Source organism: Acomys minous (genome assembly GCF_964271855.1).
Source record: "Acomys minous genome assembly, chromosome: 9".
Lineage (NCBI taxonomy): Eukaryota > Metazoa > Chordata > Mammalia > Rodentia > Muridae > Acomys > Acomys minous.
The window spans coordinates 69455288-69527376 of record NC_140490.1 but is presented as its reverse complement, the minus strand read 5'-3'; the positions used below and the strand labels follow the sequence as shown (position 1 = coordinate 69527376).

General features: G+C 39.5%; 2 protein-coding genes and 3 pseudogenes across 5 annotated transcripts; all 5 read right to left on the bottom strand.

Annotated features, from left to right (window-relative positions):
* Positions 1–7176: 7176 nt before the first annotated feature.
* Positions 7177–8168, bottom strand: LOC311606147 (vomeronasal type-1 receptor 4-like; annotated as a pseudogene). Its single transcript has one exon. The product of its transcript is annotated as a vomeronasal type-1 receptor 4-like (transcript).
* A 13081-nt stretch (positions 8169–21249) lies between these two features.
* LOC311606149 (vomeronasal type-1 receptor 4-like) lies at positions 21250–22259 on the bottom strand (annotated as a pseudogene). The gene has a single exon. The product of its transcript is annotated as a vomeronasal type-1 receptor 4-like (transcript).
* A 12398-nt stretch (positions 22260–34657) lies between these two features.
* Positions 34658–35583, bottom strand: LOC311605872 (putative vomeronasal receptor-like protein 4; annotated as a pseudogene). Its single transcript has one exon. The product of its transcript is annotated as a putative vomeronasal receptor-like protein 4 (transcript).
* A 23123-nt stretch (positions 35584–58706) lies between these two features.
* On the bottom strand, positions 58707–59603 carry LOC311606142 (vomeronasal type-1 receptor 3-like; the record flags this gene model as incomplete). The annotated part of the gene is made up of 1 exon (XM_084797211.1): positions 58707–59603. One exon carries the CDS (start codon positions 59601–59603, stop codon positions 58707–58709), a length of 897 nt encoding a protein of 298 aa, XP_084653337.1.
* Positions 59604–70461: 10858 nt separating this feature from the next.
* On the bottom strand, positions 70462–71407 carry LOC311606151 (putative vomeronasal receptor-like protein 4; the record flags this gene model as incomplete). Its single annotated transcript, XM_084797228.1, has 1 exon — positions 70462–71407. Exon 1 carries the CDS (start codon positions 71398–71400, stop codon positions 70462–70464), a length of 939 nt encoding a protein of 312 aa, XP_084653354.1. The 5' UTR covers positions 71401–71407.
* Between the last annotated feature and the right edge of the window lie 682 nt (positions 71408–72089).

The window sequence follows — 72089 nt, the reverse complement described above, 5'->3', positions numbered from 1 at the left end:
TGATCTTTTGGTGTTTTATCTGAGAAGGAAAAAGCTGAAATCTCAAATACGACTATGGATCCACCTTTTGAACCTTTTCAGGAGCTATTTGCAGACCAGACTGAGCTAATTGGGTCTCTATAAAAACATAACATAAAGGCACTTGTTCATCCTTTCTAGCCAGAGGTGACAGGGGCTCCAGTGGAGCCACAAATTGCTCAAGCAGAAGTGTCTGCTGCGGAGGAAGAGGAGGATAGGGAGGGGGAAGAAAAATTAATTCTTCATCTGTGCCATCCTGTAAAACAGGATACAGCAGTGGCACTGATGTTTTGGACCCAGATTTAAGTATTTTCCGGGTCTCCAATTTCCGTTCTGCAGTTGCCAGCCTTCAGCTTTCTGCAGAGGAAGAACAGATTCAATCTAAACAGGCGGGGTTATTATAGACTAAATTTTCCCAGATCACAACGTATGGCACTTGGTCTGGGTGTCCTACGTATAGATGGAGAATAATTTTCTCAACTACATAGATGACAGCAGAATCCAAGGTTCCCTCTGGAAGCCATCCCACATTACAAGTGGGCCATTCAGATCTACAGAAAGTAATTAGTCTGTCCTTCTGAACATTGATGGAGAGATTCTAAGCACCAGTTTTGACCTCCCCAAAGTGAGAAAGCATTAGGTCTAAGGATGTGGAAGGAATTTGTCCCATGTCATCCATTTAGTCATAGAAAAAGTAAACAGTCAAATACAGGGCAAAGAGCAGAAAACAAACAAATTCCGACAGCAAGAAGAACTCTCGGAAGCCTGACAGCTAAAAGTGTCAGGGGCAAGTGCCTTGTCTGCTCCTGCACAGAAGCCTGAAAAACTGAAAGCAGGACAGTGGCCACATGCCGCACTGTGGGAGCGACCTACTCTCTCCTTTCACACAGATCTCCAGTACCCTCTGGAGCTGAGGCGTCTCTCAGGGCCCCTGTAGTCACAGCTATCCAGCGTGGCTGCTACAGCTGTTTCTGACCGTACAGATCCAGAGTGAAAACCCGGGATTCAGAAGCAGACAAAAACCAACAAAACACTTGCCTTGGTCCCAGACTCTCCAATTTGAAGTTCCTGGTGGATTTAGGACTCCTGATCAATGCAGCAAAATCTTGTGCTGGGATTAAATGAAACCACAACAAACACCAGGAGCTGATACGGATGCAAGAGTCTTTTAATTTTCAGCTTAAGCTGGACACACACTATCACCAACACAGCAGATCAGGTGTGATCCCTGAGTACAAGTAGCAAAGAACTTTTGTAGATTGTAGTAAGCGAGAAAACAGGTCAGTGGGTTTCTAGCTTGGCAAGCAGCCTATTGATTCTCTCTTACACTAATCGATATTCATCCGGTACAAGGCCAATATCAAAACACGAATAATTAACTTCTAAGGAATAGGCAGCAAACTGTCTTTGTCTTTTTTCATTTTGAAGGCTGCTAACATGCACTATTGGTTTACTTAGGTAATTAAATTATATTCCTACTCAATTCTCTGATGGGGTTGAAGAGCAGATAGTTTAGTTTTACAATTAAGCTTAGTTGTTTAGGGGTCAAGATGTTTTTAGGTCCAGATAGATGTTTTAAGTTGATAATGATGAGATATAATAGATACTGATTTACATTTGGAATTTTAGATGCACCAAGATGTTTTCTTCAAGACTGCCAAATACAAATAGCCAAAACACCATGAATATAACACTTATACAATTCTTGATTGTTTTGTGGCTCTTCTTGCTGCACATAGTTTATTGTATACATGTGTTATAATATAAATGTGTATGTAAAAATATTTAATAAATAAAGAAACTTGTAAAAGATTAACAAAAAAGAAGAAAAACAGCACCCAGGACTATGAATCCAGTGCACTGCTATATAGGACACTTCTTTGACATCATCACCTGCCACCCAGTGTGCCCAAGAGTATTAAAGGATTCACCTAAAACTGTGCTCTCTCATTCTTGCACTCTTTTGCACACTGTCTAAGGGGTGTATCCTTTTCCCTTTCTCTATCTACCTGTCCTTTTGATTCTATTTCTTTCATGGTTCACTCAGACCACATCTTCTGTTCCTTCCTCCTTGCTTTTCTTATAATAATAAACTTCCTCATAGCACACCTGTTGCCTGACATGTAATTTCTAAATGGTAACACCCACAGTACTAAGTCAAGTCAGAAAAATGTAGAGAGTTTTCTTGACAAAATTCAAATCCCTTTCTTAAATCTCAGACAGAGAAATTCAAATGAAGGTAGCACCTTTTTAAAGTAAATATCAGCAACGATAATACATATCTGCAAAGAACCAGTCAACAACAACAACAAAACAAAAAAAATCATCACCACCACCACCACCACCACCAGTGAACCAACCACAACCACCACCAACAAAAACTGCAACAACAAAAACCCAAAATGTTTCATCTCAGAGCCCCTTTCTTCTGTTTAAAGGACAGTCATATTTTTGAGATTGCAGGCCACCGGTCACTCAAGGAGCTGTGTAACTGTTTATCTGTGGGCTCAGAAGCCAATTGAGGTGGTGATAACGAAGTGTTAACCCTCTTTGGTTAAATGGCCTGCACATTACCAGTTTACAGCTGGAAAGTAGGATCCTGGACTGATATAAGCTGCTTGATCTTTGGGCTTCTAAAATTTTGAGCAGACTCGGAGAAATCAAGTAGCTTCTTTGCTATGACATGATTAGGGGAGCTCAAGCCTGGCCTGAAGTCAAGTCCAGGATTAAGATACACATTCTTCAGGTAGAAAGGCAACCAAATTTTTCCCAAAATAAAAGATGAGTCTCAGACTATCTTTGATGTAATAAATAGTGTGCTTTTTTCATGAATTGGGACATTATAATACTTGGACAGTGGCAGGGTTTTGAGGATGACTGCAATTGATTGGTTGGGGCTAAAATGCAGTAGATGATCTATTTTAATGGGGACAGCTTACATGACTATCCACCTGTAACCAAAGGTAGGGTTGGGCTGGTGGTGATGGTGGTTGTGGTGGTGGTGGTGTGCCAGGGATCCTGAGGCAGGCAAGGAAACAACCATAGAGCTTTGTCTTACACCTTCCTTTTTCAGGATGAGATTTTAAATCACAAGTTTGAGATTTCCAGAATTTGAACATGCTCCATCTCCATCCCATACCAATTCCCCTGGAGGCATTGTCCCTCCCATCAAAAGTACAAGCCTGAATATATAACACGGTATGAATATCTAGAAATATTGTTATTCTGTGCTAGAAGTTAAAAAAAATAAAGTGGATTTTCTCCCTCCCACAGTCCTGAGAGATGCTGTGGTCCAGGGTGCCCTGTGTATATTTTGACACAAACATGTCTGAAGGGTTGTGTGTTTGTGTTGAAGTTGGAAGGTAATTCCAGGAATTGATTTTGTCTTTCCTCCATGTGGCTCCAGGATGGTACTCAGATTGTCAGGCTAGGCAGCAGTGTTTTCCTTGCTGGGCCAGCTCATTGGATCACAGCATTGATTCTGTTGTTCCTTCTGTCTTCCCCTTTGGTAAGGAAGGTAGCTTTTAGGGTTGCCTTCTCCCTTCTAATTTGTGTGTCTTTGTTCCACAGCCTTAACATATCCTGTGCTATATTTAAATTCAAAACTGATTCTTTGTTTTTATACCAAATGGCATTCAAGGCTTCAATATTACATTAAGCTTCATAGTTTTTCCAGTGTTATGATTCAACAGTTAAATATGAACTACTCTCAGATGTCTCAAACTTTCTCTTTTTGGAACAAAATCAAACAGTTTATAGCCAGGAGCCTGCACCTGAGGGGCTGTGAGGTGGCACTTAAGTGAGAGGTATGTGAGTGTGAGCTGAGAATGCAGAAGAACAGCAGCAGCAGCCACCACCACAACAACAATACCCCCAAATGCCACCAAGTTTCTGCAACTAATTTCTAGTTGTCCCTGACCCATCCTTTCCCCCGTACATTTGAATGGTTTGAACCATCTCAGTAACCCAGTTTGGTGTGGGGTTCATCATCTAAGGATACTATGAGAGCATTTTGGAAGGAGTGAAGAGAATGTACAAATAGGAGAAGTAATTGATTGTTATGGTACATCTATTTCCTTCAAGAAGTAGTGGCCACTGACCACCATGAAGCAGAGTGACTGTGTGTCCCACAGAGCACATTTGCCCACAGTCACAGCAGTGAAATAAGTGGAAGGTAGAGTGGTTGCTTGCCCTGTGGTCCTGGTAATGAGACAGGGAAAGTTCCATTGGGGGTGCAATGGAGATTCTAGCCTTTGCTTCCTTCTACTGTCGTTGCACATTGTGTTGGGAAGAATACAGGATGTGGAGGCTTGACTGAGGGTTGGGATCTTGTCAGTACAGCTCTTTTTGGGTTGTCTCCTATATCAGAGCCAGATTTTCTGAATGCGGTTGTGTTTGTGTTGTTTTCCTCCTGTAAATAATGTTGCACTCAAGTGATTCAAGCAAACTGATTCACTTAGCTTATATTGGATGGAACCAATTCTACACACACTTATTTATACCATTTGCTGTGATCAGATTTTTAAATGCCTTCCTTAGGAAAAGTCATATGACAAAGAACATTTCAGGGTAAAGAATGGAAAACTCTGAGTAGTCACAGCCTCATATTTCTGATTACATGGAGAACCCAGCCAACAGCAGCGTTCACATTGGAGGTAGTGCCTGAGGGCTGTAGGCTGCACATCACACACTGAAGGCTTTATTCTCTTTGTATTTCCATTCCACTTATTAGTAGAAAAATCAAATGTATCTGTCTACATGTAGCTGACTTATTTCATTTATCATAATGTCCTAAAAGTCCATACTAGTGACATGCATGTGTCTAGCATAAAGAAATGACAAAGTTTGAGGTGATGTTTACACTAATCCACTTGTCAAATATCTTCTAAATTTCTTGAAGGGCATAATTGAGTCCCCTTTCCAGATGGCCTACACTGTCCTTTACATATTTAGATTCATGTCTATTTGCATCATGTATTAAAATTTCAATTTATGCTCTAATCAAGTTTTTTGTCTTATTTTCTCCAAAGTTCCCTGACTTTTAGAAATTTAAAATAGCAACTCTGTGCTCTACTCTGAATCCAAACCATTCTTGCCACACTTTACCTAAAACTATATATCTAATGTCTACTCTTTCAAAAATTTTAAAACCTGAATTTAGAGTTTATATTACATGTCTCTGTATGTATTTGTATGTGTATCTGCATGTGAGGTCAGAGGAGAGCGTGTGGGAGTCAGTTTTCTTCTTCAGAGACAGATCATGGGTGTTGGCAGATGATTTTACTCAACGTGTCACCTCTCCATTTTCTATTTTTAATGCTGAACAATCTCTTCATCATTCAGATTAAAACATCTTTTTCTGTTCTCCATGTTCTCACATCACTTCTCTTTGAGTGAAATTACACAGACTGATTTAGAAGGTGCTTCATTTCTTTGGTCTTTATAATAGATGCTTTTTAAAAACAGGCTTTAACAAAAATAGCTGTAAGTGTAACATCTGGGTGTGGTGGTGCATATACCTTTAATACCAGCATTCAGGGAGGCTGAGGCACACTGATTGCTCAAAGTTTGAGTATAGCCTGGTCTACAAGGTGAGTCTGGGACAGCCAAGGCTACACAGAAAACCCTGTCTCAATAAACAGAAGTGGCAACAACAACAATAATATGAACAATGGATGTTATCTATAAATAAGTCACACTTACATCGTAAGCACATGGAGCTGGAAGGATGATTAGGAGATTTGTTCCCTTTGCGGAAAACCTGGTTCCTTACTCAACATCATAGAACTCACAAAAGCCTATGGCTCTAGTTTCTTGGTACCCAGTGCTCTCTTCTGAATTGTGTGGGCATTTGTACACATATGACATACACTCACACAGACACAAACACATAGGCAAAATAAGTATTTATAATATTAAAACAAACTCTTTAATAAGCTATGGCACAACACAATACATATACATCACTTACTAAAAGTTTCATATACACTGTACAGGCATGCAAAAAAACCCTCTTCATTCTATAAGGTAAATCCATGAGGAATCCAAAATGTTTATAAGGGTTCTTATCAGATATAACAGGTAATTCTTTTAAAAACTACAATTTTATGTTCAATGTATATATCCTAAATATTTTCCAGAATTTGTCCATCAGGTTTTTAGAGCCATGCCAATATCTTATTTTATGCATTCAAATTAAAAGATTAAGCAGCAAGACCTACATTTAAATGAATGCAGAATCAGAGTCTTCCTCAGCTCTTTGGTGATAAAGATGTGATGGTGCTGTGGAGAGCACCCAGGTGTCAACAGATGGCAGCTGCACACAGGTCTCAGTCTGCTCAGTCACACTCAGTGACCCATCTTGGAAAAGGCACCTCAACATTTTACATCAACATAGAACTATAGACAGACATAAAAGGAAACTTTACTGAGTATTTGTTATCTAGTTTACTCAACAAATACAGTCTATTGCTGCCAAGAACTGTCACAAATACAAAAGAAATGAAGTGTTTCAGTGCATTTAAGTTCTGTGACTGGTGCTTTGGGCCTCTATTGAATCAATGCAAAGTACATGGGTGGATAGATGAACAGACACTTTGTAGCCTAAACAAACTCCATAGTATGAGCATTTAGAAACAGTGTTAGGCAAAAGATAAAAATATTCTGAATTACTATAATTACATCAGTGTGAATTTCGATAAAATTATAAAATCTATCTGCATATTTCTTGTCATGGTCATGGTAAACCAGTTTTGGAAATCCTACTTAAAGTGATTGTCTAGGAGCTGAAGAGTTGGCTGAGATATTAAGAGCACTGGCTGGACTTCCAGAGGACCCAGCCTCAATTCACGGCAACTACATATTGTTTCAGAACCATCTGTCAAGTCCAGTTATTCACAGGGTGTTTGATAATCTCTTCCAGCCTCTACCGCCCCATGTACGAACATGCTACACAGTCATAAATGCAGAACAAATACTCACATATAGTAAATTAATACAAAAAGTAAAACAAATAAAATGTCATAAAAATACTGAACAGTGGGTAAGGAGGTTTCTATATCTTTGTCATTTGGTAAGATTACTCTCAGTGCAAGGATTGAGTCACCAAGATTGTTGTTTGAGAATAAACACACTTAAACTGCTGTGTGAGATTTGGTCTTACCCACAAGATTGCAGAATGGAGAGTTTTTTTTTACATGTTGAACATATAAATGAGAAAGACAGTTTCCCATTTTCTCCCACTGAGCATGCCAATACTCAAGAAGAAACCCATCCCTGTGAATCAGCACAATGGGGCTAAAAGTTGCATAACCAAGAGACAGAAAGTCTCGTGTATTTACCATCAAGGTGTTGTCTCCTGATGAAAGACTTAAATATAGAGAAAAGGCACAATCTGCCCAGTAGAAGAAAACAAAACAGAGCATCAGAAGGAGGACACTTTGAGCAGCTCTCAGCTCAGGGGGAGTTCTGTAGAGAAGCTTGGAGTTCTGAAGATAGAGGACATGCTGGTGGTGCCTGTGGAGAAGAAACACCATGTAGCCACTGGCCCCTCCCATGGCGCCCTGGAACACTGCGTCTCTCAGGACCATGAGAGGGAGAACAATCCATTTTATATTCTGAGTTGGCAGCATAAAATAACAATAGTTGTTATCACCCATAAGCTGTGATACATTCATTTCTGTACTTGTGGTAGAATGGATAAGGTTCAAACCTATTAAAGCATTGAGTATCCAAAAGACTGAGAAGAATGGAAGGATGTGCCATGCAGACATTGGCCTGAGCCTCCTCCACCCAGATGCTCTGGGACTGATGATGATGGCCTGGACCACAGTGAGGAGACTGCTGGTGCAGATGGAGAGGCCACGGGCCACCCTCTCCTGGTAAATGAGGATCTTACATCCTATGTCATCTAGGAAGTTTCTCAAACCAAAAACTTGTATTGTCTTCGGCAATCCTTTTGCAAGAATAATCATGATGTTTGTAAAAGCCAAGTGGATGAGAATAAGGTGTATAGGTTTCTTCTCAGGACCTCCCCACCAGCTGAACATGTAATTCACAAAAACAGACATATTCCCCAGAATGCCAAGCATGGCCATGAGGAGAAAAATTATTTTCTTAATAAACTTCAAAACCATTTCTTCCTTCCTTTTATACAGGATGCAAATACATTTTAAAGAAAATGTCAGTATGCTAGACATGGATCTGAAATGCACATTTTTCATAATAGCATTTTCTGGTGTTAAAGAGGCAGTAATGCACACATGTGATGTTGCAGATTTGGTCCCTGAAATTCACCCCTTTTCCTGTGGACTCTGGTTTACTGTGTGTGCTCTGATAGATGTTTAGTCACTGGTATTCAATCCTGAAATTTTAATGGAGACCTTTATTATCTAGATTCATACTAACAAACTGATCTGTTCAAGTTAGTGGTGTGTGTGTGTGTGTGTGTGTGTGTGTGTGTGTGTGTGTGTGTGTATGTGTGTGTGTGTGTACGTATGTATTACTTTTGTTACATCTCAGCATTGTTGAACTGAATTACAAATTTCTTTAAACAAAATTTTACTCTCTGTTTCTCATTCTAGTTGACCCTATTTCTCTACCGAATTTGCAAAGCCTGAGTCTCATGTTTAAACTGCTTGCCTTCTGCTCATCACACACAAACACTGGGAAACCCTGCTGGTCAACATCTGTGATATCTCTCAGATCGAGTAACTTTATCCTTCAAATCTCTCCTTCATGATTGATATTCTTTTTTATTTGCATCGTGATGAGCGTAAAAACTTCTATATTTTCATTTGACCATATATTTTGTATCTTCAATTTCTACATCTTAATATTTTAAAAGCAATTATAAACTTTTTCTTAGATGGTTCTGTGATTTCTCACCATATAAATGAGAACTAGATATCCTTCAATGTCAACTCAAATTTAATTATCCTTCCAGAGAGATCCCTGCAGTCAGACACAAATCATCAAAATATATGCTGCAAAACATGTAATCACCAGGTTGTAGGCAGTGAGGGTGTCTAGAAAAAGACTGTGGTAATTTCTAGGAGACAGGCTATCTGAGAGCTGTGACACTATGGATGAAACAGGGCATTTGTGACCCCAGTTAGTGACCTCAGGAAACCTAAGGGAGCATGGAGAAGCTCTGGACAGGATGCTATTGACAAGGTGGATGGAGGAAGGGGATTGATGAGGTGTTAGATGCTGTCATGAGATGCCTGCAGTTATTACTTATGAGCCCTAGGTTTCTGCATGGTTTGCAGCCCATTCTCCTTCTGTTTATTTTTTTCAACATGATTGTCAGGCCAGCTGCTCTTTTCTACATCAACCCAAGCTGATTCCAGAACTTAGACCTCAGCAGGATGTTGTTCTTCTTGTCTGGGAGCTCCACTCTCATTTCTCAGGGATTTATGGTGAACATTGGGCACCTTTCCTATAATAAGAGGAATCTAGATGCTTAGGTGGCTCCACGTGTTTGTGTTTGTTCTGAGTACTTGGGATGCCTCTGTTCAATGCTCACCTTCCTGCTAAGCTCATGGGATTATATAAATGTCTGTGTCCTCCTGACCTCTCATGTGACATTTGTGAACCTGAATATTTTCTCAGGTTTTTGTTCAGGTGGCTTCATGACTCTAAAAGTCAATCATTGCCATTCTTTTTTTAAAATACATTTTACTAATGTATTCATATTACATCTAAATTGTTATCCCATCCCTTGTATCCTCCCATTCGTTCATTGCCTTTCATATGCTGCTCTACTGCAGGCTAGAAATCACAGTACCATGCTTAGTAACTGAACACAATGAATAACGCTCAAGATATTAACACCAAGCACATAAGCTTCCATTATCTTATTTACAATCAATATTAAGGATTTAGTTAATTGGAGTCTGTAAAAATTTCTTCCATCAATTCACACCAAGTTATGATGGGAAATTTTATTTTTTTGTTTGTGTAATGCTTCATCTCCTCTGTTTAGACATTTCTTCCCTTTTCCAAACTTTAAATAATATTTGTGCTCAGCTTCTAATCTTTTAATAATTGATACCTTCTATTGAAGTGGACCATCAGGAGAGGGAGAGGTGATTGGTCTCCCACATTATCTTCAGAAATGCTAGAAAATTACTTTAAAAGTCAGAGTGGTTTTATATTTAAATGGATGGATGATATCATATTTGGGTACTAGCCCCGAAGCATGAGGAAGGCAACATCTATCCATCCTTGTTTTATAAAAATAATCATTCAAAAACAGCAACAGTTTGTTGCTCTTTGCTGCTTAGTGCTGGGATGAAGTTAAGATGAGCTATTTCAGGATGTGCTAGTTCACAGACTAGATCCTTCACAGCAGGGATTCTCAAGATAGTGATGATAACTGTTACACTCTAAGGCTTAAAGTTCTACAATCCACCAGGAATACCATGACTGAAGTTGAGATGATTATTTATAATATTTGATTGAATCAAGAGACCATAAGAGTGAATACAGAAGAAAAATCTTTAAATTAGGAATTTAAAGTTATTGTCAAAGAAAACATAATACACAATTTCTAATGGGGAAATGCATCAAAGCAAAAATACAAATTTTATAAGCACTAGTCACACCATTGGCGTCAAAATGCTGGCAAGCATAGAAGCTAAAAAATAAGAATTTTTGTTTCTTTTTAAACAAAAATTGTCTTGTTGTTTTGAGATGCAGTCTCCAATGTCAACAAGGCTGGACTTGAACAATTAATTTTCTTGCCTCAGTCCCTCCAGTACTGATGTCATAGGAATGTACCATTATATTTTTCTCCAGTGTTTATAGACATCTAAAAATCTTCTCTATCTTACTGATTCCTATAAAAAGATAACCTCAGGCAAAGACCCACCCAGAACTCTGTCATGGTACTACAGCCTGAGGATGGACAGTGATGCTTCAGCACTTCTGTTCCATTTCTCTATCTACAGGAACTTGTCTCTCAGCTCTCCAGAGCCAGGTACCACCCTTGCCAGAGTCAGAAGGAAAGTGGTGAACCTAAAGCCCACAGAGCCTCTCAACTACTCCCTGGCTTAGTCAGAGAGAGACTTCAGCTTTAATGAATCTCTCCATGGCCCAGCTGAGGGGATGGAAGATCTTACCTCCATGCACTCACCTGGACCTCTGTGGTGCAGACAGGCTCTGGGGCTGCTCTGGGAAGGTGACAGTTACCAGGTCATATTTGTACTGTTTTGATTTGTGGGGCTCTTGGTGCCATTATGCATTGCAGTTTCATGTCACAGTGTCAGGGGGAAGGACGGCTTCTCCAAGGCCTCAGTCCCTGAAGCACAGCCTTCCTCTCTCTGCACAATTACTACATCTGTTTTGCTAAAAGTTACTTCAAGCATAATTAGGATTTAACTTTTTTGAGAAGAAAGACGTGAGTCAAGAAAATGAACACCAACCAATTCTCTGTGTGCTGAGCATCCCGCATTTCCAGATGGGTTTTGACCTTCCCAAAGCGCCAGGCTGGGACCTGATGTGGAACAAACCTCTTACTTCCCGTTCTTAAGTCCCTGTTAGACAGGAGTAGAATAAGTGATGCTCAGCACTTGGGATTCTGCTTTCTGTGCAAGTCCCATCAGCAGTGAAGGCCTTTGCCATACAGGAATTGCTTCACACGTAGATATTAACTATCATATGGGAATTGAAGTATAAATGCCTTATTGGCCTGTTCCAAAGCAATCCCTACTTGTTATAAAACTTCAACAACACTTCTCAATCTTATTATGCCTAGGAGTAGTCCTTCCACATACTTTTTATTGTAGTTCCTAGGAGGCCTTTCTTACCTGGATACAATATGATGTAAATAAATGTGTGTGCAGGCTGAGAATGAAAGCAACAATATCACTATTTTGTTTTTCTATGAAAAAGCACCATTGGGTTGCGATAGGAGATGGGTTCAAGGTCCTGTGTGCCCTGCATGATTGTGTCACCATACATGTAGGTGCAGTTGACACAAAACATTATGTCCCACAAGCTGGCCTCACATAAATGATATTCCCATGTTGCAGAGTGGCACTTGCAGTAGTAGACCTTGGCTGGGGAGGTGGCTCAGAGGTCAGAGTGCTTAGCTTCCGAGTATGGGTGCCACTTCACAACAATGCCTGCTGGAATTACAGCTTGCCTCACTACCCTAAAGGAAGCTATGTAGTGAGATTAACCATTTGGATGTGCTCTGTGTGTGATTTTAAGAAAGAAAGCCAGTGTTGGTACAAGCTATGGAACACACTTGAGCTACACTTACAGCTATTGTTTCTATTTAGTGTCCATTAAAATATCTTGCATACAGAATAATAGAAATTCAAAATTATAAAACAGGAAGGTCAATGAATTTGAAATAATGTAGCACACAGCACTACTGAATCAGATGTTGAAACAGAGCAAGGGAAGCAGCCTCTATGCTCACTATCTGTCTGTTTGTATAATCTCACATCAACATCTATCTTGTAAAGTGTGAAGGGCAGGATGTTCATTTTCATGATTTTTGAGAATCCTGTACATTAAGAGATATTTTAAAAACCACTTTTCTATTTCCTGCTGGTTACTTTCCTTCAATATTAGCTCTCCCATGTTGATACTCTGAAACCTCATAGACTGCACACATTGGGTAATTAATTTACAAACTTAATCAGGGTGAAGAGGTGGGCCATGTGCTCTTAAGCACACACCTATGATATTATGAAATAGACACACACACATAGTTTAATCACTTGTAGAATCTGTGAGGACCACAGGGAGGAGCAGTTCCTAGAAATAGACTGATTCATAGGTACGTGGGTATGTAGGGAGAACTGTGAATGAGAAGAGCTTTCTAATGTTAGACCATTTTGATTCCCACTAATAGAGGATAAGAATTTCAGGCTATTTACCTTCTTGTCTACAATACTATTTCCTAGCTTCCCCCCCCCCCATTTTTTTTCTGAGACAAGATTTCTCTGTGTAGCCTTGGCTGTCCTGGACTAACTTTGTAGACCAGGCTGGCCTGGAACTCATAGCAATCCATCAACCTCTACTTTTCTGAGTGCTGGGATTAAAGATGTGTGCCACCATAGCTGATTTGATTTCCCAATTATTTCTTTTTAAACATTTTTATTTATTTTACATTTACATGTATATTTATATTATTATTCTTACATACAATAAACTACATACAGCAAGATGGACCATAAAACAATTAGGAATTATATAAAGGGTACATTCATAGTGTTTTGCCTATTTGATTCACAACCTTGGAGAAAACATTTTTTGTATCTGGGTGAGTCTATAACTCTGAACGTAAATCAATGTCTATCATATCCCATCTCTATCAACCTAAAAACTTCTATCTAAACCTAAAAACATTTAACCCATAAATAACTAAGATTCACTGTGAAACTAAACTATCTGGTCTTCAACCCTAAAATTAATTACCTGAGTAAACAGAAAGTGAAAGTTAGCAGCTTCCAAAATGAGAAAATGACAGACACAGTTCACTGCCAAACAGTCACACAAACTATAATGTTGGAGGATTGTCTTCAGCCTTCTGGCCCATTATATCTGGCAGACATATTTGTAAAGCAGAAACGATTGAAGACTTGCTTACCCTGGCATGGCAGAGTTTGACCATTGACTCTGCCTCTAGTTTCTAACTATACGGTATCTGAAAATAGTTCTAAATTCCCAAAATTGAGTTAGACCTGTTTTCATAGAACTGTTGTCCTAATTGATGTATTTGTATTTCCAGTTTGGTGTTCAAGTCCTCCATCATTTCTGTATTTAGAAGTGGTGATGGGGTTGATTTTATAATATCTACATACCTATTGAGTAAAGTATAAATAAGCTGCTTTTCACTAATTCTAAAATTCTTTTATTTTTTTATTTAATTAATTTATTCAAATTACATCTAAATTGTTATCTCCTCACTTTTATCCTCCTGTTCCTCCCTCCCTCCTTCTTTCACCCTATTCCCCTCCCTTAGGTCTGTGACAGAAGGGGACCTCCTTCCCAAACACATGGTCACAGCCTATCAAGTCTCATTCTGGTAGCCTGCTTATCGTTCCTCTGAATACAACCAGGCCTCTATACCAAGAGGAAGTGGTCAAATATGAGGCATCAGAGTTCTTGTCAGAGTCAGTCTCCACTCTCACACAACTGTGGAGAATGTCCTTTCCATTGGCTGGATCAGAGCAGGGGTTCAATGATTACTGCATGTATTGTAATGGGTTGGTGCAGTAGGTTATGCAGACCCCCTTGGGTCCAGATCTGCCCGTCATGATGTTCTTCTTGTGGGTTTCTAGGACCCTCTGGATCTTTCTATTTCCCCATTCTCCCATCCACATTTCCCTCACCTGGAGTGCCAATAGGAAGTCTTCCATCTCTCCCGACCTCCTGATAAGTGAAGACTTTCATTGGACATCTCTTTTGGGCTAGTGTCCAATTATTTTTTTCCTTTACTAATTTATTCTTGTTACATCTCAATGGTTATCCCATCCCTTGTATCCTCCCATTCTTCCATCCCTCCCATTTTCCCCTTATTCCCCTCCCCTATGACTGTTCCTGAGGGGGATTACCTCCCCCTGTATATGCTCATAGGGTATCAAGTCTCTTCTTGGTCCTTCCTCTGAGTACCACCAGGTCTCCCCCTCCAGGGGACATGGTCAAAGGTGAGGCACCAGAGTATGTGAGAAAGTCATATCCCACTCTCCACTCTACTATGGAGAATGTTTTGTCCATTGGCTAGATCGGGGTAGGGGTTTAAAGTTTACCGCCTATACTGTCCTTGGCTGGTGCCTTAGTTTGAGCGGGACTCCTGGGCCCAAATCTGCCTATCATAATGTTCTACTTGTAGGTTTCTAGGACCCTCTGGATCCTTCTACTTTGCTATTCTCCCATGCTTCTCTCATCTAGAGTCCCACTAGAATGTCCTCCCCTCTGTCTCAGTTTCCTGGTAAGTGAAGGCTTTCGTGGGACATGCCCCTTGGGGTAATATGCAGATATAAGTGAGTATATACCATTTGAGTCTTTCTGCTTCTGGGTTAACTCACTCATTATGATCATTTCTAGCTCAATTCATTTATCCACAAATTTCGGGAATTCCTTGTTTTTAATAGCTGAGTAGTATTCCATAGTGTAGATGTACCACAGTTTCTTTATCCATTCTTCTACCGAGGGACACTTAGGCTGTTTCCTTGTTCTGGCTATTATGAATAAGGCTGCTATGAACATGGTTGAGCAAATGTTCTTGTTGTGTGCTGGAGCATCTTCTGGGTAAATTCCAAGGAGTGGAATAGCTGGGTCTTGAGGAAGCCCTATTCCCATTTTTCTGAGATAGCACCAGATAGATTTCCAAAGTGGCTGTACTAGTTTGCATTCCCACCAGCAATGAAGGAGTGTTCCTCTTTCTCCACATCCTCGCCAGCATGTGGTGTCGCTTGAATTTTTGATCTTAGCCATTCTGATGAGTGTAAGATGGAATCTCAGAGTTGTTTTGATTTGCACTTCCCTGATGACTAAGGAGGTTGAGCATTTCTTTAAGTGTTTCTCAGCCATTTGATATTCCTTTGTTGAGAATTCTCTGTTTATTTCCAAGCCCCATTTCTCAATTGGGTTGTTTGGTTTGGTGGTGTTTAATTTCTTGAGTTCTTTATATATTTTGGATATTAGACCTTGGTCAGATGTAGGGTTGCTGAAGATCTATTCCCAGTCTGTAGGCTGTCACTTTGTTCTCTTGACAGTGTCTCCTGGGTGTTGGATTTTGTCGAATGCTTTTTTGGCATATAAGGAGAGGATCATGTGGTCGTTTTCTTTCAGTTTTTTTATATGGTGTACTACATTGATGGATTTCCATATATTGAACCATCCCTGCATGCCTGGGATAAAGCCTGCTTGGTCATGGTGAATGATGTATTTGATGAATTCTTGGATTTGGTTTGCAAGTATTTTATTGAGCACTTTTGCATCAATGTTCATAAGAGAAATTGGTCTGAAATTCTCTTTCTTTATTGAATCTTTGTGATGTTTTAAGTATCAAGGTGACTGTGGCCTCATAGAAGGAGTTTGATAATGTTTCATCCATTTCTATTTTATGGAGTATCTTGAAGCGTCTTGGTTTTAGCTCTTCTTTGAGGATGTGATAGAATTCTGTCCTAAAACCATTTGTCCCTGGGTTTTTTTTTTTTTTTTGGTTGGGAGACTATTGGTATCCACTTGTATTTTTGTAGGAGAAGTCAGACTACTTAATTTGTTTGTCTGATCTTGATTAAACCTTTACAAGTGGAAACAATGAAGAACATTGGCCATTTTCCTTAGATTTTCAAATTTTGTGGCATATAAGCCTTTGAAGTAGGACCATATAATTCCTTGTATTTATTCAGTGTCTGTTGTTATATCGCTCTTTCATTTCTGATTTTGTTGGTTTGGATATTGTCTCTCTGCATTTCACTTAGTTTGTCTAAAGGTTTATCTATCATGTTTATTTTATTAATAAACCAGCTCCTTTTTTTGTTGATTCTGGCACACAGGGCACAGTCCTGTTCCTTCTTAGATTCTTCATATGAAGAGATATGTGAAGGAGATTGAAAAATTATGCTTTTAGGTCTACAGTTGGATGTTGTTAGGGATAAGCAGGGCTAGACATTACTGGTAGTCTTTAGGATGGGGCACAAAAAATCTTGGGGAAAAAAGTTATTTTAGTTTTAAAACCTGACCTTGGAGAGTTTTGCAGTTTGACCAACATGGAAGAGCATTATAAAAATGGTACAGCAATGGTGTCTAACTCAATAAATAATAAGGAAAAAGGGTCATGAGTGTTGTGTAGTGCACAGAAATTCACCATAACTCAAATAAGAGGCCAAAGCAGGTGACATCCAATCTCCAGGCTGAGCCCTCTCCAATATTAAATCATAAGGGATCAACAACCCAAACTGATCAATGAAAAAGTGATGACATTAGGACAGTAATAAAGTGCTTTGTAAAAAAAAAAACCCCAGGCCAACAGCTGAACTCTATCAGACCTTCAAGAAGATCTATAGGCAATAGCTCTTAACTATCTGCCCCAATGGCAATCAGAGAGCACTTTCAATTTCCTTTTTCAAAACCCATGTAACTCTAGTACAAAATCAGGTTAAGACACAAGGAAAAGAAGTGAAACTACAGACCAGTCTCCTTGATGGACACAGTTTGGAAGATTTTCATTAAAATACCCACAATCTTCCCCTCTCAGTAGTGGGACCCTGTGTGTCTGGAACCCGTGCAGGCCTTGTGTGTGTACTGCCACAGCATGTGATTTCATATGTGCATTGGTCCTGTTGTATCATGAAGACACAGCTTTCCTCGGAGTCATCTATTACCTGGGGCCTTTATGGGCTCTAATCCCAACCAAGAAACTATCTGTGGTTGACACCAAGTGCAAAAGGAAAAATTAGTTTTCTCCAGTAGCTATCACTGGGAATATTAACCACACTATATCCATCAGTAGATTGCCAACACACACCAAGCTCTGTATCTGTTTGATTTTTTTTGTCTCATATTGCTTTATTTTCATTTTTCATACTGATCTACTGATTGTTTATTATGATTTCCAATCTTTTGTTTGTTTGTATGGTGTGTGTGTGTGTGTGTGTGTGTGTGTATGTGTGTGTGTTTAAAAATTGTAGTTTTATTGCCTGCTTCTTTTTTTCATTTATTATTTACTTATTTATTTGATTTCTGTGGAAAAGAAAGAAATGTCTTGGAGTTGGGTATATATGGAGGTACAAAGAGCCAGGGAGGAGTTGAGGAGGGGAACAGTAATCAGAATATACTATATGAAATAAATATGATTAAAAACACATCAAAATGATAAATAAATGAATGAATAAATGTTTGGAAATTTCATAATTAAACATTGAGGATTGTTATCTTTATGATGAAACATTTAGAAAGAAACCTTATTGTCTGTATTTTCTTCAAAAACGTTATATTCATATATTTTTTAAAAAGCCCTGCTAATAGAATGTAGGTATGTGTCATGAAGGGTACCCACAATGAACAAGTCAGCATTATCATGGGGATGCAGGAATGGTTCAACATGTATAAATTGATAATTGTGAAACTCTTATATATAGACAAAAAGTCACATGATCATCTCATTGGATGCAGAAAAGGCTTTGGAAAAATCCAACATGCCTTCATGATAAAAATCCTAAAGAGGGCAGGACTGGAGGCAACGGGCCTTTACATAATAAAACCTTAATATAATACAGCCAACATCATCAGATTAGAAGCTGTCACCTCAAAATCAGGTGGGGATACATGCATGAATACATTTGAAAATAAAGTATAAAATCTAATGTGAAGCTTCAGAGCTTTGTCTCTGAATGTCTAAGTGCATTGAAGAGCATTGGGTTGTACAGTCTTTGGGTCTGTTTAATTTTGGTGTCTTAGTCAGTGTTCTATTGCTGTGAAGTGAATCCATAAACACACCAACTCTTGTATAAAAAAGCATTTAAGGGGCTGGCTTCCAGTTCAGAGGCTTAGTCCATCATCATCATTGAGGGAATCATGGTGATAGAGAGGTGACTGAGAGTTCTACATCTGGGTCCGCAGACAGCAGGGAGAGAGACTGAGACTGAGACTGAGACTGAGACTGAGACTGAGACTGAGACTGAGACTGAGACTGAGACTGAGACTGAGACTGGGCCTGGCTTAAAAATTTGAAACCCAAAAGGCCGCAATTAATGACATACTTCCTCCATCAAGGCTGTAACTCCTAATCCTTTCAATCCTTTTCACTACTTTGGGTGAACAGATTTTTAAAAACAGTCTCAGGGAAAGCCATATGAGAAGGAGACTTTCAAGGTAAAGACTGACAAACTCTGAGTAGCCAAAAATTTTGTATTTCTTGATATATGGAGTGCACACCAAAAGGAGGTTTCACAAATTGAGGAGTCTCTGGTGGCTGTAGGTTACATATCACACACTGGCACCTCTAGGCTCTTTGTGTTCATATTGTACTTATTAGTAAAATCATATGGTATTTGTCTACATGTAGCTTATTTATTTCATTTAGTATAAAGTCTTACAGGTCATTGCTAATGATGTACAATGTGTCCAGCATAAAGAAATGATAAAGTTTGAGGTGGTGTTTATATTAATCCAATCGTCACATGTCTTGTGTGTTTCCTGAAGGGCGTAACTGGCATCCCTTTCCAGGGTGCCTTCACTGTCCTTTACATATTTAGATTCATGACTATTTCCACCATGTATTTACATTTGAATTTAGGTTATAATCAAGATTTTTGTCTTATATCACTCAATCTTCTCTGCTTTAAGAGAGAAATTTAAACTAGCAGGCCTATGTGCCACTCTGAGTGTAGATCATCCTTATTCCCACTGTGTCAAAAACTATACATCTCCTATCTATACTTTAAAGTTGTTTAATTAAATTTAAAGCTTATTTTTGTGTCTCAGTGTGGTCATATGTGTTTGTCACACATGCATGTGGAGGTCAGCTTTCCTCTTCAGAGACAGACCAGGTTGTCTGCGTGTCAGCAGGTGCTTTTACTCACTGAGTCATCTCTACATCTCTTAGTCTACACTCAATGCTGAGCAACCTCTTCATCATTCAGGTTAAACACGTCTTTCTTTGCTCCTTCTCCATGTTCTTACATCACTTCCTTTTGAGTGAAATCACATAGACTGATTTAGCAGGTGCTTCATTGGTTTGGTTCTTTATGTCAAATACTTAGAAAAGGGCTTTAACAAATGAGCTGTAAGAATAATATGAAAAATGATGTCACCTACAAAACAAGTCACATTCACATCAGAAGACAAGGAGCTGGAGGGGCGGTGAAGAGAGGTTGCTGGTTCTCTATGCAGCACCCGTGTCACAGGACTCATGACAACCTGTAGCTCTAGTTCCCTGGGATGCAATGTCCTCTTTTGGGCTGTGTGGAGATCTGCACAAATGTGGCATACGCTCACACACTACATTCACATAAACGATATAGTAGAAAATCAGGCTATTTACTAAGCTATAGCACAACACAAGGCACATCACTTACCTAAAATTTTGTATAAAATGTGCAGGCTTGCAAGAAATAAATACATATCCATACGGTCAAGTAGATCTCTGATGGACCCAAAGAGTTTACAGGGGTTCTAGTCAGATATGACAGGTAAATTAAAAAAAAAAACATAAACATACTTCTAACTATATTGCAATTTCATGTTCAATTATTTTATCACAATGTGTCTGTCAGGTTCCTCAAACAATGTCAATATCTTATTGTATGGATCCAATTTAAGAAACTGAGCAGTGACAGCTACATTTAGATGAACATAGAACCACATCCTCTGCATCTCTCTGGTGATGAAGAGCTGAAAGGTGATGTGGAGAGCACCCAGGTTTTAGTAAAGGGCGACGGCAAACAAGCCTCGGTCTGCATCAGTCACGCCCACTGGCTCATCTTGAAAAACACAAACCCACAGTTTCCAGTCATCATAGAACTATAGACAGATATAAAGTGAAACTTACTTATGTATTCTTTATCTTGTTTATATCATATCAACTGTCTTTATTCCTGCAGAGAACTGTCACAAATAGAACAGCAATGAAACGTTTCAGTATATTTAAGGGTTGTAGTTGCTGCATCAGGCTCCTACTGAGTTAATGCATAGTAGGTGTCATTTCTTTCACAATTCGCTAATATCTTTTTTATGGATGAATACTTACAGACACTTTGAATAGCCTAAAATAGCTCCGTGGTACTAACATTTAGCAAGCACAATAGCAGAGAAAGATAACTAAATTTTTGGAATAAACTGATTACATCATGCTTACAGTCATGGTATTAATAAAAACAGTTTTACAAATCCTAGTTAAAGGGATTTTCTCAGTGCTGGAGAGATGGCTCAGGTATTAAGAGCACAGGCTGGACTGCCGTAGGACTCAGGTTCAATTCACAGGAATTCCATACTGGGTCAGAACCACCACTCACATGCAGTTAGTGACAGGCTTCATGTATGCATGTGATGCACAGTGGTAAATTCAGGCAACCCTGTTACTTATTCATATACAGTAGATTAATAAAAATTTAAACAAATAAAGTCCCATAAAGAATGGCCAATGGATAAAGAGGTTTCAATATCATTGTAATTTGCTAAGACTACTCTTTATGAAAGACTTAAGTCACTGATATTATTATTTGAGAATAAACACATGCTCAGTCAGGGGTGTGGAATTTTGTCTTACCCACAATATTGCAGAACTGAGAGTTTTTCCACACTCATTGAACAAATAACTGAGAGAGATATTTTCTCAATTTCTCACACTGAGCATGCCAACACTCTGTCAGAAGTCCATCCCTGTGAATCAGCACAAGGGGGCTGAACATTGCATAACCAAGGGCCAGAAATCCATGAGTATGTGCCATCAAAGTATTGTCTGTTAAAGAGAGACTTAGAAATAGAGAAAAGACACAATCTGTCCAGTAGAAGAAAATAAAACAGAGCATCAGAAGGAGGACACTTTGAGCAGCTCTCAGCTCAGGGGGAGTTCTGTAGAGAAGCTTGGAGCTCTGAAGGTAGAGGACATGCTGGTGGTGCCTGTGGAGAAGAAACACCATGTAGCCACTGGCCCCTCCCATGGCGCCCTGGAACACTGCATCTCTCAGGACCATGAGAAGAAGAAAAATCCATCTTAATTTCTGAGTTGGTAACATAAAATAACAGTAGTTGTCATCACTTTTAAGCTGTGATACATTCAGTCTTGTATTTGTAGTAGAATGGATTACATTAACACCTATTAAAGAATTGAGTATCCAAAAGAATAAGAAGATTGGAAGGATGTGCCATGCAGACATTGGCCTGAGCCTCCTCCACCCAGATGCTCTGGGACTGATGGTGATGGCCTGGACCACACTGAGGAGACTGCTGGTGCAGATGGAGAGGCCACGGGCTACCCTATCCAGATAAAATATAATCTTACAGCCTATGTCATCCAGGAAGTTTCTCAAACCAAAAGCTGCTATTGTCATTGGCAATCCTTTTGCAAGAAGGATTATGATGTTTGTAAAAATCAAGTGGATGAGAATAAGGTGTATGGGTTTCTTCTCAGGGCCTCCCCACCAGCTGAACATGTAATTCATAGAAACAAACATGTTCCCCACAATGCCAAGCACAGTCATGAAGAGAAAAATTATTTTCTTTACAAAGGTCAAAACCATTTCTTCCTTCCTTGCATAGAGGATGCAAATATATTTTAAATAAAGCATCAGTATGTTGACATGGATCTGAAATGCACAATATGCATAATAGCACTTTCTGGTGTTAAAGAAGCAATGGTGGACAAATCTGATGTTGCATATTAGGTCCCTGAAATTGCCCCTGTTTACTGTGAACTCTAGATTACTGTGTGTGCTCTGATAGATGTTTGGTAATTGGTATTCATATATAATGTTTCAAAGAAAAATTTTATTTCTTACTTCTATTGTAGCAAAACCAAATTGTTCATGGTGTGTGTGTGTGCATGTGTGTGTGTGTGTGTGTGTGTGTGTGTGTGTGTGTGTGTGTGACTTTGTGTCTGTCTGTCTGTGTATCTGTACTTCTGCATTATCCTTGTTACATCTCAGCATAGTTGAATTCAACTTCAAAGCCCTATGCAGAATTTTGCCCTTCCTTTCTCGTTCCACTTCATTGTATTTCCTCAGCCAATTCCCAAAGCCTGAGGCTCATGTTTAACCTATCTGCCTTCCCCACACCACACCCAGACACCGGCCGACTCTGCTAGTCAACACTTGTGACGTCTCCCAGATCCCGTAACTTCGCCTTCCACATATGCCACCTTTGTTCAAAAGTCTTTTCTTATTTGCATCTTGATTAGTGTAACACTTTTTAATATTTGCATTTAGATTTAAAGTTTCGTATCTTCAGTCTCTACATCTTAATATGTTAAAAAGTTTTTATATTGACCGATCTGTGATTTCACTCCATATGCATGTTCACTAGATATTTCTTAAGGTATTCTCCAAACTGTGTAACCCTTCCAGACAAGGCTATGCAGTCAAAGGTGATACATCAAAAGAAATGCCAAAAAAAAAAAAATTCATGTAATCACCAGATTGCAACCAGGGAAGGTGTTGAGAGGAACCCTGGGTGCTTCCTAGGAGAGAGATTAGCAAAGAGCTGTGACCCCAGTAGGTGACACCAGGGCATCTAGGGGAGGATGGAGCATCTTTGGACCCAAGGATGATGATGTGGATGGAAGAAGGGGATTGATGAGGTGTTAGGTGCTGCCAAGAGACGAGTGCAGTTTATGAGTTATGAGCCCTCACTGTGGGCTGCATGCAGCACAGTAGTTTGGGGCATGCCGCTGTGAGCAGGGACCCCCTCATCTAAGAGGACATGGTGGCATTTGCCTCTGCAGAGCCTTGTGAGCAGCAGCTATGTCACTTTGCTTTGCAGCCTGCTTCTCCTTCTGTTTCTTTCCAACCTGTTTGTCAGGTGGGTTCCTCTGTTCTACATCAGTCCAAGCTGATTCCAGAACTGAGACCTGGGCAGGATGTTGTTACTCATGTCTGGGAGCTCCGCTCTCATTCCTCAGGGGTCTATGGTAAGCACTGGGCACCATTTCGAAAATAAGAGAAACCAGGATGCTTCAGTGGCCCCATGAATTTGTGCGTCTTCTGAGTTCTTGGAATGTTCTGTTCACTGCTTTCGGTCCTGCTAAACTCACAGGATTGCTGTAAATGTCTATGTCCTGATGGTCCACAAGTTACCTGCACAAATTTAGCTTTGGACCAAGTTTGGTTCCAGGTGGCCTCCTGACTCTAGAAATGTCAAGTATTTCCTTTGAACTGCTCCTCGGATGAAGAGCTAATCATCACCTATATCAGTGCATCCCAGATATCACAGTACCATCCTACATATCTGCACATAATGAAATATGCTCCAGACACTAATGGCAAGCTCATCAGCCTTCAACAACATATTTAGAATAAGTGTTAAGTGTTCAATCAGAGATTTGAATCTGCCAAAATACCTGATCTCTATTCATCCCAAATCCCAATGAAAATTATGAATATTTTCTGTTGGTTTAATGCTTGCTTGTCTGGAGATTCCTATTTTTCTATTCCTGTCTTCCTGTTTTGAAACTTTAAATCATATTTGACACAAGATTCTGATCTTTTAACAAGTGATTCCTGTTTCACTGACATGGGCTGTAGGAGGAGGAGGGAGAGGAGACTCATCTCCCATATTATGTTGGGAAAGGCTATAGGAAATTAATTTAAAAGACAGCATGGACTTGAATGAAGATAGGTGGATGATCTTACCCACTAGAGCCTTAGGCAGGCTATATCCATCCACTTGGGTTTTATGAAAACAAACATACAAAAACAGATTATTTTTCTTTGCTGCTTAGTGCCGGGATGAGGTTAAGATGAGCTATTTCAGGATTTGCTAATCCACAGCCTGGATCAAAGATGGAAAACAAGAGCTGTTATTACACTTAGGGGTTTACAGTTCTTTACATGCACCACAAATGCAATGACTGAAGTTGATATAGGTGTGTATGCAGTGTGATAAAATTGGGAGCTTTTAAGGGTGTATACATAAGGAAAATGTTCAATTTAGGAGGGATAAAGTTATTGTAAAAGAAAGCCTGTATTGGCATTTGCAAAGAGGAAATTCATTAAAAGTGAAAAATATAAACTTTATAAACGCTAGTGACACTGTTGAAGCCACAGTTCTGGCTAACAGTGAGGAAAAGGAAAAAGGTTTTCTTTGACTTGCTTTGTCTTGTTATTTTTGAGAGCCTCCCTGTGTAAACTGGGGTAGCCTTGAGCATAATTATCTTGCCTCAGTCTCTCTAGTGCTGATGTTACCAGTGGATTTCACTATTGTTTCAAATATCTCATAGACATCTGAAAATCTTCTATGTCTTATTGATTCCTTTAAAAATGTAGCCTTAGACAAAAACCTACCAAAAGCTGGCATGATTTTCCAGGCTGTGGTCAGACAGAGATGCCTAAGCATTTCTGTTCCATTTCTCTATGTCCAGAAAGGAGTCTCTGATCTCTGTAGACCCAGGTATCAGCCTTGTCAGGGTCAGATGGAACATGTAAGACCCAAGGCTCACAGAGCTCTCAACTACTCCCTGGCTTAGTCAGAGAGAGACTTCAGCTTTCATGAAACTCTCCATGGCACAGCTGAGGGGATGGAAGATCTTACCTCCATGCACTCACCTGGACCTCTGTGGTGCAGACAGGCTCTGGAGCAGCTCTGGAGAAGGTGACTGTTGCCAGGTCATATTTGTACTGTCTGGACCTGTGGGGCTCTTGTTGCCATCAGGCATTGCAGATGTCAACTTTCATGTCGTCACAGTGTCAGGGGCAAGCAAGGGCTCTGCAGAGCCTCAGTCCCTGAAGTACAGCTTTTCTTTCTCCCCACAGTTACTACATCTGTTTTGCTCACAAGTTATTTACAGATTAACAATTGTTTAATTATTTTGAGAGGGAGGATGTGAGACGAGAAAATGAACAGCTAACCAACTTTCTGTGTACAGAGCTTCCTGTGTCTCCAGACTGTTTTTCACCTCCCCAAAGTGCCAGGCTGTGACCTATTAGGGGAGGAGATTCTGACACACAGATCAAGTCTCTTTTTTCTCTTTCTTTTTTTTTTTTTGTGTGTGTGTGTGTGTGAATCAATTTGCATTTTTTAATTAATTTATTCTTATTACATCTCAATGGTTATCCCATCCCTTGTATCCTCCCATTCTTCCCTCCCTCCCATTTTCCCCTTATTCCCCTCCCCTATGACTGTTCCTGAGGGGGATTACCTCCCCCTGTATATGCTCATAGGGTATCAAGTCTCTTCTTGGTAACCTACTGTCCTTCCTCTGAGTGCCACCAGGTCTCCCGCTCCAGGGGACATGGTCAAATGTGAGGCACCAGAGTACATGAGAAAGTCATACCCCACTCTCCACTCAACTGTGGAGAATGTTCTGTCCATTGGCTAGATCTGGGTAGGGATTTAAAGTTTACGGCCTGTATTGTCCTTGGCTGGTGCCTTAGTTTGAGCAGGACCCCTGGGCCCAAATCTGCCTATCATAATGTTCTACTTGTAGGTTTCTAGGACCCTCTGGATCCTTCTACTTTGCTATTCTCCTATGCTTCTCTCATCTAGAGTCCCAATAGGATGTCCTCCTCTCTGTCCCAGTTTCCTGGTAAGTGCAGCCTTATTCATAATAGCCAGATCATGGAAACAGCCTAAGTGTCCCTCAGTAGAAGAATGGACAAAGAAACTGTGGTACATATACACTATGGAATACTACTCAGCTATTAAAAACAAGGAATTCCCGGAATTTGTGGATAAATGGATTGAGCTAGAAATGATCATAATGAGTGAGTTAAACCCAGAAGCAGAAAGACTCAAATGGTATATACTCACTTATATCTGCATACTAGCCCAAGGTGCATGTCCCATGAAAGCCTTCTCTTTTTTCTCTTTCTTAAACATCTTGTTAGACAGGATTGTCATAAATGGTTCTCAGAACCCTGGGATTCTGCTCCAGATTCTCTGTGTATGTATAATGTCTTCCGATTTGGTGTGTTTGTGTAATTCCTGGGTATGGGTGTCTGATTCCTTCTGTTGGGTTGTCTTGTCCAAAATGAATGTGACAGTTTTTGTTTTATCTTATTATATTTTGTTTTGTTAAAGTTTATAAATGAATGAATGAATGAATGAATGAATGAATGAATGATAGACTAGCCACTAGGGTAAAGGTTAACACTGGAACTATCATTTATATCTTCTATGGGAAAATCAGTTTTTTTTTCTGGGAGTTACACTTGGAATATCAATCAATCCATGGTAAGTCTCATGTTCACAGATAGTTGAGAAGCACAGTGTGTGTGTGTGTGTGTGTGTGTGTGTGTGTGTGTGTGTGTGTGTGTGTGCATTTATTTGATCACATTTTGGTGGTTCTTTTTTGTTGTTCTTTTTATGTGTTTTATTTCATTTTCTTTGTTTTAGGTGTTTTGTTGGTTTATTTGGTTTTTGTTTGTTCTGAGAACCAATTGGGTGGGTCAGAAGGAGGAGATGATATTGAAGAACTTGTCGTATGAGAAGAATATTAGAAAAATGTATTTAATTTTAAACATTCTTTTAAAAATAAAAATATAATAAATAAAAAGTAAATATAAAAATAATAACCTCCAGTCAAAAAAGGAGCACTTCCTTCTGTTTTCTTTGTTATTTGGTTTAGAAAACTAAATATCTTCTTTGACTTTGAAATATAAAGAAAGACAAAACAGTTTAAAGTTTCTAGTGTTCTGTGGAATATTCTATACAATACAGGAAATTATCAGTAAGAAAGCTGTTATTTTAAAACAAAATCACAAAATCCCAATTGTTTGATGTTTTCCAATAAGGACTCAGGAGCCAGACATTGGGGTGAAAACCTACTAGCTCAGAGAGGCAGAAAAAGCTCCCAGTTGATCTTCCTACTAAGCTCACATCCCAGAAAGAAAAAGCCAAAAGTGCTTTCTTCTTCTGCAGTATCTTTCTCCCAATGTCCCTTCTTTCTGTTTCATCTTTGTCATATGGCTCCTTTCTCTGCCTCTTGACCTATTTTATTCAATATGTTTACAGAAAGCTCTTGGAATAAAGGCATGTGCTAGCGCTGAGCCACTCCAAACAAGAAACAGGTTTTTTACTGTTCATATTCTCAGGTTTGCAATGGGATCAAATGTCCTGCAATAGCGAGCCCCTAGTGAGGCTTCTATTCATGAGTTCTGTAGAGAAAATTGGCCACATGCAAATAGAGAACTTTCTGAGGGTCACTAGTGACCTCCATTTTGTCCCCATGTATGACCTGATATAAAGGATATTTCCATGTTACAGAGTGGCACTTAGATGAATGGACCATGGCTGGGAGATGGCTCAGAGATTAAAGTTCTAGCCTTCCGAGTGTGGGTACCACCTCCCTTCAATGGCTGGTGGGGAGGCAGCTTCCCTGTATTCCAGCCTCAGAAGTCAGGCACTGGGAAGTGTGATGAGCCATTTGCTGTGCTGTGTGTCTGACTGAAAGACCCTGACTTAATAGAGTGGAAGACGGAGGGTGACTCCTGATGTCAGCCTCATTCTCATGCACGCAGTCTCATGAGCACAGATGTGCATGTGTGTAAACACATACACACACACACATTCTCACCCACTTACAAAAGTGCATGTGCACAACTACTACTCACATGTCTCTGTAGACTCACACAATGCTTTCCCACAAGCTAACACAACACGTGTGCCTTCCCATGCACAAACATGTAAAATGCATTACACACACACACACACACACACACACACAATTGCAAAATATTTCAGTAGGTCACAGGTTCTTTAAAGAAATTAGGAAACAAATTAACAAAGCTGGAACCAGGATGCTAGCAATGCTGTATTTACATGGAGAAAGACAACAGGAGGCAGGCTTGTTTGGCTGACCACCTATAATGTTGACTGATCACCTATAAACTTGGGGGCTGTGTCACATGCTTCTGAGGAAGGCACAGGAAATAAGGGGAGAGCTTTGTTCCATTTTAAGTCTTAGATGTTGTAGAAAATATAAAAATATGTAATAATGCTTATTATTAAGTGCCTGGATTATTACGGCAGTGTTATCTAACCTGCTATCATAACCAATAAAAGACAAAGACACCTGCTGTCTTTAGAACAAGCCTTATTTTACCTGGGACTGAGCAGATATTAACTCGCTAACCTACCTTCCGTTATCTTTCAGATCCTATTCCATGCCATATGCTTTAATCATTTCTATCTGGGTGACATCATCCCAAAACACTTGCTCATGCTGTTCATCTAGGCCACTTCTTTCCATGCTGAACTTCAGAGCTCCTCCTCCTGAACCATGTGGTTCTTTCCTGTCCCATGTCAATCTGCTCCCTCTCTCTCCTATTCCTCAAGATCCTTCTTTCCTCAGAGCCTGTGAACCTTGGCCATGCCTACCTCATTTCTGCCCTGTCCAAGTGTAGGTCTTTTATTGGTCAATCATGGATGCAAGGTTATACAACATTGTTTGGTGTACATGACTGCTTGTAAGAGACAGCAAGCTGACCTGAGGAAAAAAATAATCAATAAACAAATGCAAAGCATCAGACCATGATGTTACACTGAAATGTGAGATTTCTTGGGTTTGAACATGTTCTAATCTTTCTAGTCCCATGCCAGTTCCTCTGGAGGCATGGTCCATAAGCCTGACACAGTCTTATAGATGTAAAAATATTTTCATGAAATGCACTTGTGTATATGTGTCAGTGTGTATATGTGTGTGCATGTATGTAAACGTATGTGTACACCAGTGGATGGTGTTATTAAGTCTGTCCTGATTACTCTCTACTTCATTTTTTGAGAATAAGATCTGAGGAAGCACCCAACTTTTTTATATGGGTTCTAGGAGTCATATTCAGCTCCCCCATTTGCTCAGAAAACACTTGAGCAGTTAAACCTACTCTGAAGATGCTTCTTGGATTTCCCATAGTAATTTTAGTGTTGGACACTGTTCATATTCTGTTGTCCATTTGCATATCCTCTTTAGGAAATATATCTTTCAGCGTTTTCCATTTTAACCAGGATATATATATATATATATATATATATATATATATATATGCAATAGAGTCAAAATACACACATCTCACATGCTTTGATATCAAATGCTTACTAGGCCAGTATTTGCAAATATTGAGTTCATTCCATGGCTGATTTGTAATTGTGTTAATTATTGCCTTTGCTAACATAGCTTTTGATCTTAGTCTCATGGGGCAATTTTATATCACTCTCTTACTTTTGATGTACAATCTAAATGCCAATGGCAAGAGCAGTGACAAGGACTGTTAACCCCAATTCTACCACTACATTTTAATTCATGTTTACATTGAACTTTGAGTGTGGTTTAAGGTAAGAGTCCAATGTGTCCTGTTTTGTAAAGAAATCTAATTGTGTCCATATCATTTATTTCAGAGATTCATGATGAAAGTTCAGCATACCTGTGGTCTTTTGTAGTTTTTCTAGAAAGGAACCAGTTTAGACACTACGCTTGTGGAACTGGAATCCCTAATGAAAATGAGGATGACCTTATGTACCACATGGGGAAGGATAACTGGCTCTAAAGGAGACTAGTCATATTTTTGTGACTCAAAATAGTTGATATTTGGTATAAATTACTTTTCATGGTGTTTGTGAAAACAACGATGTCTGCCAACATCTTCCTATAAGGAATAAAGTTGTATACTTAGGACAAGAGGGCTGACTTAGAACACTAGAGTATATAACCATTGTTCCTCATCTATTCCAATAATTCAGTTAGCTTTCAGACCAAGAGCATCTTGAACTTAGGGAAATATGTACCCTCATATGGGCCTTGTGCAAAGCTAGAAATGGTCTCGGTTTCTTCTCACACTTCCCAAGATATCTTCAATCATTTTTCAAGGAAAAAGCTTGAGGGGGGGCAGAATCAGACACTTCAAAATTGTACTCATTTCAGGATATAGACTTTCAATCTTTGCTAGATGTCTTGTCTCTGGTAAAAAAAAATCCTATATGAAATACGCTAGCATTTTAGAATTCCCAGTGACTTGTAAGTTATGCCTTATAATACTTTTTAACATTTTTGCTTATTCATAAAATCTTGACCATGGTTTGTCTGAATTTAGACATTGTTGATTCCTAAAAGATGACTTCTATTTTTGTCTTTTTTTTTTTTTTTTTTTTTTTTTTTTTTTTTTTTTTTAGGTTTGGAAGCTTTTATATCTTCTACCAAACTTTGGGACTATTGGGTTATTTTTACCTCCAATGTCAAGTTACTTGTTGTAAACCTACTTTGTTTTTGTTTGTGATAAACAACATGGCCAAAAGCATCTTGTGGAAAGAAAGGGTTAATTTGGTTTGTACTCCATCTCAGGAGGAAATTGCATCTCATTATGGAGGGAGACTGGGTAGGATCTCAGGCAGGAGCAGAGGTAAGAACCTAGAGGTATACTGCCTACTGGCTTGTTCCCTCTTGAGTGCTCAGCCACCTTTCTTATATAGCCCAGGCCCACCTTCCTAAGGCACCACCCATGGTAGGATGGGGCCCCTTTAGATCAATTAGCAGTGAAGAAATGACTGAGAGACAGGCCATGTTGGCTAGTCATTTTTTGTTTTTGTTTTTGTTTTTTCTTTTGTTTTTGTTTTACAAGACAGGATTTCTCTGTTACACAGAGCCCTGGATGTCTTTGAACCTCTTTGTAGAGCAAGCTGGCCTCAGACTTACAGAGATCTGTCTACCTCTTACTCCATAGCGCTGGGATAAAAGGCATGGGCCACAACCCAGCTAGGCTAGTAATTTGTTTTATTTTATTGATGTGTTTTTTTGTTTTTTGTTTTTTAGTTTTTTGTTTGTGTGTGTGTGTGTGTGTGTGTGTGTGTGTGTGTGTGTCTGTGTGTGCCAGTTTGAGGCAAGATAGAATCATTTCATTTGGTAACAGGAATTCTCAAGTGAGAATGTGCCCCTGTTAGATTGTTCTATAAGCAAGTGGGTCTAGCATTTTCTTGATTAATGACTAAGGTGAAAGTCCGCAGCACATTGTGATAGTGGTACTCCTAGCCAAGTGGTTCTGGGGTGTATAAGAAATAAAGCCAAGCAAATCAGAGAGAGTAAGCCAGTGAGCATCTTTCTTCCATGGCCTGACCCCAGGTTCCTGCCATGACTTCTCATAGCCATGGAGTAGGATGTTAAGAGTGTAGGCTACAATGAACCTTTTCTTTCATAAGCTGCTTTTGGTCATAATGAATTATCACAGCACTAGAAGCCTTATCTAGGATGCAGGCCCACAAGCCATTCTGTGCTGCTCAATTCTTCCATTGTAGTTCCCTCTTCCCAGGTGGCTTTGGGTTGTGTCAAGTTCACAGCTGAAGCCAACTATAGAAGCATTCACAGGCAAAGTGAGGCAGCAGTTCCCTCAGGGCTAGTGTCAGGGCTAGTGTTTGACTTGGAACTGTGTTCTAATGCTTAGGGTTTCCAGTGTCTGTTTCATAGCTCCTACAATACTTGGTGTGCAACAATGCTGCTTATAGATTCCTTCCTCTCTTAAACGTTTTACACTCTATTATAGTAGTCCTGGTGCAGTTTGCATTTTCTTAATTCTACATTTTAGTGGGAACAAAATAAGTTTGTTTTGAGGAAATAACACTGTATCTAAATCTTCAGCATTTACTTTTTCTTTGTTTATTCATCTAGACATCTTCTATTTTCCGTACTCAACTATCTTGTCTTCATGGTTCATCTTTTTTTTATATCATTTCTAATTGCATTTCAGGAATTAATATTCCTTTTTGGCACCAATTTCCAATGACATATTCAGGGACTGCCTCCATTGCCTTGCCCCCTAGGCAAGCTGCTAGGACAAGTCTGACTGACAAAGGAAAACTGTGAAGTGAAGATAAATAAGATAATCTTCTTTTAAGCAAAATGCATTTTTATGAAGAAAACAATCCCATAATCATGTTGGAGTATGATATATGGCACTAATAAAGTCTTTAAAAATTATCTTGATATTGCAAACCAAATTTTAAAAAATCATTCATCATTGCTTAATAGAGAAGTGAAAGACCCAAGTGTGTACAGTAAGGAAAGAGAGAAACATGAAGAATGTAAGTCTCTCCACATTGATTCTAGTGTGTGCTTAAATATGTGAATTCAGGAAAACCATCACAAAACTTTTTTATTATTTTATTAATTTATTCATATTACATCTCAATTGTTATCCCATCCCTTGTATCCTCCCATTCCTCCCTCCCTCCCTCTTTCACCCTATGCCCCTTCCCCAGGTCTGTGACAGGAAGGAATCTACTCTCCCATGATATGGTCACAGCCTATCAAGGCTGTAACCTGCTTATCCTTTCTCTCAGTGCCACCAGACCTCTCCACCAAGGAGAAGTAGTCAAATATGAGGCAGCATGTCTGAGTAAGTCCCCGCTCTCCACTCAACTGTAAAGGATGTCCTGTCCACAGGCTACATTTGAATAGGGGTTCAATGTTTACTGCATGTATTGTCCTTGGTCTTACAGCCTGTGGCTCCCAGTAGGGTCCTTAGCGTCCTTCTTTTAGATCAGATACAATGTGTGGCCAGTGCCACCATCTTGGAAAATCCTCATCACAAAATTTTAAGGGGTCTTGATCAAATACCCTATTCTCAAAACCATGTATTCTATGCAAATATATTTTGGTTCTATTTAAGAAAAATCAAAGCCTATATCCCAGTTTTCTGAGACAGAATCTGGCAAAAACAGACAGTTCAAGGCAAAAATAATTCCTCAGAAAGAGGCTCAAGTTTTCAAAGTCAGTATTTTGTTTATTTACAAAATTCATGTGAATGGATCAATAATGCAGTGAAAACTGGGAGAGAAGTGTAAAATTCATCTTCATTTACTTCCATTATCTTAGGTTACCTCAAATGAGGTCAGTGCTCTTTCCATCCTTTCTTATTCTTTCATGGATCCCATTATGGGTGATATGCAATTAAATATTGTTCTATTTATGATTGTGAGCCTAGCCTTTAACAGCTGAGCCATCTTTCCCTGGAGGGGGAGACCTGGTGGCACTCAGAGGAAGGACAGCAGGTTACTGAGAAGAGACTGGATGCCCTATGAGCATATACAGGGGGAGGTAATCCCCCTCAGAAAACAGTCATAGGGGAGGGGAATAAGGGGAAAATGGGAGAGAGGGAAGAATGGGAGGATACAAGGGATGGGATAACCATTGAGATGTAACAAGAATAAATTAATAATAAATAAATAAATAAATAAATATTGTTCTATTATACTTTAAACAGAATTAGTCAGAATAGATTTTAAAATAAGTGATAATTGCATCTTAAGTAATATAACAGACTTAACTTGTCCATTCTTTCATATGTTCAATGAGAAAATTCAGAAATGAATCTGTATAGCTGTTTGTAGGTCACAAGCAAAAGGAACCGTTAGGTGATGTCTGGTTGTGAAAATAATGGCGCAGTGTGTGAAGGTTTTTGCTGCATGTCTGATATACAAAGTTTAAAAAAAAAGCAAGAGGAACCCTGTGGCTAAGGTCACCCTGTTCAGACAGTAAATGCCAAGTCAGCCAGAGCTACAAAGACTCTAACCAAACACTGAAACCATGACTGAAACAAAATAAACACAATTATACCTGCCATCTAGAACTGAAATTGCTAAGTCAAAGTCTGAAAGTAATTCTGCAGAGTTTCTAGATTTTTTTCTCAAAATTAAATGTAATGCATTTATTTTAATCATAATTGTTAATATGTTAGTTGTGTAATTCAATGAGATTCACTGTGATAATTACACACCGCATGTGTCATGGTGTGCTGCCATGACTCTACCATGAATGATCCTTTACAGACACAAGAGAATACCAGCTATTTCATGAAGGATGGCAAGATGGAAAAAGAAACATTTGAGGCATTCAGCTTTCTTCAGCCTTATTATTAGCTAAGCACTGTCACCATTTTGTGAGTGAGATCCACCTTTATGTGCTTGAAGTACTCTTAGTGTATGTCTTGTGTACAACAAAACAAAAATATCAAGTTTTCTAGTTTACATGCTGAAAGATTCAATGACATGTATCAATGCTTGATCTGTCACACTGAGTATAGCAGCATCTAGTCAGGTGTCCATCTCTGTGAATCAGCATAAAGGGACTGAGAACTGCATAACCAATGGTTAGGAACTCTGGAATATATAGCACTGTGGAAGAATCATCTATGACAAAAGTAAAGTATAAACAAATAAAACAATCTGCCCAATAAAAGAAAAGAAAACACACCATAAGAAGGAGGACACTTTGAGCAGCTCTCAGCTCAGGGGGAGTTCTGTAGAGAAGCTTGGAGTTCTGAAGGTAGAGGACATGCTGGTGGTGCCTGTGGAGAAGAAACACCATGTAGCCACTGGCCCCTCCCATGGCGCCCTGGAACACTGCGTCTCTCAGGACCATTAAGATGAGAAAAATCCATCTTGTTATCCAGCTTTCAGGCAGAAAATAGCAATAGTTGCCACTTTTCCTAACCTGTGTTATGTTCACACTGTTGATGTTTTTAATGTAATACGTTAAGTTCATGCTGATCAAAGAATTGAGTACCCACAAGAAGAGCAGTGAGGACAGAATGTGCTGTGGAGTCTTCAGGTTGAGCTTCTGCCACATGGAGTGTCTGGGACTGATGGTGATGGCCTGGACCACGGTGAGGAGACTACTGGTGCAGATTGAAAGGCCCCGGGACACTCTTGCCAGGTAAACAACAACTTTACAACTGGTGTCATCTAAGAAGTTTCCAAAATTAAAGGCTTCTATTGTCTTTGACATCCCCTTTGAAAGCAGCATTATGATGTTTGTAAGGGCCAAGTGAGCAAGGATGAGGTGGATTGGCTTCTTCTCGGTGTTCACAAACATGTGCATGTAGCTCACAAAAACTAAGATGTTCCCCACAATGCAAGGCCAGTGAGACAGAGGAAGACTGTGCCCTTGACAGGGTCCAAAACCATCCTTATATCTAAGGCAGGGAAACTTGATCGAGCAAGCACATTTTTGAGGAAATAATCAGTAAATCATGTTAGTTATCAGCAAAATATCCTTCAAATCCCCTCCCTTGTCTGCAGCATAAGGTAATGATATGTTATTCAGATTTATTGCCATAGCAGTTTCTTCTGTGGCACTGTCTGTGAGTAATGCTTTATAGACTCAGATGCTATTAGGAAGACTTGTTTTCAAAAATCTAAATTTCCAAGCTATGCATTTAATTCAGATTATTAAACTTAATCTACTTATGTAGTCACGGATATCTCTTACCTGTGTTCTGTCTCATCATGGCTCAGTTAATACCAAAGGCCCCAAACAGTATTTCACCAAACATTTAATATTTCAATCTATCACATTCCTTAATCCAATTCTGTAAATCTTGCATTCATGCTGACCTGTCTGGCTCCAACTTGTGGAATATACAAACATCTGCAAAGTGCTTTTGTTTTAACATAGAACTCCTCTCAAATTTAACCGTGTTTTGCTTTCTACAGTACTACTTATTTTTACAGTATTCCATTATGTCTTTCAATTTGATGAGTGTAACATTTCCTAAGTTTCTTCTCTCTTATTAAATATTAGATGCTTAGAGCCCAGTATTTCTATAGATTCATACTGAAAACCAAATCTGATTCTATGATTGTATAATGAGTACCATACATTAGGATTTTAAAATTATCTTTGGTAGATCCAGATTTCTACTCACATCATTATACTGAGAGTGGATGTGTTCAACACCCAACACCCTGGGCCCTGATGCCAAGAGAAAGGCTCATCTCATCTCTGGAAACTGAAGCCCATAGCTACATATGTGTGCATATTTCCTAACCTTTGTTTCATACTTTCTGTAAAGTATAGGACCATTATGGGGCTATCTGAAGACAGACTGAAAGCAATTATCTCCCCAATTTTAGCCCAAATTGTAAATAAGCATTCTCATTACATATATATAAATATATAAATGTAATTTCTTTTAATGTCAGTGAGGGTCCTGACTCAGAGCCAAGACATATAGCAAACACAATGGTAGTGAGCTTACTGCTTAGAAATATTAACTTGTTTGCTGTAGTTCCCCCACATCTAGTCAAAGTATAAGACCTTCTAGAGAAGACCCCATGGATATAGTAGAATCAGCCAAAGGCATCAAGAAATTAATTAATTGTATTATCATCAATGCAAATAAATAGTTGAAGAATAATAGGATGTACTGTGCCTTTTACACACACACACACACACACACACACACGCACACACACACACACAACTTGTATTCTCCCCATAGTCACCCTGATACCCTATATTGTCCTTTATTCTAGTGTTCTAGTGTTTGGAATCTTAGGCAGGTAATAAGGTAAGAGAAAGACACAGAAATGCAATAAAGAAGTGAAGAAATACAGATGTTGCATTTGCATATGACAACCTATACTTAAAAGGCCATGACATATGCCAGACTCCTCTTAAAGATGTGATAAATGATTTCAGAAATCCACAGAACATATAATAAATATATAGATATCAACATTTATTTTGTAGTACCAGCTAAGAAAGAAAACAAAAGCCCTCACAATATTTACATTAAACTGAACAAAGAAACAAACCTAGCCAGATAAAGAAACAAATGTGTAACAGCATGGAAAGCTGTTATTTTTGCTTTTCCTCTGAACCTTTTAGAGGATATCCTCTCTCCATTTTTTAAATATCCTTCCTTTTGACTAGTTATTCTTAATTCTAAAGTATGCTTCATGTAGTGTCTTCCTTGCCCAGATCCAATATATTGAATTTTAAAAGATTAGTGTGTTCAAATAAAGGAAAATGCAAGTGCCACCCCAGTAAGTCCACCTCTGAGGTCGTAATCTTTTGTTTCGCTTTGTTTGTTACAATAGACTCTTAGTCCCTGTGAACCTTAGATCCAGACAGCCAACCTAAGTCACGCTAATTCTGGATGGAAAAGACCTGTGTGATAAAACCTCAGAAGGCAAAAGTCCTCCGAAAGTTCATGGTGCAGCAGGGTCCGTGTCACTGAAATAGTCACTCTCCGTATCCAGTGCACTGCCTGTCAAAGCACCAAAGACTTAGACAGGTGTGGGGAACAGCTGTAACTTTAGCACTCTGGAAGCTGAAGACAGAAGCTTCTCAATTGGAGGCTAGTCGAGGATTTATAACGTTATTCACAGAGCTAGAAAATATCTAAAATTCACATGTAGATACAAAACAAACAAATAACCCAGAGAGAAAGCAATGGGGAACAAAAATGAACTAATCTGGAAATATCACATAATGCAACTTCCAACTATACTAGCAACAAAAGCAAGATTTTGACAGAAACTTGGTGTAGATCAAAGAGAAAGGAAAGAATTAAATATAAACCAATGCACCTTCAGCCAAAACACACTGAGGAAAACTAGCCAGAAGGTAACTAGCCAGAAGATAACTACCAGAATATAGCTAGACAGAATATAACTAGGCAGAATATAACCAGACAGAAGATAACTAGACAGAATATAACTAGGCAGAATATAACCAGACAGAAGATAACGAGACAGAAAATAACTAGACAGATGCCACAGACCATCTCAGCCAGGCATAGGCCCTTGGGAACGGGAGTTCTCAAAGCATTGGTGCACAAGGATTTGGCAAGATAACAAACCAAGACAAGTCCAGAGGTAGTTTGAATCTGAGTGTATTTTCAGGCAAGCAGTCTAGATTTTTATACACATTTTTTGAACCAGGGAGTGTTTTGTGGCTACATTTCCCATGGAGTGGATTCAAGGGAGTCAGTGAAGCAATCAGGCACACACAGTACAAAGTACAGAATACAAAGAAATAGTGTTGACATTTTTTGAATTACCAACTTGAAATGAAACAAAACAGGGTACAGAATGCAAAGTAAAGGTGTCATTATTCTTAAGTTGTTGGCTTGGTATCAGTGCGCATGTGCTCTCTTCGTCAAGGGTCAATGTTCTCTCATTAATGGAACTTATGCCCAACACCTGTGTGCCAAGACAGGTTTTTCTTAGTTCTCCTTTCTAATATCTGAGCATAACTATTTGGAGCTTTCCGAAATACTTTAATTCTTTGTAAGTCATAACATAAATTATTATCTAATGAATAATTCATAGCCATGTTTCTTTTAATAAGTGGAGCAGAACTTGGTGGTGAACTCTGGGCCTTAATGGTCCCTGGCTGCAGTCCCTTGTGGGGGCATTTCATAGAAACGCAGTCATGTTTGAAAAGGCCTGGTATGGGAGTAAGGTTAGGAGAAAGAATAAAGACAGAAAATGCCAACACAGTGAGAAAAACAAAGGCTGCACTCAGTTACTCCTCGCAGAGACATCAGACCCACTCCAGGAGGCTCTCCCTGGCCAGGAGTCATCGCCTCAGGTTGTACAAGAGCATTTGTCACACAGACTCCACAGGAGGGGCCATGACAGACAGAAGATAACTAGGCAGAAGGTAGAAACTAGGTCCATACCGCTTACACTTCACCCACAGAAAAGTAAAACTGTGTTAAAAACCATGATGTAGGAAGTGCAGCCCTGGATATGTAAAAAGGTATATACAGAGAAAGCAACTCAGGACACAGCACAGACTTAAGGGTAAAATCCTATCCCAGCCTGAACTGAAAGCAGCCTGCATCCCTCACAGCCCCACCACTCTAGTGTCACCTGTGCAGGGGAAAGGCAGGAGAAAACTGCTACGAAGTCACCTGCAAAGGCTGCTGCTCTGGAGGTCATGATGTCACATGGCAGCTGTAAAGTGACACCCTGAATATACAATCCATCAATGCACAGAAAAAAAAAAAACAACACCTGAGCACTTTCTGTAAGCATCAGCAGGAATGGTCAACAAATAGGAACAAAGTTATTCATATTTAGCCCCCAGGAACAAGTCTTTCAGGATAAAAAAAAAAATCACAGTATTATCAGGCTGCCTCCAGGGAGGGGTTCTTATAGGAACCTGGGATGCTCCTCCATGGAACGTGTTCAGTAGAGCATTAGACTCCCAGTGAGTCGCCATGGGGCCTCTAAGGGAGTCTGGAGAAGTTATTGGCATATATGTAGGTGTGGTGCTATAAAACAAAGACATTTTAAAAGAGATCATGAGATAACTTGACTTTAATAAAAGGATCTGGCTCCCTCTTTTGGTCTCTGTGGGCATGAGTCATGAAAGCAGGGTACTTATTGGCAGGCAAAGATCACATAGATTTTTAAAAAACTCAACAAACCTTTAAAAATAATTAGTTGGCACATCCCTAGTGTGAATTGATTGCTCACATGGAGGGTCAGGGTCATGCTTTTCAGCCACTGTATGACGTCATGACATCGAGAGCAGCAGTGTTTTCTGGTGACTTTGTGGCTGTTTTATCCATGCCTTTTCCTAGGACAGTTAACACTAGAGTGGCCAGGCCCTGAGAACTGCAGGCTGTTTCAGTCAGCGCTGGGATAGCATCTTACTCCGCTTACTCTAGGAGCTTCAGAACTCACGTCAGACTGTGGGCACTTTAACAGAGTGAGAGACCAGGATGCTCGGTTCAAACTTTGGGGTTTGCATGTGTTTAATACACTTAAAGTACAATTAGAGAAGCTGTCTGCATTTCTTTCACACTAAATATTAAAGATTGCAAGCTTTGCTGTGGTGACACAAATGGGCAATGGTGGTGAACCCCTCTAATCCCAGCACTCAAAACACAGAGTCAGACAGATCTCTGTGAATCTGAGGTCAGCTTGGTCCACGGAGAGAGTTCCAAGACAGCCAAGGTTGCACAGAGAGACCCTTTCTCCAAAAACCAAAACCAAAAAGTGCATACAAAGGAATTTAAAAGATAAGAGTTTGCTGTAGATCCCTCTCCTGAAGCTCTCTGACACCGTGAACAGCGTAGACTATGTTTGTTCCAAGGTAGTTAGCATGCAACCTCAACCCTCTAGTAATATCTGTTATTGCCTTTTATTCCCCAGGACAAATGTGGGGATTTATACCTAAGCCGTTGCACTGCTCTAAATTTTTAACACATAACGAATCATTCTGAAGCTTTTATGGAAATCCCAGCCGTGTAAATGAACAACCCTGGAATGAAAACAAAGTATCTAGTCAGCTACTAGAACGTACTGAACATGGCAACACTCTATACATCTCAGTATCCAGATGGACCTGTCAATTCTACTCAAAGTTCGTCTGTCTGTCTGAGACTGTTAGTTCTTTCTAGCCCTGTTTCTCTTTCCACAAATATTAATCATCATATTTGAGACAAGCAACAGGTGATGTCTCTTTTTTTTCTGACTGAAATGAATACTGTCAGAGGAGGAAGGCAACTTATTATTACAGGTACTTGGGAAGTCCTTTAGGAAAGCTGTTTTCCCCTTGTTTATGCTTCTCCAACACAATCCATCCAGACCACGACCTCCTCTCCCTCAACTCCTCCCAGCCCCACTCTGTCTCCCCTCTCCCCAGATCCATTGCTTCTCTGTTTCCCGTCAGAGATGAGCAGGCCTCCTAAGGATATCAACTAAACACAACATGACAAGTTACAATAAGACTAGGCATAAACCCTGATATCAAGGCTGAATGAGGCCGCCCAATATTAGGAAGGGGGTCCCAAACTCAGGCAATGGAGTCAGAGATACCCCAACTCCCAGTGTGAGGAGTCCCATAGAACCCCAAGCTAAACAACCACAGCATGTACACAGAGGACCTAGCACAGACCTATGCAGGTTCCATAATTTCTGTTTCAGAATCCGTGAGCCCCTAAGAGGCCTGCTTAGTTGATTGTGTGGGTCTTGTTATCCTGGCGTCCTCCACCCCCATGTCCACTACAATCCTTCCTCCCTCTCTTCCATGGAGTTCCCTGAGCTCTGCCTGTGTTTGGCTGTGGGTCTCTGTAGAATATTTGAATCCAGGAAAGTAGTTTTAAAAATAGACTTTTCAGGGAGGACCAGTGGAAGGGGAAAGAAGAAGAGATGGTAGTAGGGAGAAATACAATATTTGCATGAAATAGTAACAACAACAAAACAGAATCAGAAAAAAATGGAGGGGGCGCACCTTTGCATTCTGATGGATAAAGTCCCACCTGGTCTGGCTTCCAAATCAGCTGAGTCAGGTAAGTAAATCTATAAGGTCCAGCTTTCTGGAATATATGGTTATTGTTCCTTGATTGATTATACTGATGTGAAGCATCTTGGGTTATAACAACTCAAAATCTGATACAAGGTCTTGACTGTATTTTTAAAAACTGTTTGGTTATGGTGGTTATTACGAGATTTCTGGGTATCTTCTAGGCGGGACTTGACCTCACAAAGGTCCTCCTGCCTTGCCTTCCTAGTTCTGGGATTAAAGTCATGTTCCACCATTTTAGGCTATTTTTAATGATGATGCTGACTTACAAGTTTAGTACAATGTCCCATGTCAGAAGGGCAACATTATGGATGGGTCCACAAAGGAAAGCCTCAAATTAAACAGCATGAGCTCTTGGGAGTGAAGAGGCTAAATCTAACAGCCAATGTCACTGGCAATGGATGAAAATGAACGGATGCAAGTTACAATACTGACATCTTTACAAAGCAAGTCAACTTTGAGGTTAGAGTAAATAGATGTTTCCCACAGAAATAGGAAAAGCCTCTATTTAGTTCTAATTATTAGAAGGAAGGAAGAAACATTAGCCAAAGATTCACCCCAAAATTCTCTCATGACAGCATACCCTAAACACAGAGAACAGCACACCTGTGCTTCCTGGGGTCAGATCTCCTAGAACTGGTACCAGTTAGTCTAAGCTTAAGCACCAGAAGAATAGTTAAGATGAGCATTAGGATGTGCATCTTCAAGTGAAATGTTCCATGCAGAAGTGTATAAAAGAAACTGTGACATCTACTCACCACAGTGATGGGGGCAGACAGGCTATGTGTCCATCTGGCACATGAGCCTTCCCAGGTCATATTTGTACCTTCAGTGTTTGTAGCACACTTGTCAGCATAAATATCCTCAAGATGACAACACATCTCCATATCAGGGAGAACAGAGCCCTCCGTGGCACCTCTGTCCCTAAAGGATGACTTTCCCTTTCCCTACTCAATTACTACATTTGTTTCCTTCAAAAGTTACCTCTGGATTAATTGTGTTTCCATTGTATTGTAGAAACTTATCAAGTGATGAAGTGAACAACAGCCGGGCTTCTGTGCCCAGAGATCTCCATGTTCCTGGTCCCCTCTTTACCTTCCTAAACTAAATATATGAATCAGAACAGAGGCCCGCTTCTCACACCGAGGGAAGTCAGTGTCCTGTCTCAAGTCCTCCCGTCTATGGAGGATACATGACACACAACACTCCACCATGAGCCATCCCAACTACACCCCTGAGTGAACAAGATGTCTTTACTACATCTGGAAATAATGTAGCTCACACTCTGCCATGAGCAGTGCTTCTCTTCCTTCTTTGTTAAATAAATGGAATCCCCAAACCAGACAGACCTCCCTTTCCTACTCTATTCTGTCCTAAACCACTGTATCCCTGTAATCCTGGTACCCAGCGCATGACACATGCTTGGGCTGCAAAGGAAGGAAAGCACTTTACCGCCTTCATCCTTGAATACTGGGATGACTGACTTATTCCATCACTTTTTCCAGGATTAATACAAATATAAAAATGAAAACCATAATTTTTCCTGAAGCAAGATGACAGTTAATCCATATTTATTATTTTAAAACATTTTCATTATATATTGTGAATATTTTTTTTCTTTTACTCCTTTGAGATGCTTGCAAAGTTTTGGTTTCCTCAGGACAATAACTGTTCTCTTACTGAACATGGAATCAACGCTAGGGTGATGCTAATATTTTCAAGATACATATACACTTTGTCCCTGGTGCTGAGAATAATGCAGGCTTTATTCTCTCCTCTAGGCTTTCTGAAGCAATTATATCATAGAGAGATTGACTACAGAAGGAGATACAGATTTCCTATTTTTTATTTTTTAATGAAGGAAGAAGGACATTCACTGGGACTTGGAGATAAAAAGGCAGGGGCTTTTGTTTTTTAATGTTAAAATTTATGCCAGGCACTGGCAGTACACACCTTTAATTCCAAGACTTGGAGGCAGAGGCAGGTGGATTGCTGTGAGATCAAAGTTATCCTGGTCTACAAAGCAAGTCCAGGACAGTCAAGGCTACACAGAGAAACTCTTGTCTTGAAAAACAAACAAACAAACAAACCAACAAGTATTTATGACTGCTAGATGTTTTTTAGGACAAGTACTGTTAGGCATTCCAGGGAGGCAAGAAATTCTAAGAACCTATTCTTCTGTGTCTGCAGTGAGGACTATGATGTCTTGGATTAAACTATACTACACACAGTGCCACCCTGTTTCATCTGGAGCAAGTCTTTATCTTGCTTAATCCCTACAAGAGAGGGAGAATTCTCCCTTTACATACTATTTTACCCTGCACCTGACCCTTACTAGAGCCCTTGATATCAAATAAGGAATCTAAAGTGGAGACTTTCTGAATTTACCTAGCTTCTCATCACTCAGTCTTTACTTTACTGTAGTAGTGCCTTTCCACACCACACATCTCTCATTTTAGTACGGGTATCTGATGTGTTTTCTGCATCTTTTAAAAGTTTTTACATATACATTTGTATATTACAAATATATGCAATAAACTACCTATAACAAGAAGAATCATGACAAAATCAGGAATTATATATGCATTACATTTTTAGTGTTTTGGCTATTAATATTTGACATCCTTGAAGAAAACATCTTTCCTAACACCCAGTGTACCTCAAAGAAGGTGATGAGCATCAAAAAACATCCTCTTGGAGATGGCTTCAAGTGTGGCAAACAAGCCACTGGGCAAAATGTCCTTGTCTCTATCACAGACAGAATTCTGACTAAAAATGGGCAATCTTGGATGCAGACAGAGTCAATGGCCAAACTCTCCCAAGACAGGGAAAGCAAGTCCTCAATAGTTTCTGCCTCACAAATATGTTTGTCAGATATACTGTGCCAGATGGCTAGAGAATATGCTCCAATATAATAGAGCATTTTCAGGTAGAAAACTGTCTCTATCATCTTCTCATTTGGAAAGCTATTAACTTGCACTCCTGACATACTCAAATTTCTTCCTTCCCAAGTCTCTGATGGAGTTGAAGACCAGGCAGCTTAGTTTTTATGTTTTAAGTTGATAATGACAAAGATATGATGGAGATTTATTTACATTCAGAATTTAGGGTATCTGATGTTTTATTTTATACTTGTGGAGACACCAGCAAAAGCCTGGTGGTAGTAACCTGCCATCTTCCCCAACATCTCTGTTACTATCATAACCATAAAAGCCTTTGCTGTCATACAAAATATCACACAGAGATGCCATTCCACCCCACACACCGAGAAGGAACAGAAACAGAGGTTTTGCTTTTGTTTTGTTTTTGCAAATTTCATAGTTCCCTTTCTAAAGATTTGTTTCCGACATTGGCATTTGAATAACAATCATCATTTGGGGTTCCTTCAGTGATATACTAGTGTACATCTGAGAGAATCAGACTAAAGATGGAATGAAACCAAAGAACGTTTTCAGTCATTGAACCCTTTTCTGTGGAATATTCACAGCTGCATTACCTAGGCCTGATGAACAGCGAAAAGTCTCACTTATTTCGTGACCTCAGGCCAGGGTATTCTGTAGGCCGTCATAGTAATTCTGCTTCAAGAAGATAAATGGTAGAAACTGGAGGTAAGTCTCAGTGGGTAATTGTAGGCTTAGATTTTCTACACGTACTTTAACTTCTAACACACTAACTTGAAGAAGGGGGAAATGTTAGTAGGAAAAAGGGGTGTTGGACTTGTTTAGACATAATTCCTTGAGCCAATACCACTCTGCTTTGTCAAGATACCAGCAGCCAATAGCCAACACTAAACAGTCCCATGAATCCATAGCAGTGGCACAATCCAGAAGAAATTGCAAGTTCCCGCCCAATTGGCATAAGTCAGTAGAATCACCAGAATCAGCCAGAGTTCCACAAGAAGGTCTCTGGAATGTTTCTTTCTGCAAAACAATGACAAGAGAAGAACAATAAAGACCAGTAAAGTTTTGCATGGCGGGTAGCAGTACGAGAGTCTTCTCCCACTGTCTATGGGGTTCTATTTATGCCCTTCCAAACATCATGTGCCCTCTCACATCTCTGCTCCCATCAAACCGTCACATACCTTCTCACAAGATCTCACTAGGAAAACACCAAGTGACACACTGATTCTTCAAAGAAACTAGATTGAATCGCCCTTTCTGTTTCAAGAAAATTGTCTTTCTCTCTAACATTAACAATCTACATATAATAGAAATGATTTTGAAAACCACAAAACTAGAGCTTTATATCACATTTTAGATAAGCTCCTTAAGTACAATATATCAAACAACAGTCATACAAAGTAAACTCAAATTTCCATCACAAAACAATATCAAATAAAGCAACCTTAAATTTCTTTTAGTAGACAATAGTCAAATCAAACAATCTTAAAATTCTAACAATATACAATAATTAACCAAAACAACCATAAATTTCTACCAATATACAATAATTTTTAAAAATACTTTAAATTTCTATCAATGTACAATAATTTTTTCCAAGATATATATATTATTTTATTAATTTGTTCTTGTTACATCTCAATAGTTATCCCATTCCTTGTATCCTCCCATTCTTCCCTCCCTCCCATTTTCCCCTTATTCCCCTCCCCTATGACTGTTCCTGAGGGGGATTTCCTCCCCCTGTATATGCTTATAGGGTATCAAGTCTCTTCTTGGTAACCTGCTGTCCTTCCTCTGAGTGCCACCAGGTCTTCCCCTCCAGCGGGCATGGTCAAATGTGAGGCACCGGAGTATGTGAGAAAGTCATATCCCACTCTCCACTCAAGTGTGGAGACTGTTCTGACCATTGGCTAGATCTGGGTAGGGGTTTAAAGTTTACTGCCTGTATTGTCCTTGGCTGGTGCCTTAGTTTGAGCGGGACCCCTGGGCCCAAATCTGCCTATCATAATGTTCTACTTTTAGGTTTCTAGGACCCTCTGGATCCTTCTACTTTGCCATTCTCCCATGCTTGTCTCATCTAGAGTCCCAATAGGATGTCCTCCCCACTGTCCCAGTTTCCTAGTACTTGAAGGCTTTCATGGGACATGCCCCTTGGGCTAATATGCAGACATAAGTGACATGGAAACAACCTAAATGTCCATCAATAGATGAATGGATAAAGAAACTGTGGTACATATACACTATGGAATACTATTCAGCTATTAAAAACAAGGAATTTCCGAAATTTGTGGATAAATGGATTGAGCTAGAAATGATCATAATGAGTGAGTTAACCCAGAAGCAGAAAGACTCAAATGGTATATACTCACTTATATCTGCATATTACCCCAAGGGGCATGTCCCATGAAAGCCTTAATTTTTAAAAAATCTTAAATTTCTACCAAGATACAATAATTAAACAAAAAAAAATATTCAGAAAGAGATTGGAAACATCTCATACAAGAAACTTAATGGCACATCTGGAAGCCCTAGAAAAAAAAGAAAGCAGATACTCCCAAGAGGAGTAGACAACTGGAAATAATCAAACTCAGGGCTGAAATCAATAAATTAGAAAAAAGAGAACAATTCAAAGAATCAAGGGAATTGAGAGCTGGTTCATTGAGAAAACCAGCAAGATAGACAAAGCCCTAGCCAAACTAACTAAACACAGAGAGACACTATCTGGTTTAACAAAATAAGAAATGAAAAAGGAGACATAACAACAGACACTGAAGATATCCAAAGAATCATTAGGTCTTACTTCAAAAACCTATATGCCACAAAACTTGAAATCTAAATGAAATGGACAAATTTCTGGATAGATTCCACTTACCAGAGTTGAAACAAGATCAGGTAAACAAATGAAATAATCCTGTATATCCTTTGGAAATAGATGTACTCATCAAAAGTTTCCCATTCATAAAGAGCCCAGGGACATATGGTTTAAATGCAGAATTCTACCAGACCTTCAAAGAAGAGCTAATACTCTTTAAAGTATTCCACAGAATAGAAACGGAAGGAACAATACCAAACTCATTCTATGAGGCCATAGTCACCTTGATAACTAAACCGCACAAAGACACAACAAAGAGAATTTCAGATCAATTTCTATTATAAACATTGATACAAAAATATTCAATAAAATACTTGTAAACTGAATCCAAGAACACATCAGAGATATCATGCACCGTGACCATGTAGGCTTCATTCCAGGCATGCAAGGATGGCTCAATATACAGAAATCCATCAATGTACAACCCCATGTGAACTAACGGAAAGAAAAAAATGACATGATTATCTCCTTAGATGCCAAAAAAGCATACAAGTGACAATCAGGCTGAGAAAGAAATTAAGGAAACTACCTACTTCAAAATATGTACAAATAATATAAAAAGTATCTTGGTATAACTCTGACCAAGCAAGTGAAAGACTTGTATAATAAAAACTTCAGGTCTCTGAAGCAGTAAATAGAAGAAGATATCAGAAGATGGAAATATTTCCCATGTTCATGGGTTGGGAGGATTCACATAGTAAAAATGGCCATGTTATCCAAAGCAATCTACAGATTCAATGCAATCCCTATCAAACTACCTAAAATTATTTACAGACCTTGAAAGATCAATTCCCAACTTCATATGGAAAAACAAAGAAGCCAGAATAGCCAAAACAATGCGGTACAAAAGAAGACCTTCTGGAGGAATCTCCATCCCTGATCTCAAGCTGTACTATAGAGCAAAAGTAATAAAACCACCATGGTGCCATCATAGAAATAGGCTGGTTGATCAACAGAATCAAATCAAATGTCCAGAAACAAACCCACACATCTATAGACACATGATTTTTTGTCAAGGAAGCCAAATCCATACCATGGAAAAAAGATAGCATCTTCAATAAACAAAGCTGGCCTAAGCAAATGTTGACATGTAGAAAAATGTAAATAGATCCATATTTATTGCCTTGCACAAAACTAAAGTCCAAATAGATTAAAGACATCATATAAAACCAGACACACCAAAATCTGTTAGAAGAAAAGTGGGGAAGAGCCTTGAACTCACTGGCACAGTACACAACTTCCTGAACAGAATACTAATAGCTCAAGCTCTAAGATTAATAAATGCCACCTCATGAAACAGAAAAGCTCCTGTAAGGAAAAAGACACTGTCAATAGAAGAAAATGACAGCCTACAGATTGAGAAAATTCTTTACCAACCCTATATCCAACAAAGGGCTAATATCCAAAATATATAAAGAAGGAAGGAAATTAAACACCAGCAAACCAAATAATCCGATTTTAAAATGAGGTACAGAGCTAAACAGATAATTCTCAACAGAGGAAGATTGAGTTGTCATGAAACACTTAAAAAAATGCTCAATGTCCTTAGTTATCAGAGAAATAGGAACCAAAACTACTCTGAGATTCTATCTCACTACCAGAATGGCTAAGATAAAAAAAATTCAAGTAACAGCATAGCTGGTGACAATGTGGAGAAAGGAGGACACTCCTCCATTGCTGTTTGGAATGCAAACTTGTACAATGACTTTGGAAATCAATCTGGTGCTTTCTCAGAAAACTGGGAATAGTGCTTCCTCAAGACCAAGCCATACCACTCCTGTGCATATACCCAAAAGATGCTTCATTATGCAACGAGGACATTTGCTCAACTATGTTCATTGAAACTTTTATTCTTAATAGCCAGAATGTGGAGTCAACCGAGATGTTCCTCAACCAAAGAATGGATAAGGAAACTGTGGTACATTTACACTATGGAATATTTATTACTCAGATATTAAAATACAGAAAATTTGAAATTTTCAGGCAAGTAGATGGAACTAGCAATGATCATCCTGACTGAGGTAACCGAGACCCAGAAAGACAAGCATGGTATATACTCACTTATATGTAAATATTAGCCAAACACAGATTTCTTCTGAGAGACTTTACCCAGCAGGGGATCAGGACAGATGCTGGGAATCCTTGCTGGAATCTGGGTTGAACATTGAAAGTGGTATGGAAAAATGGGGGGCTAGAAGGACCCAGAGGGTTCAGGAGCCCCACAAGGAAACCATCAAGGATGGCAGATCTGGACCAAATAGGGCCTGCACAAACTGTTACAGCAACCAAGGATACCACATTCAGTAAATCTATGGCCAGTGGACATCTCATTCTCCATAGTTGTGAGGAAAACGGGGACTTCCTCTGACTTGAACTCTGGTGCCTCCAATTTGATCACTTAACCTTGGCAGATGTCAGGAGCCAAAAATTATATTTCAGCTTTTGGTTAGCTGAGTAAAAGCCGCTGTGCTACCATGCTATGTTTCAGAGCTATGGACCTATACTGAGAGAATCATTTGTGGTGCTTATGCTGCTGGAGGAGTTTTGCTGCACTGGATGTTTGGAGTACCCACCACTGAGAGACTCAAAGGAGCTCAGGCTGGGACTGCTTTCTTTTCAGCCTGCCCAGAGGGGCAGGACAGGATGAAGTCCTTACAGGTGGCTTTGTAATTAGTATAAAATCTCACCTTGTCTAGACTGGGTAGGGGTTCGAAGTTTACTGCCTATATTTTCCTTGGCTGGTGCCATAGTTTGAGGAGGACCCCAGGGCCCAGACCTGCCTGTAGTTTTCCAGGACCCTCTGGATCCTTCTATTTCCTCATTCTCCCAGGCTTCTCACGCCTAAAATCTCAATAGGATGTCCTCCCCTCTGACACACTTTCTTGGTAGGTAAAGTTTTTCATGGGGATGTACCCCTTGGACTAGTGTCTCAATATAAGTGAGTATATACCATTTGACTCTTTTTGTTTCTGGGTGAACTCACTCATTATGATAATTTCTAGTTCAATCCATTTGTCCACAAATTTCAGAAATTCCTTGTTTTTAATAGCTGAGTAGTATTCCATAGTGTAAATGTACCACGGTTTCTTTATCCATTCTTCTACTGAGGGACACGTAGGCTGTTTCCATGTTCTGGAAAATATAGGCAGTAAACTTTGAACCCCTACCCAGTCTAGCCGATAGATAGGACATTCTCTGCTGTTAAGTGGAGAAGGAGATCTGACTTTCACACAAACTCTGGTGCCCCATATTGAACCATGTCTCTTGGATGGGGAGGCCTGGTGGCACTCAGAGGAAGGATAATAGGTCACCAAGAAGAGACTCGATACCCTATGAGCATATACAGGGGGAGGAGGTCCCCCTCAGTCACAGTCATAGGGGAAGGGATTAGGTGGGGGGGGAGCGGGAGGGAGGGAGGAATGGGAGGATACAAGGGATGGGCTAACAATTGAGATGTAATATGAATAAATTAATAAAAAATTTTTTTAAAAACCTCACCTTGTGTATAATAAACGAAAGGCTTTGGTCAGAATTCTTCTTGGCCTTCATCTCTGCATGTCTCTGTCCTATCTCTCTCCATTCACACCCCCTCTTTCAGGTGTACCCTGGTTCAACAAGTTCCACAGGATGGGACAGGTGGGGTGGCCAGGCAGACATACAGAGGAAGGGAAGCAGGCTATCCAGATGGGACTTGATAGGCTGTGGTCATATGGTGGGGGAGGAAGTCCCTTCTATCAGAGGTCTAGGGGAGGGGAACAGGGCAGAAGATGGGGGGAGGATGGTAACAGGAAGATAAAAAAGAGGAGATAACAATGAGGATGTAATCTGAATAAATTATAATTAAAGATTTAAAAAAGAAAATAATAAGCATCCCAAACAATCTATGGATGGTGTTTATGGTTTTATAAAATTACTATTCTCTCTATAGACTTCATTTATAGTACTGAAAGGAATGGACCCAGGAAAAATTGTGTTACATTTTACTAATGCTGAGATTGCCTCATTATGGGCAGACAACAAATATTGGCATAGAGCTTGCTGGGATTTTTTGGAGGGGGTGTGTTTAACATCAGATACCCAAAAGGAAGCAACTTCAATTCATAAACAAACAAACAAATAACAACAACAACAACACTCCACCTAATTGGATTCTCCCTCATATAGTAAAAAGGATTCAAGGATCTGGTGTTCCCACATTTTGCACTGCTGTCAATAAATCAAAAAGGCAGGTTATAAGTCAGAAAATATAAGCAAGGTTTTTGAGAGTCCTTATGAATCAGTTCAAAAATCAGAATTATATGCATTTCTGATGGTGTTATCAGATTGTCAGGAGTCTTTTAATATGGTAACTGACTCTCAGTATGCTGAAAGAGTAGTTTTTCATATAGAACCTGCTGATCTAACTCAGGATGATTCTGACATAACTTTACTATTTATCTATTTACAACAAGTGATCAAAAATAGAAATCATGAATTATATATAACAAGTATAAGACCTCCTACGGGTCTATTATGTCCTGTAGCACAAGGTAATGATGAAAGTGGTTGACTATTTATAGGAAGTGTGTTAGAGGCTTCAGAGTTTCATTTAAAAAAACACCATGTGTTTTAGCAAAGGTATAAAGAAGAAAACCATAAGGTAATGTCCTACTTGTTCTTTATATAACCAAACCTGCAAGAAGTAACCCAAAAGATACCCAAGGAAATATAATTAGGCAAATGGATAAACTTCATTTTGTAGAGTTTGGAAATTTAAAGTATGCCAGGTTTTCAATGGGAAACTGCTTTAAGTTCTGAAAAAGCTGATTCCGTAATTACACATTTATTAGAAGTCATGGTTATTATAGGGATACCTATACAAATTAAGACTGACAATGAGCCAGCATATGTTTCTAGTAAAATTTAACAGTTTTTTGCATATTATAACAAAAGCATATTACAGATATACTACACAATCCAACAGGACAAGCAGTCATTGAAAGATCTAATAACACTTTAAAAGAAATGCTTAATAAACAGAAATGGGTAATAAAGATCCCCAAAGATAGATTACAAAGTGCTGCCTAGAATGGTTCAGGAGAGGGCTGTCTGTTGTAGAAAGATGAATCATTCTTTCTATACTAATAAATACTGTAAATTATTAAGGCAGTAGTTTTCTTTAACCAGCTAGTTCCCCAATGCCTGACACAGAGAGACTATGATTTATTACTAAACCCTAATCACTCTGCTGGGCAGAGTATAAGCTACTCTAATCATGGTACCCTTAAAACCCACATGAAAACCAATTGCTTGCCAATCTGATGAATCCCAGGATGGCTTCTGATTCATCTTTTCCCTTGTTTTGTTTGTTTGTTTTTGCTTTGTTCTGGAACGGGGGGCCCCTTAATGGAGGCTGACTACAATCAGTTTGCAATTTAGAGTGCTTTGAAGCTCTGGTCCTTTAGCTTTTACTTCTGGAGCAGAAATATGTGGGTTAGAGGTGAGTGCCACTATGTCTGTCTGTGATCTTTTATTTTCGATATTACTTGCAGAGAAACCTGTGTAAACATTGGCTTGTATTCAGTCTAGGATGATATGGTCCTATGAGTAGGAACATCAGGCATTGCCTTTCAGCTTCAGTTTACTTGACTGTGAAATGACACTAGAAAAACCCAGAACCAACACAAAGGACAACCAGGTGTCTTAAGGCCAGAGTAAGAAGACAACCAACTAGAACCAGGCCAATATGGCACCACCAGAATCCAGCTACCCTACTACAATAAGCCCTGGATATCCTAACACAGCTAAAACACAATAAAATAACATTAAAGGTACTATGGAGATTATCTAGGGCTTTAAAAAGGAAGCAAATAAATCCCTTGAGGAAATACAGAAAAATACAACCAAACAGGTGAAGGAAATGAATAAAATTGTTCAAGAGCTGAAAATGGAAATAGAAACAATAAAGAAAAGACAAAGTGAGGGAATCCTGGAGATGGTGGACTCAGGGAAGAGAATGGGAGCTACAGACATAAGTATCACTAACAGAATACAAGAGATGGTAGAGAGAATCTAAGGCATGGAAGATACAATTGAAGAAATCAATTCAGTTGGTCAAAGAAAATGCTCAAACTAAAAAAAAAAAATTCAGATGCAAAACGTCTAGGAAATCTGGGATACTATGAAAAATAATAGGAATAGAGGAATAGAGGAAAATGAAGAGTCCCAACTCCAAGGAACAGAAAATATTTTCAACAAAATCATTGAAGAAAATTTCCCCACGCCAAAGAAAGATGCCTATAAACATACAGGTAGTTTATAGAATACCAAATAGATTGGATCAGAAAAGAAATTTCACCTGCCACATAATAATCAAAACACTAAATGTATAAAACAAAGAACAAACATTAAAAGCTGTAAGAAAAAAAGGCTAACTACTATACAAAGGGAGACCTGTCAGAATTACACCTGACTTCTCAGCAGAGATGATAAAAACTGGAAGGTAAGATGTCTTGTAGATCCTAAGAGAACATAGATGTCAGTTCAGACAACTATACACAACAAAACTTACAACCACCATTAATGGAAAAAAAACGTGATATTCCAGGCCAAAAATGAAACTTAAACAATATATATGAACAAATCCATCCTCACAAAAGTTACTAGAAGGAAAACTCTAATACTCTAATGCAAAGAGATTAACTACAGCCAAGAAAACACAGAAAATAGTTAACTCCCCTGCAGCAAAACCAAAAGAAGGGAAACACACACACACACACAATACAACGATGCATGCTAACAAGAATGAACAATCATTGGTAATTAATATCTCTCAACATCAATGAACTCTATTCCTCAATAAAAAGACACAGGTGAACAGAATTGATGCTTAAACAGGATCCAGCATTCTGGTGCATACAAGAAGTAAATCAGCAACAAAGATAGTCTTTATCTCATAGGAAAAGTCTAGAGAAAGGTGTTCCACAAAAAAGAACCCAATAAGCAAGCTGGAGTAGCCATTTTAATATCTAAATAGAATAGGTTTCAAACAAAATTAATATATGGAAATGGGGAAAGACACTTCAAACTCATCAAAGGAAAAATCCACCAAGAGAACATCTCAATTCTGATCATCTATGACCCAAACACAAGGGTAATTTTATCTATAAAGAAACATTACTAAAGCTTAAATCACACATCAACCACATGCTTTAATAGTGAGAGACATCAACACCCAATATAAAATGTCCTATAACACATTAAAAGCCTCCCAACAAAAACCAACACAGGACACAATGTCTTTAGCACAGAATTATAACACTCTTTTAAAGAAGAGCTAATATCAATACTCCTGAAACTATTACACAAAATAGAAACAGACATAATACTGCCAAACTCATTCTATGAGCATAGTAAATATATACTATGAACTTAGGAAAAATAGCCACCCTTCCAAAACAATCTACAGATTCTGTGAGCCGGTTTGGACACCTCAAAGGCCTGTTTTTAGAGAAACTTACGGGTTCTTCACCACTTACAGAATGTTGGCGACTGGGCACACAGAGCACTGTATTCTTCCTGGGAATTCTCCTGTTCCTGTAGTTAAAAAGAAATCTGGTTTGCTTTGAACCCCTACCCAGATCTAGCCAATGGACAGGACATTCTCCACAGTTGAGTGGAGAGTGGGGTCTGACTTTCACAGGAATTACTGGCTTCTTCATCATGGCTACACAGCCTATTTTGTATAGATTGCAGGACCATCTGCCCAAGAATGGCACTTCCCACAGTGGGGTGGGGACTCCCCTCAATCATTAATTAAGAAAATACCCTACACCTGGATCTTACGCAGGCATCCTCTCAATTCAGGTCCCCTCCTTCCAGACAACTTCAACATTGATCAAGTTGATATAAAAGTAGCCAGCACATGACCATTGGCCACCATGAAGCAGTGACTATATTTCTCAAAGAATGACTTCAGCTACAGTCACTGCAGTGAGGTATGTGGAGCAGTGGAGTGATAGCCTGCTCTGTGTTCCTGGTAATGAGACAGTTGCAGTCCTGTGGCTATTTGGAGCCTATTTTATCATCTTCAGTTGATATTCTGGTCTCCATTTCTTCTTGTCATAGCTACATATTGACCTAAGGTATATACAGGAGTTAGAATCATGACTGAGGTTTGGGATCTTTTCTCATACAGTGCTTTTGGAGTTGTCATCCATGTTGGTGACAGACTTTCTGATCATGGAGCTGTGTTTGAGTTTGCACCTTCCTAAAAACAGAGATGTATTCGGGTGATCCAAGTAAACTGGTTCACTCAAATTAACTCAGATGGAGCAAGTTCTTTGCACAGACTTTATCTATGGTGAACAATTATTTTTAATGGCTTCCAAAGAAAAGTCACATGACAGGGAAATTTGGAAGCTGAAATCTGGGAGCATCTGAGTAGCCACAGCTTCATATTATTGATTATATGAGGACCAGCAACAAGCAGGGTTCACAATGGAGTTTTTTTCTGAGAGTTGTAGGCTTCATTTCACACACTGGTGCCTGATTTTTTTTAAGACTTGAATTCCAGTTACTGGTGAAACTGGGTGGTATTTGTCTACATGCAGTTGACTTATTTCACTTAAGAGAATGCACTACAAGACCCTCCTAGGGACAAGCAATGCATCCAGCACAAGGAAACGATGAACTTGTTTATAATTATCCATCTTTCAAGTCTTTTGTGCATTATCTGAAAGGCATAATTGAATCCCATTTCCAGATTGCCTTAACTATCTTCTACTTATTCAGAATTTTTGTCATGTATTTAAACAATTTAACTTGTGTTCTGATAAAGATTTTTTTTTTATTTCTTCCTAATCTACTCCTCATTCTTTTAGAGAGAATTTGACAGTAGCATCTCCATGTGCCACTCAGAATCCGGGCCATCCTTGGTCAAGTCATGTCAACACACATATGTCTCTGTCTATCATTTTCTTTTTAATTTTCAAATAATTTTAATGTTTATTTTGTGTGTCTGTGGGTGTTTTATATGTGTTTCTGAGAAGGCATGTGGAGGTCAGAGGAAGCATGTGGGAGTCAGCTTTCTATTTCAGAGACAGATCAGGTTGTCTGGGTATAGGCAGGTGCTTTTACTCATGGAGCCATCTTTTTAGCCCTCATCTATTCTTATTTTAAAAGATTTATTTATTTATTATGTATACAGTGCTATGCCTGCATGTACACCTGCAGGCTGGAAGAGAGTACCAGATCACAGTATAGATGGCTGTGAGCCACCACGCGGTTGCTGGGAATTGAACTCAGGATCTTTGGAAGAGCAGTCAGTACTCTGGAACTCTGAGCCATCTTTTGAGCATCTTTCCAGCCTCCCACCCCTTGTCTATGCTTAATGATGAACAACCTATTTATCATTCAGATTAACACATCTTTCTTTGTCCCTTTTCCACATTCCTACATCACTTCCTTTGGAGTCGAATTACACAGAATGACTTAGAAGAATCCTGATTGGTCTGGTTTTTTTATGTCAGATACTAGAAAAAGGCTTTATTTAACATGAGATCTGTAGGAGTAGCATGAGCAATGATGTCATCTACAAACAAGTCACATCTCCATGAGAAAGAGAAGGACCTGGAGGGATGGTGAAGAGACCTGTTCTTCTTGTGAGGACACTGGCTCCTTACCCAGCACCTCCATCAAAGGAATCATGACAGCCTGCAGCTATAGCTTCCAGGGACCAAGTGCACATCTCCTTGCTTGTATGTGCACTTCTACAAACATGACATACATTCACACAGATGCAGACACATCAATAAAAATAGATTTTTATTCTTAAAAAAACAAGGTATTCAATAATCTATAGCACAATACAATATTCATAATTTATTTAAATGCTTTGTGTATACATTATAACTATGTAAATCTTAAATGCCTATTCATCATTGTTAAGTAGAGCCATGATGCACCCAAATATTTACAGGAAGCCTAGTTAGATATGACAGATAAGTTTTTTTAAAGTAAGACATAAACCTATCCCCTGACAATGTTACAATTTCATTTTCCATTATTATAAAAATAAATATTTTCTAGATTATGTTCATCACATTTTTAGAAGCATGTGAATATCTCATTGTATAGAGCCAGTTTCAGATATTGAATGGTGAATCCAACATTTAAATGAATGGAGAATCAGATATTCCTCAGCTCTTTGGTGATAAAGGGCTGATGCTGCTGTGGAGAGCACCCAGGTGTTAACAAAGGGCAGCTGCACACAAGCGTCGGTCTGCTCAGTCACACTCACTGATTCTTCTTAGAAAAATGGAAATCCAGAGTTTTTAAAATAAACATAGAAATTATAAACAGACATAAAAAGGAACTTTACTATGCATTTGTTTTCCAGTTTATCCTATATCTCCAGTGCTTATTCCCACAGAGAACCTTCATGAAAATAACACAAATGAAACATTTCACTGCATTTAAGTTCTGTGACTTGTGTATTAGGCTTTTATGAGCTAAATGCACAGTAAATACCATTTTCACAAATTTGTGAAACCTTTCTACAGATGAAGACATATCCACACTTGGAAGAAGCTGAAAGCAGTCTCATGTTGCTAACATTTAAACAAGAACAGCTTCAGGTACAAGATATGGAATTTCTTAGACTAACATAAGTAAAACATTATGAAATTAATAAAAATTTACCAAATTCATCTGTGTGATTCCTTTCAGGGTAGTAGTAAAACAAGGTTTTCAAAATATAATTAAGATCTCTTTCTCGGTGCTGGAGATGTTAAGAGCACTATCTGGTCTTCCAGAAGACCCAGGTTCAATTCCTACAGCCACATTTGCTTCACAACAATCTAACTCCAGTCATCACAGAGTGTTTGGTGATCTCTACCCATCCCCCCCCCCCCCGCAGGCACAAGGCACCTGTTATAAGGACATAAACACAGGTGAACTAGTCATACAAAATGAATGCCAACAAATATAATTTTTTTAAAAACCTTCAATAGAATAGCAAAATGGAATATGAGATTTCTATATTATCCTAATTTGCAAAGATCTTCCTCTTTCTCTCAGTTCAAGGCTGAGAGCCACCAGGAAGAGTGTTTAAGGATAAATATATGCTAACCTGTTTTCTGGGATTTTGTCTTACCCACAATGTTGCAGAACTGAGAGTTCTTTCACAGTCACTGAACAGATAAAGAGAGAGGCATTTTCTCAGTTTCTCTCATTGAGTATGCCAACATTTGGTCAGAAGTCTATCCCTGTGGATCAACACAATGGGGCTTGAGACTGCATAGCCAAGTGTAAGAAATTTTTGAATGTTTATCATCAAGTAATTGTCCCCTAAAGAGAGACTTACAAAGAGAGAAAAGGCACAATCTGTCCAGTAGAAGAAAACAAAACAGAGCATCAGAAAGAGGACACTTTGAGCAGCTCTTAGCTCAGGAGGAATTCTGTAGAGAAGCTTGGAGCTCTGAAGGTAGAGGACATGCTGGTGGTGCTTGTGGAGAAGAAACACCATGTAGCCACTGGCCCCTCCCAGGGTGCCCTGAAACACTGCATCTCTCAGGACCATGAGAGGGAGAAAAATCCATTTTATTTTCTGACTTTCTAACATTAAATAACATTCATTGTAGCCATTCATAAGCTGTGATATATTGAGATTTGTGCTTTTCATGAAATGGATTAGGTTCACGCCTATTAAAGCATTGAGTATCCAAAAGAATGAGAAGAATGAAAGCATGTGCCATGCAGAGTTTGGTCTGAGCCACCTCCACCCAGATGCTCTGGGACTGATGATGATGGCCTGGACCACAGTGAGGAGACTGCTGGTGCAGATGGAGACACCACGGGCCACCCTCTCCAGGTAACCAGTGATCTTACAGCCTACGTCATCTAGGGAGTTTCTCAAACCCAAAGCTGCTATTGTCTTTGGCAAACCTCTTGCAAGAAGGATTATGATGTTTGTAAAAGCCAAGTGAATGAGAATAATGTGTATGGATTTTTTCTCAGGGCCTTTCCACCAGCTGAACATATAATTCACAGAAACAGACATGTTCCCCAGAATGCCAAGCATGGTCAAAAAGATAAAAATTACTTCCTTAATAAATTTCAAAAACATTTCTTCCTTCCTGGATGATAGAATCAAGAGATTGTAAGGAGGTATCCTGAGCGGAAAACTTCACATTGGCAGTTGTAATGCTAGTGTAAAAGAAAACATGTGCCAATATTTGAAAAGTGGAAATGCATCAAAAGGAAAAAGTACAAACTTTACAAAAACTAGTTACACTGTTGGAGTCATAATGCTGGTAAACGTGGAGGCTAAAACAAGATTTTTTTCTCTGTTTTTCTTTTGTTTTATTTTTGATACAGTCTCCAATGTCAACAAGGGTAGACTTGAACATTCTCTTGCCTCTGTCTTTTTAGTGCTGATGTTACAGCAGTATATCCTTATTCTTGTCTCACATTTTTATAGACATCTAAAAATCTTCTATATCTTCCTGATTTCTTTTAAAAGGTAGGGAGTTAAACTCACGCAGAGACCCACCCAGAGCTCTGTCATGGTACTTCAGCCCGAGGATGGACAGCGATGCCTCAGCACTTTTGTTCTATTTCTTTATCTCCAGAAAGGAGCCTCTGATCTGTTCTAAGGCAGGCAATAGCCTGGTCAGGGTCAGAAGGAATGTGAGGGACCCAAGGCTTACAGAGCCTCTCAACTACTCCCTGACTTCATCAGAGAGAGACTTCAGCTTTAATAAAACTCTCCACAGTACAGCTCAGCGGATGGAAGATCTTACCTCCATGAACTCACCTGGACCTCTGTGGTGCAGACAGGCTCTGGAGCATCTCTGAGAAGGAGACAATTGCCAGGTCATATTTGTACTGTCTGGATCTGTGGGGCTCTTGGTGACAACAGATATTCCTGATGTCAAGTTTCAAGTTATCACAGTGTCAGGGGGAAGCAAGGGCTTTGCAGGGCCTCAGTCCCTGAAGCACAGCCTTCCTCTCTCCCCACAGTTACTACATCTGTTTTGCTCCGAAGTTATTTCAAGCTTAATTAGGGTTTAATTATTTTAATAGGGAGGACTTGGGGAGAGAACATGAACAACTAACCAAGTTTCTGTGTGCTGAATTTCAAGCATCTACAAACTGATATTTTCCTTCCAAAAGTACCAGGCTGTGATCTACCAAGGGACCAGATTCTGACACATAGACTAGGTCTCTTCTTTCCCTTCTTTAAGTCTCTTGTTAGACAGGAGTAGAACAGATAATGCTCAACACTGGGGATTCTGCTTCCTGAGCAATTCCAAAATATGGACCAGGATAAGTTTATAATTCCTTGTTCTACCTGTGCCCATTGGTAGTGAAGGTGTTTGCCATAACTGAGTTTTTCACTATTGTACCTTAAACACATTAAATATCACATGACACTTGAAATATAAATGCCTACCTAATTTTGGCCTTATTTTAAAAGGAATGTTTACTTACTATAAAACTTCAAGAACACTTCTGAAACTTATATGTGCCCAAGACTGATCCTTCCAGATCCTTTTCATTTTAGTTTTTAGGAGGCCCTTCCTATCCCAGATGCAAAATAGTGTAAATAAATGCATTTGCAGAACTGAGATTAGGAATGATGGTGTCATCCTTTTGAAGAGAACACATGACTGGGTGGCCTTGGGAGATGAGTTAGAGGTCATTTGTCTCACTCTTTTCCCAGAGTGAGGATGTCCGCACTCATGTCTGTGAAGCTGACACCGGTAGTAGATAATAATCCTTGTTCTGTATCTGAAAGTACAGCTTTTCAGGAAACTAGCATCTCCATAAGTCTCTATTGAATAGGGAAACTCAACTGCAGAGAAGCCATGCTGTCCATTACACATGTAGAGTAGGCAGAATTTTTAAAATAAGAGTTATTTGCCAAATGGGCACCACAGGAATCTCCAAACAACCCAGGCTGTTGCCAAGGCTGTATGTTGCTCTCCACAAACTGATGGCAAAACCCCATTGCTGAAGACAACACCTACACAACTCATTATAATGGAGATGTTGAGTCGGTGCCAATATAGAGCCTTCACATCTATGTCCCATGGTCTTTGGTACAGGAATGTACTCTGTATGCGTTTAAAAGACAAACATAAATGCCAAGTCAGAAACAAACCCGTGGTCTACAGTGGTGTCCTGCCTGAAAGACATGCTGCGGCAATCGTGGCACAAAGCTTGTGGGAAAAACTAACCAATAGCTGATTTAACTTAAGGCACCCATGAGAGGAAAGCCATAGCCAACACCGCTTGGGTGACCAAGCATCTGAGGCTATATAGCCCATGGACCTTGGGTAAAATCAAATACTGGTCTAAGAAAAGGAAAAAATGGAACTTTGGGGGGAAATTCTAGCAGATATTTGTATACCCTTGGCCAAAGGCCAGTCCTTCTTTATTCAGGGAAATTAGTCATCTTCCATGGAATCCAGCTTCCAGAGGGACGAACCTAGGGTTGTGAGGTAGGAAGGGGACACTGCCTAGTCACCTAGATCAACTGAGTCAACCCCAGCTATCAATGGGGTGTCAGATGTCAAAAAAGGAGAAAACCTATGTGGTGGTGATCCATGCCTCATATCCCCCACACTATGTAGGCAGAAACAAGCAGATCTCTGTGAGTTCTAGGCTAGCCTGGACTAGAGAGTGAGTTTTAGGACAGGCAAAACTGTTACACAGAAAAGCCATGTCTCAGAAAAACAAAACAATAAAAGATAAGAAAATATCAGATAGAGAACTCTTCATGAAGTTTCCATTCAATATAAGTACTAAAGAAGAAACTTTCCACTTGTAGACAGATGACATGATGTGAGTTCATTACATCACAAAGGCTGAGCTCATATAAAGGATATTCCCATGTTACAAGGTGGCACTTAAGATGAATGGACTCTGGCTGGGGAAATGGATCAATAGTTAAAGTGATTTCCTTGCAAATGTGGGTGCCACCTCATTTCAATGCCTGGTGGAGTGGCAGCTTGCCAGTAATTCCAACCGCAGAAGCCAGGGACTGGCGCTCCATGGAGGATCTGGGAAGTGGGATGAGCCATTTGCTGTGCTTTGTGTCTGACTGAAAGACACTGACTCAATAGAGTGGAAGATGGAGAGTGATTCCTGACATCAGCGTCAGCCTCATGCATGCAGATGAGCACAGATGTGCATTCTGCAAACACACACACACACTCTCTCTCTCTCTCTCTCTCTCTCTCTCTCTCTCTCTCTCTTCACAAGGATCCATAAAATCACTGATTTTTAAAGGAAATTAGGAAACAACCTGACAAAGCAAATAATTTTATTTTTGGTTTGGGTAACCTGGCAGCAAAAGACTCTTTCCCATATCTCTGTACCAAGGTTACAATTGTGTAACAGAATGAAAAACCAGGATATGTTACCATATCTATGTGAAGCCTCTCTGGGTAGGTAAGTTCCTCCTTTGACAGTGCCAGGGCTTCACCCTTTCTCCTCCTCAAGGGTGGGACTGACACCTCAACAAATGTTTGGGTTTATCATATCAACATTCTGATACTAAAACGATGGCACATCTGTCTCTCTCTAGAATATCTTCTTTCCTGACAGAACAGTGATGTCCTGACACCTCTTACCCTGTCTGTCTCATGTCCACTGCTCCTGGAAAAGCCCAAGGAAGTGCTGGGGTAACTTACTTGACCTTATAGCCATGGAAGGGTGTGGAAGGGATGTAAGTGTGGATGATTCTCAGTCATTTATTCTTTATCCATACCTCTGTTTTCCTAGGGGTCACCTCCAGCCTTTTGTATGTGAGTAGCCATCCAAAGCCACATGATAGGCATAGTGGAGTGGGAACTGTCCAGCATCCACTCAGATAAATGTTTCTGCCTCTGTAAATACCTAATTGGATGATTTAGTAATCTATTTGTTGTTGTCAGAAAGTGGTTTGAAATTAAGTACTTTGTGTAAAGGTCTTTTTGGGATCAAATGGTTTATGTCAGGAAGATCCAAATATCATAGCACTGTCATCCTGGTGAGGGATTCCTGGATGACTCACAATGTAGTTAAGAAACAAAACAAAAAATAGCTACATATGGAAGGGGCCATTGTGTGATGTAGTCTTGCCTTATAACCCGCTCCCAAAGAGGGATTCATTCCTAGACATCTCCATTAAGTGTTTAGGAAGAGTCATCTGATGAGCTGATTCCATCCCAAATAAGGTTCTACCTCCTCAGTCCTGCCAGATGGCCAACTCATGTCCAACACTTGCACCTCTGAGAGACACTTAAACCAATTGAAACCACAGAAGATGTTTAACATGCAAATAAAGTCTAACATGTCTGAAATTCTATATGCCTTCTTTATCTGGCCATAAAATCCATTCCTCAAATCATTTCCGTATGAAGAATTATCAGCTATGTACCCAGGATTTCAAGTAAAAAATTCTCTTCACACCCTAGTCTTCAGTAGACATTATTGGGACTATCTTAAGTTGTTGGAAATCCAACTAAATTCTATTATCTCTTTAACCACTACCACCTAAATAAGCAGTTCCCACATGCTGATATCCACAGAGATTGCTTGATCACATCCTGCATGAAGATATCCTGCTCTTGAATCTCTCTGTTCATGAGAGCCTGATCTTACATGGGGATTTTGAGTCTGAGCTGCCACATTTTTCTGTCTGCCAAGCTACCCTTTCCCTAGGCTCATCACAAGTAACTAGGTATAGGGAGAGCTGAAACAGAGTTGCCACTTGGTGATGTAAGGTGCTCTAAAAGCATCTTCCAGTAAGAGCCTCTCATTGGCCTTGCTAATACTGTCTCAGAAGCATGAAGTACTTCTGTTGGCTCTCCTTTCCTATTGCATTTGTAGCACAGTCTGAAGACTCTCCTTGCCATACTCTTCTCAAAGTCAATCAGGATCTTGCACATTCAGTCTTATCTTGCGTTAGCACAATTCTCTCGCACTTTCCTCTAATATTTATTTTTCCTGCCAATCATGGCCAACTAAGGCATCAAGAGGTGGCCTTTATAAGCTGCCATAAACTCATTCTTGTACTGAAAGTTCTTCAATGGTCTTTTATCTCATGACCAAACCTACCCATGGTGTCTATTACTTAAGTTTTTGTAGCATAGACCTGATCCGCATATGCTTATTTGCATGCATTCCTTCTGTCTGAAGTTAAGAGTGGGGCCATGCATGGCAGTGTACAAATTTAATCCCAGCTCTTGGGAGGCAGAGGTAGGTGGCTCTCTATGAGTTTCAGGCCAGCCTGGTCTGTAAAGAAAGTCCAAACCAACCAAGGCTACACAGAGAAACCCTATCTCAAAAAAAAAAAAAAGAAAGAAAGAAAGAAAGAAAAGAAAAGAAAAGAAAGCCAGGTGTGGTGGCAAAGGCGTTTAATGCCAGCACTTGGAAGGCAGAGGCAGGTGAATCTTGTGAGTTCAAGCCTGGTCTACAAAGTGAGTCCAGGACAACCAAGCCTACACAGAGAAACCGTCTCTTGAAAAACCAAACCAAATAAACAAACAAAATAAAAATAACAAGAAAAAACTCAGAAAGAAACAAAATAAAAAAACAAACAAACAAGTTAAGAGTGTTCTTCAGCCAGCGTCCTCATGCAACATTCCACACATCAGCTGAGTGTTTGCTTTCATTAAGGTAAATGTCCCTATGCACAATGCTATATAAAGCTAGACGTGTTTTTCCATAGATACCACTTCAAACAAAATCAAATGTCGGAATACACAATGACTCTTTCAATCAAAGAACCGTCAAATATATCCCAAATAAATAGTGTGCAAGACAAAATTACATTTTTATTCTTATTCTATTTTTAAATTACAATATAATCATATTACTTTCCTCTTTCCTTCTCCATCCTTTCTCATTTACCCAGCCCCTTGCCCTCACTGAAATTCAAAGCCTGTGGGCCCTTTTAAAATATTGTTCTGTTTGTGCTTAAGTGTGTGAAGTTGTGTGTTCTTATTTATATAGATTTAAGGTGCTAAGATATATAATGTTACTGGTATGCATATGATTCCAGTGCATGGTATGGAAAATATGAAATATTAAGATGCTCCGAGAGATATATTGGGTGTACTGGTCCATGGCTTTAATTCTGGAATTTGGGAGCCAGAGGCAAAGGCAGTCAAATCTCTGTGAGTTCAATACCAGCCTGGTCTACATAGTGAGTTCCAGGAGAGCCAGCATTATATAGTAAGATCTTGTTACAAAAAAGTAAGTCAAAATAAAATAAAACAAAATTAAACTAAGAATTAAAGATAAAAATACTTCAGCAGAAACCTTTTCTGGACCTGGCCTAGCAGGAGGCACCATCATGGGTGTTGACCTTAGCCACAAGAAGGACTAAACTGTTCAGAAGGACCAAAAGCAAGGACATTTGAGGCTGCTAGTCAAGCTGTACAGGTTACTGGCCAGAGGAACCAACTGCACCTTCAATCAGGTTGTGCTGAAAGAGTTATTGAGGACTTGCACTAGCTTGCTACCTCTGTCCCTGTAACACATGTTCCAAAGATGGAGCTTTTGGGCTGAGAGAAGAAAACAGCTGTGGTTGTGAGAATGGTCACAGATGATTTGAGGATTGTGGAAGTGCCTGGGCTAAAGGTGTGTGCACTGCAGGTGAGCAGACAGCCCAAAGTTGCATCCTCAAGCTGGCTCTAAGAGAGTCACCTTCGATCAGCTGGCCTGAGGGTCTTCTAAAAGCCAAAACACCATGCTCCTGTTTAGTCCTTGAAAGGACCGAGAAGTGTACTCACATTTTGGCAAGGCTACAGGGACCCCACACAGCCACATCAAACCCTATGTCCTCTCCAGGAGTTGGAAGTTCCGTTGTGCCAGAGGTGGCTACAAAACTAACTCTAGATCTTACTATTTTTAAAAAGCTTTATATATTGGGGGGGAAAAGACATTCTAGCTAAGGATGCTGGGTGGCAGGGGTCAGGGGGCAGCTCTTAGTAGAAGTGGCCTCAGCCGTGGCAATTTCTGCCATGAGCAATAGGGGGTTGAAAGAAGAAAATTCTCACCCCTTTTAACTTAGTCGCTGACTCAAGCCTTGAACAGAAGCTCCCTGGAAGCTAGAGACCTAATTTTAAAATAAGGCCAAAGAAGCACTGGGAACTATTTACCCTGTGGAGAGCCAGAAAAAGAGAGAAATAAAACACACACATATTCATACAAGTGCAAGAAGCAAGGGGCTTCAAGTCAGTTTATTGTTAGCTTGTTTTTAAACTTCTAGGACAAAAGTTCTTTATGTCAGAAAAAAGAATTAACTCACAGTCATAGATCAAACATGTAAGACCTTAAGAAAAAAATAAAGACCTTTACAACAAGACGTATATACAATGAGCTCAGTGACTACATATTTCTCATAGTAAACTAAACATCTACTGTCTACATCTACAAACCATAAATTCATAGTGGTTTAACATGTCTTAGGCTAACAAAGTATAACAGTGAAACAATTTATATATTCTACCATCAAGATTTGTATTTAATTAGACATTCCTTAGCTGCCCATTACTCCTGGGTTTATTAAGAGTTTAAGCACTACTAGAACACATAGGCACAGGAGAGAACTTCCTGAACAGAACACCAACAGCCCAGGCCTTAAAGTCAATAATTAATAAATGGGACCTCTTGATGCTGAGAAGCTTCTGTAAAGCAGGAGACACTGTCAACAGAACAAAGTGACAGCCTGTAGACTGGGAAAAGATCTTCAACAACCCTTCATCTGACAAAGGTCTAATATCCAAAATATATAAAGATCTCAAGAAATTAAACACCACAAAAACCAAACAAACCAATTGATAAATGGGGCTCAGAATTAAACAGAGAATTCTCAACAGAGGAATATCGAATGGCTGAGAAACACTTAAAGAAATACTGAACATCTTTAGTCATCAGAGAAAGGCAAATCATAACAACTCTGAGATTCCATCTTACACCCATCAGAATGGCTAAGATCAAAAATTCAAGTGACACTGCATGTTGGCGAGGATATGGGGAGAGAGGAACACTCCTTCATTGCTGGTGGGAATGCAAACTAGTACAACCACTTTGGAAAACTATCTGGCACTTTCTCAGAAAAATGGGAATAAGGCTTCCTCAAGACCCAGCTATTCCACTCCTTGGAATATACCCAGAAGATGCTCCAGCACACAACAAGAACATATGCTTAATCATGCTCATAGCATCCTTATTTATAATAGCCAGAACATGGAAACAGCCTAAGTGTCCCTCAGTTGAAGAATGGATAAAGAAACTGTGGTACATTTACACTATGGAATACTACTCAGCTATTAAAAGCAAGGAATTCCTGAAATTTGTGGACAAATGGATTGAACTATAAATGCTCATAATGAGTGAGTTAACCCAGAAGCAGAAAGAGTCAAGTGGTGTGTACTCACTTATATCTGGACACTAGCCCAAGGGGCACATCCCATGAAAGTCTTCACTTATCATGAAAGTGGGATAGAGGGGAGGACATCTTATTGGGACTCTCATTGAGAGAAGCATGTGCGAATGGGAAAATGGATCCAGAGAGTCCTAGAAACCTACAAGAACATTATGATGGGCAGATTTGGGCCAAGGGGTCCTGCTCAAACTATGGCACCAGCCAAAGACAGTATGTGGAGTAAAATTTGAACCCTAAACCAGATCTAATCAAGGGACAGGACATTCTCCACAGTTGAGTGGAGAGTGCAGATTGGGGACTGATTTTCATAAGAACCCCTGTGCACCCTATTTGACCATGTCCCTAGATGGGGAGACCTATTGGGCCTCAGAGGAAGGATAGCAGGCTACCAAGAAGAGACTTGATACCCTATGAGCATATACAGGGAGAGGAGGTCCCCCCAGTCACAGTCATAGGGGAGGTGAGTAGGGGGTAAGCAGGAGGGAGGGAGGAATGAGAGGATACAAGGAATGGAATAACAATTGAGATGTAATATGAATGAATTAACAAAAAAGAGTTTAAAGCACTAATAATTATCTTTATGGTGCATACAAGAATTCTTATACCACCTCTGGACTTAACCCAGGGCAAATTGTTTATTTTAATCCATAAGGCTGTCTCAAGCCTGTCCCTCTCTCTAATGAGATTTATGTCCTTGACACCTGGAGGTTCACAAAGGCTATTACTGCAGCTTCCTTGTGCAACAAAGGGGGCTTGTAATTCTCCAGTCTAATCAGAAGTCCTATAAAAATCATTTTCAGTTCATCTAGACAATATTCTTTCAAGAGGGCATATCCTTATATTAACCAGAGTAGATTGTACCTAAGATCATATCATGCTATACACAGTGAGGGCCTTTCCACACCATCTCAGCTTTTTAAGAGGCACAGTAATACTAACACAGAAAGGGGCATATCAGCAGTGGGAAGCTATTCTTGGGCATAATTTCTGAGGGCCTTGCCTTTCCTCAGAACACATCTATTGTAAACCGGTGAAACAGTGGATTGCCTCCAGGAAGCCCACATATTTACTGAAGCCTTCTCTCTGCCTGACTCCTAATAGCCCACTTAGCCAGAGAACCCGGTGGTGGTACTTGAAGACCTAACCTGGTTACAATTGTCTGCCAGCATGGACATCAGTTTTCTTTGAATTTGGAATTTAGCAATGTCAAACACTTGCTGATCAAATCTGCTGGGCTATGGAGACTTTGATAGTCTCACTGTCACCTTCACTCTGTCTTGCAAGCTCAGCTCAGATAAAGGTCATCTTCTCACTGCTATCTACCATGTGTCATTCTCCTGCTGTGGTTTTGGTGGGAAATAAAAATATTGATTTTTTTACAGAAATCTTCCAGTATTTTTCCCCGGGCTAAAAGTCACAAGACAGGCATGATAAAATGGGAAGGATGATAAGAATCCACTTTCTACCTGCCTGGAAAACCTGAGGATGTCTTAAAATAGTGCCAGGCTCCTTAAAAATATTTTTAAAATAATATTTAATTTAATGCTCTGTTACATTACAAAAGTAAGTAAAATAGCAGTTTGGTGTGGATTGGTTATAAACCAGCATTTGGGGTGCAGATGCAGCTCAAGGTCAGTCTGTGCTGAACGCTAAGTCAGCCTATGCTACAGTAAGCATTATGCACCTCTAAAATTAATCAGGGCAAACCAGTTATCTCATAAAGAATACACACGGAAGATGATATCTACACTACATTAGGAACATGGACATCTCTACTGAAATTAACAAATGGTATATACTCACTTCTATCTGCATATTAGCCCAAGGGTCATGTCCTATGAAAGCCTTCACTTACCAGGAAACTGAGACAGAGGGGAGGACATCCTAGTGGGACTATAGATGAGAGAATCATGGGAGAATGGCAAAGTAGAAGGATCCAGAGGGTCCTAGAAGCCTACAAGTAGAACATTATGATAGGCAGATTTGGGCACAGGGGTCCCACTCAAACTAAGGCACCATCCAAGGACAATACAGGTGGTAAACCTTAAACCCCTACCCAGATCTAGACAATGGACAGAACACTCTCCACAGTAGAGTGGAGAGTAGGATATTACTTTCTCACATACTCTGGTGCCTCACCTTTGACCATGTCCCCTGGAGGGGGAGACCTGGTGGCACTCAGAGGAAGGACAGCAGGTTACCAAGAAGAGGCTTGATACCCTATGAACATATACAGGGGGAGGTAATCCCCCTCAGGCACAGTCATAGGGGAGGGGAATAAGGGGAAAATGGGAGGGAGGGAAGAATGGGAGGATACAAGGGATGGGATAACCATTGAGATGTAACAAGAATAAATTAATAAAGGAGAAAAAAGTAAAAAAAATAAATAAAAAATAAAAGATGCAAAAAAAAACAAAAAAAAAGAATCTATTTTCTCAATCAGTTTATTGCTGTGATACATTAGAATGGTAAAGCATAGCAATTCCAGTGTATCCAGCATTAGATCATACAGAACTGCATGTGAAAAGGAATTTAATTTTCATGGGACACAGCAATATTTAGCAACACAGACATCCCTGATGATCAGAACAAAGGGACTGAGAACAGCATAACTAAGCACTAAAAATGCTTTAATATACAATATTGTGAAATCATGAGTCACTGTGGAACCTGTGTAGAAAGAGAAAATAAAATCTGCCCAATAAAAGAAAAGGAAACAGGTCATGAGAGTGAGAACACTCCGTGTAGCTCTGATTTCTGGCATGGAATTATTTCCAGAGCTGGAGCTGTAAAGGTAGAGGACCCGGATGTGATGTTTATACAGTTGGAGAGCCATGGACCCACTGCTCCAGCCCATGAGACCCTGAAAGACGACATCACGAAGAGCCATGAGAGCGAGGAAAAGCCACTTAACTGTATTCCTGGATGGCAGCATATAGCAATATGCAGTATATATCCCAACCTCAGATCTGTTCATGCTATTGCCTGCTGTGATGTAGTGAAGCAAGTTGGAGCTTATCAGGGAATTGAAGATCCAAAAGAATAGAAAAAGGGCAAGAACATGGCATGGAGTCTGTGGTTTGAACTTTCTCCAAAGTCTGGTCCTGGAACTGATGGTGACAGCCTGGACCACACTGAGGAGACAGGTAGTACAGATGGAGAGGCCACGGGCAACCCTTTCTATATAAATTATAATTTTACAGCCAACATCACCTGGGAAGTTTCTGAAATAAAAAATTTTGGCTATGTCTCTGACTCCAATACAATAAATGATAATTGTGTTTACAAAAGCCAAATGGATCAGAATAATATCTGTATTTTTTCTCTCAGAACCCACAAAAGCATGCACATGCCTCGCAAATATAAAGATGTTTCCTAAAACACCAAGTCCTGAGAGTAAAATGAAAATTATTCTCTGGGTGAAGTTAATCCAAATTGTCTTCATGGCTAAAACTAGGAACAACTTTCTGGAAAACATAAGGAAGTAAACATGGTATAGTTTATGCCTGCGGGTTTTCTGTCTTCTTTATGAAATGAACAGCATAGTATGTAAATGCACAGAACTCATTGTTTATAGATACATGACTTTGTTCTTGCACCTTCTGTTCTTGCTTCCACTGACATGGAGATGGTGATGATGACAATTGGATGTGAACACCATACGGATGCGTTCACTGCCTTTTCAGAAGAGTGTTCTTCATATCCATCATCTCTAAACCTTTCTCCATGAAAACAACCAGAGGACAGCATCACTAAGATTATAAGCCATGATAGTGAATATTAGTTTAGATGCCTCTCTTTTCAGGTCCACTTTGCCATCCTATACGTACTCATCCCTCTAGTAAGTACTGAGCTAATAGAAAATTGCAGCTTCTCAAAGAAGTATACTTGCCCAAATGGGGTTGATTCCCAGGGAATGTCATGGGGCTTTTCTCTGTCTCCAACTCTGAATTGACCATGGCAATCAATAACAATGTAGATTGGTTAGGTATGACAATAGTTTTTCCATCTCTTTGCCTGGAGTGAGGTGCTGTAATTAACTTCTGTCACCTATCTTCTCATGTGTGGTATTAAAGATAATCTGCTGACACTACTTTTGTGCTTTTTCTGACCATACTCTAAGAACATGCTCCCAAGGAAACATCAAATCTCATCTCTTAGTTTAGG